General features: G+C 56.4%; 1 protein-coding gene across 2 annotated transcripts; it reads right to left on the reverse strand.

The window, feature by feature from the left end:
- Nucleotides 1–1,510: 1,510 nt before the first annotated feature.
- Nucleotides 1,511–34,262, reverse strand: FAM20C (FAM20C golgi associated secretory pathway kinase). Of its 2 annotated transcripts, none has more exons than XM_081035396.1 (10): nt 33,527–34,262; nt 31,660–31,838; nt 21,920–21,998; nt 8,585–8,677; nt 7,605–7,720; nt 4,946–5,126; nt 4,285–4,394; nt 4,012–4,093; nt 3,094–3,153; nt 1,511–2,407 (listed from the first exon to the last, which is right to left on the reverse strand). In XM_081035396.1, the coding sequence occupies exons 1-10, from the start codon at nt 34,129–34,131 to the stop codon at nt 2,158–2,160; spliced, it is 1,755 nt and encodes a 584-aa protein (XP_080891522.1). In that variant the 5' UTR covers nt 34,132–34,262; the 3' UTR covers nt 1,511–2,157. The 2 variants fall into 2 exon arrangements, with proteins under 2 accessions (XP_080891522.1, XP_080891521.1); XM_081035395.1 differs by having other exon boundaries at nt 3,094–3,156.
- Nucleotides 34,263–70,395: the final 36,133 nt, after the last annotated feature.

Consider the following 70,395-nt stretch of genomic DNA (forward strand, 5'->3'; position numbering starts at 1 on the left):
AAGATGGAAATATGTGATTGGATTCTGAAGACAGAAAGTGGGGGGTGGGTCAGAAAGTGGTGTGACAGGACTCATCCAGAGGTTAGGCAAATAGGGGTCTCAAATGCCACTCACTCCGGGTTGAATTTAGGAAAGTCATTTCACCAGTCTGGGACTTGGTTTAGACATCTGTAAAATGGGCACAATATGCTCGTGATTCCTACTCACACAGCAGTTGAGAGAAACAAAGAGCACACGGCAGCCATGGGCCTTGAAAGCCGTGGGTGTGTGGGTGGTGCTGATCCTGGCGTGGGGCCTGGCTGGTCCCCACCTTGCCCGTCTCATAGCTCACACGCTGACTGATTCCATCTCCCACCCATCCAGCAGCTTTAATTGCATTTTGAATTTGTATCAGTTTGATACAAATGAACACAGTGTAAAAAGTCTTAAATAACACTACCCCATAACATCATGAAAAAGGGCAGAACTTTGCTCCTTCCCAACTTGTCCCATTTCTGTAGCAAAGACCCAGGGAGGGCCTGGTGACGGAGGCCAGAGGGGAGCTGATGCCAGGCGTGCTGGTGGGTTAGTAACAAGCAAGCAGGTGACTCAGCTGGGCTGAGCCAGCACGTGAGCATCAGGCAGGAAGATGGGGTGGGGACAGGCTTTTGGGGGCCAGTGTGTCCCATCACCCCACTACTTCCTTTGGAGACTCTCTGCAGCCTGACCCGCGTGACAACTTGGCCGTGCAGGTCAGCCTGCCTTCCCTGAGCTCAGCCCGGGCGGCGTCAGGACCCAGGTGAGGGTTCCAACACAGGCTGTGCTGTTCCAGGAACCTAAACTTATTTGTGGGCAGAATGACTTACTTCCCGAGCCTCCATTTCCCCGTCTATAAAATGAGGACCGTGGAGCTGACCTGGCAGCTCAGCTCTAGGCCAGAAATACTGCGCAGGGACTGCTTTGCGTGGAGAAGGGGTGGGTGAGGACGGCCGAACAAGAGGTAGGGGCTGTGACTTCTGGAGCTCTCTGCCCCGGGATGCTCATGCTTTAAGAACACGGGGGACGGCCCGTCACGGTGCCCTGCACACACACGCAGGAGATACTCTCGGTGACTGTTGCAATGAGCCTCCCAGGCTCTCTGGGGCTGGATTTCAGGCCTGGGGCCAGCCGGTGGGGGAAGCACTTGGGAGCTCCTGGGCCAGCCTTGGCTCAGAGCAGCCCCTGTGCCTGCCCTTCCTGCAGCCACTGCTGTCTCTGCTCCAGCTTGGTAAACACGGAGAGCCCACCTGATGCCACCCTCTGGAGCCTGCCTGTGGTTTGGGGATTTCACGCACTCTCCCAGAGCTGGCCACATCAGGAGCAGAAAGGCAGCAGACCCCTCGCCTTTGGAGAGAGCCCAGGCCTTACTGCAAGCCCCTTCTCTCAGCCCAGGTGACCCGCCACCCTGGCACCTTGAAAGCTGGAGCCTCCACCATGCCCAGAGCCTGATTTCCTGAGGGTAGGTGGGCAGGCAGCCGAAGCCCCCAACACGTTTGCTGTATCTTTATTGCACCTTATCACATTGCAAACTATTCCACAAAAACGCAGCAAGGGTGAGCCTGCTGCCACGGCCACACTGGACCCGCGCGTGAGGCATTTGCACCAGGTGTGCAGAGCGCAGGTTCCGCTACGGCTCTGCCAACACCGGAAGGTCCTGGCGCTGCAGGGCAGGGTGCAGAGGCTGGAGAACGGGCAGCACAAGTGTCCGCCTGTGGGCGTGCGCGTCCTGAAGTCACCACCAAGGGCCTCCTGCAGCCTCTGCCGGGAGCTGGGGCCTGCGAGTGTGGCCCCCGGAAGGCAGGAGAAGAGTTTTTATTTGAGGTCAGGTCCAGAGCACGAGGACCTTCACGGGGACTTGCCGCGGGGCAGTGGCCCTCTTGTGTGAACTTGGTGGGTGGTCTGGGCGCTCTGCTTATATCGTCAAATCCGTGTATAAATACAAAATCGTAAGTAAAGGCTTCCCTTCCACACAAAAGGGTGGGCCGCCTGCCGCCAGACTGCCTCTGTCCTGAGCACAGAGCGCCCCCTCCGCAGCCTCTTCTGGTCTTGAAAACGAGGAAGATGTGTCCTGTGGGCCCCACCGCCACAGGGCCGCCCCGAGGCCCCCAGCTCGCAGCGCAGGCCAGCGGCTCGCAGTCACTACCTCCGCGTGGGGCCTCTGTGCCCGGCATCCAGGTCGTCGTGCACCACGCTGTGCAGCCCGCCCTTCTCCACGCAGGCGCCCAGGGCGCGCAGCACCACGCGCAGCCGCCGGTCCAGGGCCTCCAGGTGCGGCCGGTACAGCACGGGGGCCACCCGGTCCTGGCGCAGGGACTCCGCCATCAGCAGGCTCAGCTTGTACTCCTCCTTGGCCAGGAGCTGCAGCCGCAGGTAGGTGGACTTCCTGATCCTGAGGGTCACAGAGGTCCGGACATGGCACCAGGGACCAGGGGCTCAGCTGCTGCAGCCCAGGTGCGGGCCGTGCAGGGATCGAGTGCCTCACTGGCTCCGAGCGCGGTGGTCCCGCTCAGGCCCCTGCCGCTCAGGCCCCTGCCGCTCCGGGCACAGCACCTTGCAGGACAGGTGGCCCCGCGAGACCCAGCGGTCTGGCCGAGGTGCTCACCCAGGAGACAGGCCTGAGCGGGCTGTCTGAGCGCGGTGCACACTGAGATACCCCCCTTGGGAAGCGCAGGTGGTTTTGCCCCACAGCCTGTGCCTCCAGCTAAAAGGAGGAAAGGGTTTGGGAGCCCTGTGGAGGGTGGCAGAGTGGCACAGGGAGCAGAACTGTTGTCTGCGCCTTACATCTTCCACCTGTAGATGGGCTGTTAGGGTGACGAGGAGCTGAGTCCCGGGACGGGCTGTGGACTCCTGGAGCTGGAGCTGGACAGGCCTCAGGGTGCTGGCTGGGCTGTGGCGCCCGAGCGCGTGAGCAGGGGCGGGGCTGTGGTGTCCTGCCACTGGGGCTTGGACGCCCGCCTATGGCTGAGGTGGGCACGGGAGGTTCTGCCTGACCTGTGGCTGTGGCAGCTTCTCACATTTGGCAGGTGACAGGACCAGGGGCTCCCTGGATGGTGGAGGAGGGGAGGGGGCACGTACCTGCAGCACTGCTGTAAAGGCACAAGAATGGAAAGCTCATCGTGCGAGTATTTTCCAAACCTGCTGGAAGAGGAGCAGGACTGTCAAGCACCGACACACAGGGGACGTCCGAGCACACAGGCCGTGGCCCGGACGCTGTGGGGGCAGCAGCGCCGCGTGAATAGCACCTGTGGGGGTCCGGCTGGGCTGCGAGGGCTCTGGGGCTGGCAGTGTGGCCTAGCCCCTGCTCCCCAGCCCCAGGGGCAGGGCCTGGGATGAGGTGAGTGCCTGAGAGCAGCCTGGTGTTCTGGCCGCTGGACTGAACAGAGCTCACAAATCAGGGTGCTGGGCAGGCTGGGGGAGGACCCAGCCTGCAGGGGCGGGGGGCAGCTGAGGTCAGCCGGCAGCAGCTTTACACACTAAACCGTCCCGGTGCCCAAAGCTGATTTCTCTGAGGCCGCAGGCACTTGCAGCTTGAACCTCCTGGTATGCGGTACCCTACACGCATACCCCCTGCCCTAAGCCTCGGGCAGGTCAGGGCTGGCTGGTGGCCACAGGATCCCCCAGTGGGGCAGCATGGGCCATTTGTCCCAGCGAGCTGGTCCCAGATGCCTGCGTGTGGGCACAATGCCCTGCCTGCTCCTTGCAGCCCTGCTGTCCTAGGCCAGCATCTTCTCCAGGCCTCAATTTCCCCAGGGCAACATGAGGATACAACAGGACCCAGCTCACAAGGTTACTGTGAGAATTAGGCGGAATAATGTCACAGAGCCTTCCTACCTCAGGGGCTCCATTTACCAGCACCCTGCAGCACACAGGACCTCTGGGATGGCCGTGTCCCTCCCCACAGAGAGCCCGCTCCTCCTGGTCTAGGCTGCACCACCGGAAGGTGGGACACGGCCAGCTTTTCGCTGTGTCCGGAAGGACAAGAGCAGGGCTCACCCTCTTCCGTTGTCTAAGTGGATAATAAACGTCTCGTTCCCAAACTTCTCAAAAGTCTCGTAGTGATGGCGGTCCATGTTTCCTGTGGAGAGAAGCAAACCCAGCCTCAGCTGAATGTCTGTGTGGGGCTTGGAGGTGGTGTTCCTCCCAGCAGAGTCCAACCTTGAGCTGCAGTCATGGAGTAAAGCAGGGACCCGGCCCTCCACACGAGGCCTGATGCCCAGAGCTCTGGGCAGATACCCCAGTGCGGGCCTGGCAGCCCGCCAGACATACCCATGAGGAAATCGAAGATGGTCATGTCCATGACGTCCAGGATGCGTCGGCCACCATCGTAGGGGGGCGTCTGCTTCACCTCCTCGCAGTAGTCAGGGTCCACCTCCCACCTGCAGGGAAGCCGGTGTAAGAGGGCCCAATCCTCTGGGGCTGCCCAGCTCTGTGCAGTGAGATTTGCGCACAGTAAGAAGGGCTGGGGAAAAGCTGTCTCTATAGAACCAGTGTCTGCAGATGGACGTGCGCCAGCGGTGGGCCAAGGCTGCATTAACAGGAGTATGGGGCGGGGAGGTGAGACTGCCTGCGCCTGGCAGTGCCACCAGCCTGGATACCAGGTGCTTGGAGGGTCACTGTTAAGAAACTGGGCCTGGACACGACACTCACAAGGTCTCGGTGTCTTTTGCACAAGGAACAAGGAGGGCTGGAGGGAGCAGACGCCCTGCGCAAACACTGAGAGGCCGTGTGAAGAGTCCAGCAGGCAGCACAGCAGCACTGAGGCCACCCTCCCTAGTCGTCTCATAATGGGGGAGTGGCCGCCTCACATGCCTGGGAAGGCAGGGCTGGGCTCACCTCCCTTCTCTGCCACTGCTCACAGCTGTGGTCCGACAAGACCCCGCGGAAGTCAGCATGAGGGAGGGGCCCCGGCCACCCGGCCCACGCTCACTCTGCCTTCTTGCGCTTGTGGTACGAGCGTCGCCAGGGGTTCCGCCACGTCTTCCTCTTGGCCAGCGACAGGTCTGGCAGGAAGGCCGCCAGCGAGCCCTCTATCTGGTCCGGCTTCCCGCACAGGGCGTGCTCTGTGGAGCAGTAGTAGGAACACTCCCCATAGAAGCAGACGTTGTTCGCTGAGGGCAGAGGGACACAGCTGCTTAGGGGGCCTCCCTGGCCTCCCGTCTCTGACAGGGCTCAGTGCACTGTCACACTCATCTTGGCAGACCACTGACCCCAAGGGACAGAAAGCAGAGGCCCAGAGGGAGGAGCGGACCTGCCCCGGGCCACACAGCTGTGCTGTTAGACTTGGATCTGAACCCATGTTCTTTCTGCTCGAAATGAAAGGACAGGGGTCAATGGACACTGCAGAGCCAGTGTCCAAAGGCTCCAAAAGGCATCCGTACGCTTAAGAAAGGGAAGAGACAACCCACAGAATGGGGCGATGTTTGCAAATCTTACATCTGATCACAAAGAACCCTTCCGACTCCCGCAGCTGCGGCTCAGGCCGGCGCCACAGGCGGTTCACTCGCCTGTCCTCCTGCCAGCTGCTGGCCTGGGCATGCCCCCCCCAGCTGGCACCCTGCTCTCCCACTAGCCGATCGGACTTTTCCCTTGTTTGATTGAGGCCAGCCACTCAGACCCCTGGAGGTAGAGGGGAGTGAGCTGTAGATTACAGTCTGCTGCGCCCGGCTCTCAAGCAAAGCTCGCCCCCTACGGCAATTTTGGCATCGATGGGCCTAGAAGTGCAAGCAACGCAGAAATGGTGTAAATGAGTCCAAACAGGTCGTTTTCCACACGGATCTCAAGCTGGCTCCCGCCACCCAGCGCTCAGAGAAAACCAGACACTTCCGAGCCTCCCAGGAAGGGCTTGGCTGGGGCTTGGCTGTGGGAGCGGCAGAGTTGGGTGGAGGTGGCGCGACGCAGGAGCTGCCCAAGCTGGGCCCCCGCCCTGCCGCTCTGCGGATGCCGTCCATCTGTGGGCCTCGGGCGCCAGCGAGATCTCGGGTGCCCAGAGCCGCACTGATAAAGCTACATTCGGGCTCTGAAAGTCGTCGGAGACAGCGAGCAGGGGTTGACATCCGGCTGCTAGGAATGACTGAACTGCTCACAGTGACGGCCCTACCTGGGCCGAGAGATTTCAGTGACACCCCGAGTGCCGGCACGAGCACCACCGCTGCAGGACACGGGACACCAGGGGCCCGACAGTCCCCACGCTGAGGACAGGGACGTGTCTTGATTCATCTGCTGACACTGACCACTGACTCCATCTTTGGTTTGTAAAAAGGCACCACAGTCCTTTGCACCTGTGCCGTGCAGGGTTCTGGACACCGGTGGCTCTGCCCTGAGCCCACGTGGGGGCTGCTGTCCACCCCAGGAGTCACACACAGCTCGGGGTGGGGGGGGGCCCACACAGGAAGCAAAACACAACGTCGCAATTTTCCAATGGTTCCCCTTTCTTGAGAGTTCACCCTGTGGTTCCCGCTCCTCATTTTGGCTGAGTTACCTAATAGCTCCCACCCAGGTGAGCAGAGGACAAAACACTCATCCGTCCAGGGAACAGAAATGAGAAGAAAGACACTGTGGTTGCTGCCACAACGTGGGCGGATCTCAAAGCGATGCCGTCGAGTGAAGGAGACACACGGAAAAAGGACCCAGGAGACAGACAGGAGCAGCTCAGGGTTTGAGGGAACCTGTGGGGACGGGGCCCGCGGCGCCCGGCAGCTATGCCTCCTGAAAACCCTTCAGACGTGGGGAGGAGGAAACCGTGCACCCCCAGGCCAGCCCCAGAATTACACGAGGAAGTAAGAGCCAGTGCGTAGCCCCCCCCAGAACGCTACGGGGGCGTCACCACAGGAAAAAGGCACAGCACCCCTGGTCCCCACATGGCAGAACTTCCCTACAGGCAGGTCCCACCCCATCCTGGCCCCTATGGCAGGAGCAGCAGTCTATCCGAGGAGGTCTGAGACCTGCGGGCTCACATGGGGACCGAGTTCATTTGGGGCGAGGTAACATTGTGCAGCCAGAGCGGCCACATCGTGCTGAGCTCTCAGCAGTAACAGAGGCTTTCTGACCCCTCTCTGTCCGACCTGAGACAGAGAACCTTCCAGGCAGTTCTGAGGTAGAGCCTGGAAGTGAGGCCTGGACAGCAACGTGGGACTTGTGTGTGGTGCAGAAGGACCTTGTCCACGGCTAAACTGGGTGGGGGGCACATGGGGGAGGCGTCGTTTTGTTAGTGTTCGAACCTTTGAAAATAAATCACTAGAAATATTGCAATACAAATTGCAGAAAGAAATGAATAAGGGGGAGGCACACAGCCCGGAGAGCCTGGGAGTTTCCCAAACTGACGCGTTTTGCCTTTGAAAATCAACACGGCAGAAACCGCGTCTGTGCCCACCCCAGGGACCAACTGCGGCGATGGCACGACTGCTGGGGGCAGCCTCGTAAGTCAGGATGCGATGGACAGGTGCCCCTTGACAGGGACGGGCACATGGCATGTGGTCGAGAGGCAGCAGCGGGCTGAAGAGCAGTGCTGCCCACGTCCGCTGTGTGAGGGAAGGTGAGTACGCAGCTGTGTGCGGCCGCAGCTGAGGGCGGCTTCCCGGCCCAGCTACCTGGGGAGATGAAGAAAGTCCGCCATAGCTTCTTGTCTCGGGTGACGTCCCGGATTTCCTTGGTCATGTTGATCATCCTGCCAGCCACGGGAGGGACCCGGCGGAAGTCCAGGATCCTGGCGGGAAGGGACAGGGGGAGGGGTCTTCAGCTCGTGCCCCTGGGACCGGCTCCAGGGGGGCCAAGGGGACTTGCCTCTCTCGGCCTCCTGGGGCCGGTGGCTCTGCCTGGTCTGTGGGAGCAGGTGCAGCCCGGACTCTGCATTCTAACCAGGCTTGGTGACACTGACACTGTGTGCCCTGGTCCACACTCCGAGCGTGAGGCTCAGACCCACGTCAGACCAGGGGTCCGCGGTGCAGATGGGGAGGTTCCAGAGGGCTGAGGCGGAGTCTCCCAATCCTCTGGCCCCTTGGGGCTGACCCCAGTCAGGCCATGAGCTGCCCCTGGAGGGTGAGGCGTCCGAGTGAGCCTGGGGCCCCTGGCCGCCCCGCCCCCACATGGCCACACGCTGGCCGTCGGTCTACCCCCCAGCAGTGAGGGGCCCTACGAGTTGCTGGGTAGAGTTGCCCCCGACACAGGTGACCATGGTGGGGGGACAGTTTGTGAGACTAGTGTTCCTCGGTCCCACTGTGGCCTCAGAGAAATTCACACCTGCCATTACATCTGCAAAATTCACAGCCCTCAATACACAGCCCCTCTTTTCTTTCTCTGTTATTCCCAAAGGTTCCCTGCCACCCCTGGTCCCCAGCCACTCCGCCATGTCCTGCCAGGTGCTGTCCTCGGTCCAGGCACAGAGCAGGGCATGTCCGTCCAGGCTGTAACACCCGGGGCACCGACCACCTCTCTCATGAGCATGGGCTGTGGCAAATCAGTGCTCACAGTGCTTGCGCTCCCGTGGGCAGGGAGCGGTCAGGCTGAAGGGACGAGCTTGGGGCTCAGACCCACGCAGCCCCTGCAGGAGCTGCAGGTGGGGCGGGCTCACCTGTCCAGGTGGAAGGCTGCAATCTCCGCATTGTGCCTCTCGTAGTCAGAGAAATAGAAGAAGTCAGGGGGTGTCTCCTGCTCTCTCGTTTGCCTAGAGAAAAAGGGACAAAACAGAGAGGGTTTCTCACTGAGAAAACCTTCCAGTGGAACTGCGCCCATGGATCGCACCAGATTGCCAGAGACCAAGCATTAAATTTCCAAGAATTTTGACAGCTGGTCATTAAAAATAGTTGTCAGTAAACATTATGTGAGCTTACACTGAAATAAGTTGTATTTAAAAGTAGTAAATATGAGATCTCATCACTTCCCAGGTGCTTTACAACATGTCACTGTCCCTGCTCCAGCCCGCTGGCCTCCCGGCACCGCAGATGGTGGGGAACGCATCTCTCCCAACTCCATTTTCAGTGACCTCGTGGTGGGAGCTAGAAATCAGCCATGGAGGAGATTTTGCAGCACAGAAATTGGAAACTACATGTCAGACTTTTGCCCCATGGCAGAGCCCGTTATTGAATACTAGTCAGCCCACCACCAGATCCAAGCCACCAGCCAAACAGACTGTGTGGAAAGGCTGATGGCAAAAGGCAGCCCCTTGCCTCTGAGCCCAGAGATCGAGCAGCCTGTGGGCAGGGAACGCATCAATGATGAAGACACGGAGCAGCGAGCTGGGGGCCAGGGTCACGGTAGACAAACTGTCCCTCAGCCGGCTCTCAGCCACCCATCAGCTCCCCGGACAGAGAGCGTCCCCCTGGGGGCACGTGAGGGAGCGTGGAGGCTTTCCTGGGGCCACCTGTGTGCCACCAGGACATGCTGGTGTCCGTGACCACACACCCTGCCTCCTCCCCTCCCTGTGTCACTCACTCATGGTCACGAGCCAACACCCCCAGAACAGGACTGTCAGAAGGGAACTGAGAGACGGGGGGAGGTCTGCACCCATCACCTTTTCTCCGGCACAACCATGCCGAGGGGCCGGAAAAGAGCACTTATAGTGGCCATGAAGAGGTAGGAGGAAGAGTCTGGAAACTCAAGGAGAGACGAGTAACTTGCACGCACTGGTCGTAAAGCACCTCCCGCCACCCAGTGTGTCCTGCTCGCAGCCCAGCAGCAGGTGGGCAGCCAGGGTGCAGTCTCAGCGGGGGTCTGGAGCCGGGCCCCGGGCCCTGTGGCCTCCAGCCCAGACTTCTGGCTGGTTTGCACACCGAGGGCAGAGAGCCCCGTGGGCGGGGGCCCCAGGCAGGGAGGGAGGCGGAGGGAGCAGCTCTGAGGGTGGGTGAGCAAGGGGCTGACAACGTGGCCACCCTCTAAAGCCTCAGGGAGCTGGCCAGTCTCGGCCTCCCCACAGCCCTCCTCACTCCATCTCCGTGGCCTCCTCTCCCAACCCAGAACTGGCGCAGTCAGAAACCTCCGGCCTCCTGGCCAGCCCAACCCTCCTGGTCTCACCCCTGCTGCTCCAGCATCCCTGAAGGCCAGGCCTCCTCCACCCCACCCCCAAGAGCTGTCTCGGCCCCCGGGTCCTCCCAGGCAGCTTGAGATGAAGGCTTCTCCCTTGAGGCGCGTGGCACCTCACCACTGATCACTGTTTGCAGGGCGCAGGCGGGATCGCGGAGCCAAGCACCTGCTTTAGAACAGATGTTTAATAAACACGTGAGGAATCGAGGAAGAAGGCCAGGGAAGGGGCATAAATCTGTCTGCAGCCCCGAGCTCTTTCACTGTCATTGCTTCAACTTCCACCTCCATCTGCACCATGACCATCACCAGCACCACCTCCACAGCCATTGTCCCTAATGCACGTTAGCTTGTCATTGCTGTCCTCACCCCGACGGCATTAGCTATGATGCTAAAAAGTGAGCATTTCTACCTGCCAGTGCTTTGGCCTTTGTTCCCTCTCCCTCGCCTCTGAGGAGGGCACGTACCTGGAATGCAGGTGGCTCTGAGCCCTGTTGCCGTGGGGAGAGCTCAGCTACTTCCTGGAGGCTGTGTGGCCAGGTTCCGGAACAGCTCCTGCTTCCCTCACATCTCCCGCCTCGGGGCCTTCCTCCATCCCAGGGCTGTTTACAGAAAGAGGAAGCTCTGTCCCCAGCCCTGAGGCCCTACGGGCTGTTTTGGCTTCCAGATGCCCCTTGCCCAGAATGGCCCCGGAAGTGCAGAGAAGTGGGAATGAAATGCGTTTTTGTCTGTGTACCCGGTGACTCTTCCTTCCTGAGGGCTTGACTTGCTCCCGGGGCTGCCCCAGCTGTGCGGGTACTTGTGAGCAGTTTTAAGGCTCCTTTAGCCTGGGAGCTATTGGGCACGGGCCCAGCTTAGCCTGTGCTGATGAGGTCCACTGCACTGAGCCGGGCACTCAGGAAACACCCCAAGGGAAGGCTGGAAGGTGGCCCCAGTGTGGGCCTGCCCAGCCCCACCCTGCACCATCTGCTTTGGACAGAATGTCACGAGTGTGAGCAGGGGTACGGGCCCGTGGTGGGCAGACCTTGACCCTCGGTTTCCCCAGCTGTAACATGGGGATAATTTCTGCACATATCCATTCTCACAAGATAATCAAACAGGGCTTTGGGGTGTACAGCTGACCCTGGCCCCTCCTGCCCTCTGAGCAGGTCCGTGCTCACACATGTGAGGGGAAAGGCCCAGGGCCAATGTGGGAGGCCCCTGAAGGAGGGCATGCTGGCTCCCCACGGGTCTCCCTGAAGGTTGGTGCCAGAATAAGTGCAAGCAGAGAAAATCTGCTGGCCGTGCAGTGCCAGAGATGGAAGGAAAGGAGCAGGGCCCGCCGGCCCATCACCCACCCTGATGATCTGGAGAAGTGACAGCCTCCATGAAGTCCCTACGAGCCAGGCCACGCCCCAGGAAAATTCAGGGGTCTTTGAGCTGCGTGTGTCCGCTGCAGGGGGCACGCTGGCTCCTCCCAGGGCCAGGCTGCTGAGTAGGGGACAGCGTGGGGAGATGTGTGGGGTGCCCGCAGAGCTGGGTGGCACAGGGGACTTCTTTCCTCCCCCCAGGCCTGGAGGAGACGGGACATGCTCCCCTCCGAGGGCAGTCTCCCACCTTCCTGCTACTTCTGGGTCACACTGCAGAACAGAAGATGCTGTCGCAGACTCAGCCATTTGGGGAAAACACTTTGGAAAAATACTGAGCCCACTGGCCCAGGCAGGAGACTGGACTTGGCTGTACCTACTCACCTGGCAGCCTCCCTTTCCTCCAGGTGTCCTGGCTAAAGGTGTGCCAGGTGTGGGAGGGCAGATGAAGGGTGCAGCCCATCCCAGGCTGGGGCCTCTTCCTGAGGTGGGGCAGGGACGTTGGGAAGGAGTCGCTATGGGACCCTGGCGGAGCACCCAGAGCTTGTGCTGCCTTAACAAAGTGGGGACGCCGTGGCCCAGGACTGCATTTCCCAGGACAGCGCCCAGAAGCCAGGGTTGGGTCCAGATGACTGAGAGAGAGGGGCCAGGCGGCAGCCCCTCCCCTGGGACAAGCCAGACCCCCTCCTCTATAGCCAGGGGACCAGTGATGGGAGAAGCCTTCTGGTCAGGCCACGTCCTCTAGGATGATGGATGGATGGACACTGCCCCCACACTGGGCGCTGGGGGCAAGGTCAGTGCCTGGAGCTCGGCCAGGTCAGAAGAAGCCCACCTGGCACAGCAGGAAGCAGAAAAGGTGTAAGGGGGGCTTTCCCTGTGAAACAGCAGCTGAGGAGCTGGCCACAACCATGGTCAGTGACCCAGTGACGGGCTCAGTGAGAGATGGAGGGGATTAAAGAGGAAAGAAAAGGTGAAATTCAGAAGGGGAATCCTGAGGAAGGTTCCCGCAGGAAGGCCCCCAAACTTCACACCTCTGCCTAGCTTACATGGTCACCCTGAGCCCCACAGGCCACTAGAAAGCAGGACCGGGGGGGACCCCAGGGGATGCCCAGCACCTGACACCCTGCTGACCCCTGGCCATTCAGGACTGGTGCTCGCTCCCACGCCCTCCTGGCCAGTGACCACCCCAAACCCCGTCTTCCACAGGCTCTGCCCCCCGTGATCCAGGAAACTCAGCTGCTGGTGGCTGCTGACCAGCGTGGTAGTGGCCACTAGGCTGACCTCTCCCAGGGACTCTGAGCCAAGGCCCCAGGGCCTGTGACACAGCTCTTTAAGTGGCAAGAGAAACTCTGCAGAAATGATTAGGTTGGGATCTTGAGAAGGGGAGGTTTTCCTGGCTTGTCTGGTGGCCCAGTGTCATCGCGAGGGTTCAGAGGAGGCCACACTGAGGCTCCAGCTGCCTGGGCTGCAGCTTGTGTCCGTCGCTCCGTCCCAGAGCCGCTGGGAGGGACACGCCTGCAGCCACAACAGGGACCCCCACAACTGTAAGAACACATTTCTGTCCTTTCGCATGGAACTCGGGGGGATGTGTGACGGCGGCAGCAGGGCGCTGGCAGAGTGTTGGCAGCAATGGGACCCTGGCGGAGCACCCCAAGCACACGGGCAGCAAGCGGCCCTGGAAGGCTGTGCATTGTGGTCAAGCTCCTCCAGAGCTGGCTGCACCAGGCCTGCAGAGCTTCTTACACTCAGAAATGACGCAGAACATTTGGAGAGAAGGCACCTGTTTCCACAGAAGCCGAAGAGAAGCAGAGCCTGATCAGCCGGAGGCACCCTGGCTGCACAGTTAGCCCTCGGGAAGCCCCAAAGCTCAGACCCTGCCCCCACTTAGTGACAAGGAAGTCCGAGGTCGGCCGGCCGGGAGGAAGAGCATTTGCAGAAGCGGGAAAGGGAAGATCCTGGGTTAGGGCTGGCTGTCTGACCCAAATCTGTGCTCCTCCCGGAGGGCCCATGGATGGCTGACGCACCCCCGGGGCAGCCCCACAGCCCGTGTTTCCTCTGGAGCAGGTGCACTCTGGGCACCGGAGCTGGACCCACAAGGTCAGAAGACTTGGCCACCAGCTCAGGTGTCTGGGCTCACGTGGGGACACGGGAAGGGCCAGAGGTCTGGCTGCAGGGACAATCGCTGCGTGTCCCGGAGGAAGGCCTGCTCCTGCCGCAGGACCCCAACTTGAGACTGTGACTTCAATGGCAGGGAAGTTCCCACAGTGTCATTCCTGCAAGACGCGCTCCCCAGCCCTCCCAAGTAGTGGTACCTTGGTTTTCGAATGTAATCCGTTCTGGAAGACCATCTGAGTTCTGAGACGTTCGAAAATCGAGGCATGGTTGCCCCATAGAAAGTAATGCAAAATGGATTAATCCATTCTAGACTTTTAAAATCAACCCCTAAAACTGCAAATTTGGCATGAATTTTACTATCTAATGATACTATAGACCCATAAAATTTACAGCGTTCGTAAACCGAAATGTTCTTCAAAGGAGACGTTCGAAACCGAGGTACCACTGTACTTCGCTATTACCAGACCTTCCCTCACCCCCATAACACTGTCAGGACCACTCATCTCCTCCCTTTAGAAGCACAGCTCCTTCACAGCTCCCACTGTTACTATTAACACGCAACATTCTTTAATTTGTGGGAAAGCAGAAAACTTCTGCTTAAAAATAGAGAAAACTTCCCGCGTTAAACATTTCCACAGCTCCTACTGTGAGTGACAGCCCACTAAGCAGTTTATGTGAATTCACTCCTGGATCCTCATGACACCCTGGGAAGTGTCCCCACGACAGACCAGGCCACGGCCAGTCAGGGGTCTCAGCCCACTAACAGAGGGGCCCCGATTCCGGGCCATGTGCTCGGATCTGAGGCTCTGCTTCAATGCATGGTTCCCCTGGGGGGCTGGCCACGTCCTCTCCACTGGACACCTAGGGAACCAGCTGGTGGAGAGGGGCCCACACTGACCCCACCCCCTCCAGGCTGACAGGACACAGATCCACCCTCTGCTCCCTTTGAGAAGAGTGGCAGGTGGGCAGCCCAAGGTGACACCTCCAGGAGGAACAAATACCAGCACCCGCATCCGCTGCCCCACCAGGCCTGTGTGGACAGGGCAGGGCTAAGCGTCCCCACATGGGCAAGCCACGTGCCTGCCTGGTTAGTGGGTCGCACGGCAGAACGGCCGAGCTGACGCCAGTCGAATGTGGATGCAGGAGCCAGGGAGCAAAGCAGCAGCACACTGTCAGGTCAAAGCCAGCACAAAGGGCAGCTGGCAATTCCCGGAGTGCAGGCTGTTTTGGGGTGTCCTCGTCACAGCTCGGTCCCCGAGAGCCCTGAGCACAGAAGGGAAATGGAGGCCCAGAGAGTGGTGGGCCTCAGCCAGCCCTTTGTGCAAGGAGACCGCCACCCCGGACCCTGTGAGCCAGAGGCCACCCACGAGGATCTGCCGGGAGGCGTCTGCAGGCAGCAGGGCACACACCCTTGCAGTCCGACGCACATGGCAGCGGTGCCCGCACACAGGCTACAGGGCTCCCTCTCACTCTCTGCAACAGGTGGGTGAACTAAGCATGCCAGGGCTCTCCATGAGGCCCCCACCACCAAGGACACAGTGTGGCCGCCTTGGTGACCTCTTCTGGGACCTTCTGCCTACGGGACCCCGTCCACCATGTCTCCAGCCTGACTGCCCGGCATTCCACAGATCACGGCTTCCTGCTGACCCGCCAGGGCACTGCCCCTGCCGTCCAGTGGGTTCCGGCCCCACAGTGGCCTTGCCCTGCCCTGCGCCTCATCTCCTGCCATCTGCCTTATACTGCCTTATACTGTCACAGGCCCTTTGGATTTGCAGTCCCCTGGCCCAGAAACTCTGGCCCTGGTCCTTCCGTGTCACCCTCCTTGACCAGCTTTTCTAACAAACAAATGTCCCACTCACAGGTGGAGGCCAGGAACCCAGTGCACAAATCCAGCCACCACCTGACTTGTAAGTCACGTTTTATTGGTGCATGCTGGTGTCTGTGTGTCGCCTGTGGCTGCTCTCATGCTGATGGCAGAGTCGACAGGGGACGTCTGGCCTACATAGGTGAAACTGTCACCCATCTGGCCCTTCACAGAAGCTTGCGGACCCTGGTCTCAGCCATCACCTGCTTTCGTGCTCTTGGTGCTTCCCACTCTGAAGGGACGTGTTGCTGGACTATGGCTCTCGAGCCGCCTGCTGCTGCCTAAAGCACAGCCTGGCACACAGTGGGGGCACAGTGAACACGTGAGGATGAAAGAATATCGATTTGTACTTGCTGAGATGAGCTGCCCCGACTGTTCTAGCAAAGGGCTCGGAGACCCCCAGGGTCCAGCGAAGAGCCCAGCTCCCTTGGAGGAGTCGCTCATTTTGTTAGCTGGGTGGGAAAACTAACTCAGAAGAGACTCTTAAACCGCTTACATTCACTGTAAAGAAAACCGATTTTAAAATGATTGAAACAAAATTTCTAAGTGTAAAGAAAATCTGAGGTCTTTTCCATTTAAAAATAATTGCAATTATTTCGAGTTGATTTCAAAGCAAAGGGGGGAGATCTACTTCGAGCTTTAAGATCTGCTCTTTCAAACACCCTCCTGTCAGCAGCTCCAGTTTCCATGGGTGTGACAAAGCAGTGGCATTAAAGAGGAAAAGAGTGCGGCTTCCCCAGGAGCCCAAAGAAGACAGGTGCGTGTCTCCCTTCTATATCTAAGCCCCCCTGGGTTTGTCATTTTATTTAGATGTAATAAAAAGATGAGGGTGTTACTGAGCTCGTAACCTGTAAACCATGGGTCAGACATTTAGCAGCAAGACCACTGCTGTGATGTTGTTTTTCCAGAAGGAAAAATAAACCAGACGCAGGGGCTGGGGCTCACATCCCGCCCCTTCTCTCAGCTTGTGTAAGGACATCCTACATCTGCAAAACTTCCTTCTGGGGCATAACAAACCACCAGACCTGATCACACTGCTCTTGAAAGTTGATCACACCGACTTTCATTTTCCTCCCAGTACAAGGACAATGAAGACCACATTTTCTTTCCCCGCCTTTTAACCTTCCCTCCCTTTCATGACAATTAGAATGATGGCCACACACTAGCAGGCAACCTAGAGACTGTAATAACCAGAGAAAAGCACAGAAAGACTCTCTCGATTCTGCTGTTTAGGAGAATGTTTTCGGAAAAAGTGACTTGCTTGCTTTGATTTTAAACAAAGGGGATAATCTTTTCCAGAAGCCCCCAGGGAAACGTTTGCCACAGTCAGGGAGGGTGGCCGGGTAACAGGTCAGGGTGGGGGGAGGCTGGGCCCTGCCCCAGGAGCGAGTGCAGCAGGTTGGGGGTGGGGTGGGGCCAAGACGCTAAGCGCTCCCTGCGGGGCCTCTGCAAGGATCACGGAATTGCCAATAGTTTCCTTCCCTTTTATTGTTATGGGAGGCATTTCCAGCTGCCAAAGAGGCGCTGGGGAGACAGACATACCTTCTGTGGTCTGCCGGGTTAGTGCCCTTCTGGCTGCAGGTAAATCCACAGGGTGGGAACCGGCAGAGGCGGCCTGGTGGACTCGGGCCCATGGGTGCAGGGCCAGCATGGCCGCCCGTGCTGCTCTAAATGGTATCTGTTCAGACCCCGAGCTGGCCTGTCTCTCACAGGCAGGTCCTGGTTCTCCTTCCGTTCCTGCCCATCGCCACACCAGCCTGGGGGGCCTCCCCAGAAAACATCGGATCTCTGCACGGCTCCCGAAGTCACCTCACGGCCCCCAAGCCCTGCACGGCCGTACCTCATGGGTCCCCCACACCCGGGTACCGGCCCCCAGGATGGCCCTGCCACGTCCTCCTCGCCCACTGAAGCCCAGACACAAAGATCCAGCCCCCTCCCAGCCCGCCACCAACGCCGCCCCTTCTGTCCTCGCGCCCCTGGTGTGACACTCGGTGTGCACTCGGGGAGTCCCTGAGGAAATGAGCCGACTGCCATTCAGCCTCCTTCTGTCAAAGGGCCCCTGAGGGTCACCTGTCAGGGGACCCCAGTCACTCTGGCTTCCAGTCCAGGGCCTCCCTACGCCTGGCCCCCCGCTCGCCCTGAGCCCCGATCTCAGACTTGGGCCCTGCAGATGGAAGTTGCTGGAATGTTCTCTTGACCTTCCCACCTGGGTTTCCCCGTTCGGGCCTCAGCATAAATGCTGCCCTCTACACACGTGGTCCAAAGCGGGCTCTGCAGGTGGTGTCTGGGGGAGGGAGCCAGCAACGCCTGGGATCACAGATGGGCCCTTCCTGTCCCTAGGCCGTCTCTGCCACGTCGCTCAGCTTGAATCCTCTCCACGATTTACCCTCGGAAATGTCTGTGCTTGTCTGTTTACATGGCCACGCCAGGTGGCACCTTCTGCGTCCTGTTCACTGCTCAGTTCACTGCAGTCGACACTGGTGACTGAGCCAGGTGTGGGGGGGGACACAGCTGAGGGAGGGGCATAACCACCGAGATCTCCACAGGGGTGGCTTTTCAGGGAGGCCCCCTCTCAGCCTGGGGCCCGGTAGCTCTGAGCCCATGTGGGACACGAGCTTCAGTGAGGCAGGTTAGGGTCTGACTGAGGATCCTGGCCCGGTGGCCCCATGGGGGAGGGGGCTGAAGCGCCTGAAAGTCAGAGTGAGAGAAGGAGCGGGCTGGGAGGCTGGCCCAAGCTGAGCGTGGCCACAAAAGGGCCCTTGTCCCCTTCTGGCCAGGCCCGGGCCTCTGCTGGCCCTACCCAGTGACTGGCTATTGGGCCATCTGTTTATCTTTGGGGCTGAGTGAGGGCACCAGTGGGGACAAAACATGAATTATTTATCAGAAGAACTCAAATACTTGGAGACTCCTAACTGCTGGGTCCCTGGTCCTCGAAACCCGTTCATTTGCCCAAGCCTCAGTGTGTGGGACATGAGCTAGAAGTGGTCCCGCCGCCAGGAAGAGCCCTCCTCCTTCTGCAAGACCCATCTCCAGGTCTCCTCCCAAGGTCACCCACCCGCCAACCTGAGCTGCCACCTGAGGGGCTGTGTCAGGTCAATGCCGGCACCCAGAACGGTGAACACAGACAGACAGGACTCCAGCTCTCCAGCCTGTGCTGGAGGTCAGACCTGGAAGGTCACACTCAGTCGGGGCGCAGGGGGCTCAGGCGTCTGCACTGAGAAACGCTGTCCCCAAAAGCCTTCTGTAGCCGCCCCTCTTTATGCACCTCAGCTGTGAGGAATTCCTGGGCCTCAAACAGCTGTTCACAGGTAGTTTCTGTGGGAGACACACACACACACACACACACACACACACACACACACACACACGAAGCAGATGGCAGAGGATGGGTCCTAGGCATCATAGGACACAGAGCTGAGTTTCGGCCTCTGCCACTGGGCCAAGTCCTGGCCTGGCAGAGAGCAGATAAACCAAGGCAGATGGGACACGCTGGGCTGGGGGCCTTGCCCCGTGCACTGTGAACACAGCTGAGCAGCAAACAGGAGACACATCCAAGTTTTAAGGCCTTGTCACTAGGTACGGTGCTCAGAGCCGGCTGGGAAAAGGGGCTGGGACCAACTTCTCAGTGACGACAGCGACCGCCTGGCCCAGCCTCACACCGAGACTCTGGACTCAGCCCTGGCCTGTGGCCCACGCCCTGCTCACACTGATCCTAATTTCCTCCTCCTTGAGACACAGTTGAAATCAATGGCCACAGAACTGACTGCAAAGGGCCTGCCAGCTGCCCTGTGACCCTGTCCCTCCAGAGACTGTCAGGCCCTAATCAGCACGTGGAGGTGAGGAAGCAGTTTTCTCAGGGGTGACACACAAGCCGGCATGGTGGCCTCAGAGACGCGAAGGAAAGGAGGGACAGAGAAGAGAGGTGGTGGGGGGGTGGCCCTCCCATGCCAACAGCAGCCGACACGTGTCAGCTGAGGCTGCAGACACAGCTTTCCCCTCCCCGCCGGCCACGCCTGGTTCTTCAGGACCAAGGAGCCAAGAGCAGGTCAGCAGGGGAGCCTGCTGCCCAGGCCGTGTGTGCACAGCCCGGACGCCACCTGTGAGCCAGGCCCTGTGCTCCCAGGGCTGCCGTGCTGCAGACACACTGCCGTCTGCCTGCCCGGGCAGCAGCAGAGCTGGGTCTGTGTTCTCTGATCCTCTTGTTAGGAATTCCACAAGACGCACATCCGTGGACAGGAAGTGCGTGAGCGGTTGTCTAGGCACAGAGGACGGCCAGAAGGAACTGGGGGCAGGGGTGGCAGCTGGTCAGCTGGCCCTCTAGTGACGCTGACAAGCTGCCCTAGGAACGTAACTCTCATTTCTGTCACTTAGCCTGTGGTGATCCTCGTTTCATTACACATCGTTTCACTTAAAGCTGCAGAATCTGCGGATGACGGTAAGTGAGGACCTTCTGTGCAGAGCTTCAGGCAGGAGCGTCTAGACTGACCTGGTGATGGCAGCCCCTGAACTGCACGCCCGTGTGCCAGACCTGTGTGGCATGTGAGTTGTATCTTGATAAAGCTGTTAAAAACCTTATCACTTTAACGCTAAAACAAAAACATCCAGGGACTCACAGGCTGATGTGCTGTTATAGGTTTTCCAACCCCTATTAAAAACACGTAACCACCACACTGTAAACACTCGCCCGCACACCACACAAAGGACCCCACTGGCCCTCTTCCTGACCCTCCCAACTTTTCCTTCCAGATCTCGGAGGAAAAATACTACCGTTAACTAACTCATGATATTCTACCAACAATTTACAAAGATTATGAGTTCACAGAGCGCAGTTTTCTTAGAGAACTATTAATTCTGAATTTTAACTTTGTAATGCAACGGTTATAAACCACAGCTTTTTTCATATTCAAACCCCAGCTGTTAAGGGACAGGGAACAGGGACTGGGCCCGGCCACTGGCCATCATCAGGGGAGCAGTGGCTGCTGGTCAAGGGAACACGTCAACACCAGACTCAGAGTTTGGTCAGCAGGTGAGGAGCCGGACATCAGGAAATGCTGGGCCCCACCCCAAGAAGCAGTGGGAGGACCAGGCCAGGAAGGGCAGGGACCCTGGCACCTGCCCTGCCCGGCTGGAGCCCCCTGCCCAGGAGTGCCCTGACCCTGGCAGGGGCCACAGCCTAGGCTGACCTCCGGACGCCCATCACCTGGCTGACTCTGGCCATCTAGCTGGCAGGCCATGAACACGTCCTTTTCCCTTTCAGACCTCAGTTTCCCCAACTACCTTGGGATTCTCAACTGTTTTATGGCTTCAACCTGGGCCTCCAACCTCCCCACTCAACCCAGTGGTCACACGGGCCTTTGCTGAGGGCAGGCACGAGCCCCGCCCCAGACGGTCCATCTGTGACCTTGGCCTTCAGCTGCTGGTGAGGCAGGGCCGACATCCTGTCTGCTGAGAGGTCAGGGCAGAAGGGGGCCAACGTGAGCTGCCTGAGCTTCTCCCGGGAGTTCTGGAGCTTGGCTGTCAGGACCTGCCAGGCCACAAACAGGCCGCCTGTGTGCTCAGCGGCTCCTGGGACCGTGGAGGTGCGGGTGCCCATGCGGGGAGGGCAGCACCCTGACTTAGGGACTCCGGGCTTGGGTTCGACCTTGGGTGATCTCTACTATGACGCCGAGCCCCGGTTCTGTCCTCTTTCCATGGCAGAATGCGCCAGTTCCTCTAACTGGTGGAGGAGTTGAAGGACTAACAGGTGTGTGACCCACCAGCACAGAGCCCAGGCCAGGCCATCGCGGCTCAGCACCGCTGCTGCCCACAGCTGGATGTCCTGACTCCTCAAGGTGGCACGTGACCTCAGAGATTCACGCAGGGACCCTTCAGGGGAACAGGCCAGCCCGGGTCCTTGTCTGCACCACTGGAGGGGATGGGACAAGCCTCCTGGCCTCAGGGGACTCTCCCCAGCAGCTCTGAATACACTGGACATGCTTTTCCAGACTGGAGGCTGCTTTTCCACTAACATGAGAGGCCATCCCTGAAGCATGTTTTCAGCCACTGTCTCTCCGTGGAAGGACCCAGGTCCACGGGTCACCTGTCGTGACGCAGCAGCTGAGTGTGAAGCCGCCCTCTGCTCTGCACAGCTCCACATAGATCGCATGGCCTGCCAGATCTAACAGATCTGTCTGCTAGTCCTTTACGGGAACTCTATGACCTTGACGCATGCTGCACAAGCCAGAGTCACCTCCTTCAGAGGCATTTCAGTGTCCACACTCGGGGTGGGGCCCTTGTTTAAAATACTCACTCTCGCTAGGGTAGAAATGATCCAGCCGTTTAGCAGGGATGAGGGTGGGGAGGCGGTGAGGGGAGAGACCTGTGCCGCCCGCATTGCCAGGACGGGGAGAAAGCCGAGAGCACTCACCCTTGGGGTGGTATTTGGTTCACCCCAAAATACCACTGGGGAAGCATCGCCTTTCCCACCAGAAACAGTGGCTGCTGCAGCCCCCGCTCTAGCTTGAACCCCTTTCCAGGCCCCTCTGCGCACCTTGTACCCCAGGCCCACCCAGCACCCGGCACTTACTTCATGGGTTTGAACAGCGCCTGCCCGTAATTCTGGAACGTCATGATGAGCTTTAGCTGAGTGCCCCCCGACTTCATGGCTGCAGGGGGAAAAGACACAGGGTCACCTGCTGCCCACCCCCTCTGCAGGCAGCAAGGCTGCCTCTGCACTTGCCCCCACCCCCCGGCCTGCGCCCCTGGACATGGTCAGGCCCCGTTCTGCCTGGGAGTTTGGGGTTTCCTACAAGGATGCTGACACATGCCCTCCCCCCATTCAGGTGTTGTGGCCAAACTGTCCCACTATCACCCATGAAGAAACTGGGTTCTACAATGGCCAGGCGTGACCCTGCCAGCAATGCCACCTCCCCCAGGAGCTTCTTTCAGGTTTATAGAGCACCCAGGGCCTCTTGATGCCAAAGCTGCGGACACACTTTCAGCACGTTCTATGGGTCACACCCACACCTACTCACACACACACCTTCTCACACACCTCCACACACACCACTGAGGGCCCCGTCTATATTTCTGTTGTCTCGAGGAAGTCTGAGCAGGGTTAATGTGAGGAGACCCTGAAGAATCCTTGGCTGGAAGCTCCTCACATCCCAGGGGGCTCCCAGGGTCTCCACAGGACGCCATGACGGGTGGAAGCCTTTGGAAGCACTGCCCTGGCTTCCTATCAGCTGTGAAGCCTGAAGACTTTATGAAGGGACCTGCTCTCCCCTGACTGCGGATGGAAGGTACTCAGGGTTCCTTGGGGGCAGCTTGGCTGTGGCAGCCCCAGGAGTTCAGCTGGCCAGCCTGGCCCTGTCCTGTGCAAGGGGTGGGCTCCAGGTCACCCAGGGCAGGCCATGCTATGGCTTGTCCAGTGTTCATGGAAGGCCTTCTGGGTCATTACCACTGGCCATGCTGAAGTCATAGGAGTGACCAAGAAGAGCAAGGCACAGTGGCCCCCAGAGTCCATGCTCGACTGGGCAGGACACCAGGAAACCACGGGCACCACGATAACTTCAGGCTGTGGTACACGAGCCACAGGCCAGGAGGGGCCTTCGGGAAGGCCTGTGGGAGGTGACATTTCAGCTGCTGTCACAGAGAGGCGCTGGGAGGCAGGGGAAATGCACAGGCCTAGAAGGACAGAGCTGCATATCTGCAGCCCTGGGAGCACTCGGGGCTCCCACCCATCCAGTGGCCAGGACGCCTGGGTTCATGTGCAGGTCTCAGAGGGGTCTCGCCAGCCAAGAAGGAGTGGTAGGTGCTGGGCAGCAGTGACTGGGACCCAGGTCCCGCTGCATAGGGGCCTGGCGCCAGGGGTGGAGGACAGGTGGGTCAGCCGGTGGTGGTTTTGATGAGGGCAGAGATGGCGAAAATGGAAAAATTCAAGAGAAATCTGGGCGTCTGAGGAAACATTTGGTGGAGTGGGTGTGGGCTGTGGAGGAGAGAGGAACCTAGAATGACCCTTGGGTTTCAGCTGGAGTGGCTGGGTGCTGCCGCAGGAATCAGCTGGAGGTGAAGATCAAGGCCGGAGAGCCTGTGGTGACTCGGGAGAGACCCTGTGCGAGCAGTGGCCTGAGGGTCTGCGCAGGCTGGGGTGTGGGTACAAATGTGAGGACCATCCACACAGATGACCAAAGGCTGTGGATGGAGGAGGTCACATGGGGGCAGAGTGTGGTGAACGAGGGTCTAGAACCAAGTCCTGGGACGTGAGACTATTTCGGGGTCAGGAAGGGGCTACTGGGGTCTGGGAAAGAGCCGAGGTGAGAAGGATGGACATGATCGTGAAAGCAGACAGTGGAGGAGGCAGCAGGAGGGTGCCATACTGCAGGGCTTTGTTGTGGGGCAGCCCCGAGGCCCGAGCGGAACGTGCTCAGCTCCTGTGGCTGGGCACCCTCGGACCCATTCTTCCTAATCTCGGTCTCCCTTCTATGAAAGGGCTCGAGATACTACTCAGCTTCCTCCACAGGAATGTGACAGGCGCTCAAGACAAACGATTTGAGTTGGCAACACAGGGTTCCATCCACGGGTGACATGGGGATGACACCCACCTCCTAGGACAGCACCACATCTACAGTGGCACCAGCACGGGGCATATTCAAACGTCAGATTGTCACAAGGTGCAAAGAACGACCAGGAGGTCTGAGGTCCCTGCACGTTCTCAGTGGCTCCCACGGCCTCTGTGGGCACCCAGGCCAGACACTGTGTCCAGGCGCCCAGCCCGGCCACTTGTCCCAATCCTATGCAGCCTCTGCCCCAGCCACTGGCGGGACAGCCTGGCTGGATCTGAAGGGGCCCTGAGTCACAGCCCCAAGATCAGTGCAGGACTTGGTGTGTCAGTGAAGCTCTCCCAGCCTGTGCCCCCTCAGGAAAGCAAAGCCACCAACAACTGCCACCCCACTCCAAAACACTGGAAATCCCCAAGAGTGCCCGGGCCTGGGGGTGGATGGACACAATAATCTCACGAGACGGAGTCGTCAGCCCTCTTAGCAGTGCCAGGACTTCTAACAACATCGCCAACTGCTCCTGTTCGATTCTTAGGCCGAGAGCCCAGGAAGCTCCCTGAATGGCTCTCTTGTGAAAGGAGGTAAGAGCGTGAGTGAGTGTGAGTCGGGGCGCAGACAGGAGACGAAGCTCAGCAGTCCTCTCCTTAGAGCGAGCGGCCGAGGATTTTAACTCCTTTTCCCACTTATCTGTGCGTTCTAAATTTCTACAATGAATAATTATTATGTTTTCAGTAAGATGGAGACAGCAGTGATTATTAAAAAAATTAATGGCATGATTAAGCCCCATTTGATGTCCCCAACATCCATGTAATAACTGGGGTCACTGGATTTAGTTATTCCTTCCTGGGCCAATGAGAGACAGTACACCAGCTCTTTCCAGGGCTTATAATCCTGATTTTTCTTAATAGCAAAACAATATGCAAATCTGGTCTCTTTAATCATTCTTATTCTGGAAGCAAGACCCATCTGCACTGCTGCCCCACTGGATTACCCGCTCCTCCCGCAGAGCAAATACGTCGTTAGAAGTCAGGGCATCAGACTCTCCCAGCAACGGAGAAGCCAGACACGCGAGCGACCTGCCACCTGCCCTGGGCACCACCTGGGTCTTGTCCGGGGTCTGTGCCCTCCCACAGATGTCCGCCACGCATCCGGCCAAGCTGCAGCTCAGAAACACAGCTGGGATTCTGCTCTAAAAGAGCTGTAGTCTCCCTGCAGAAACCCACACACCCACACCTGGTGTCCTGGCAAAGCCAAGGTGCTCGTCTGGGGAGGGGCCAGAGGCAGACGCGCCCGCAGGCTGAGGGCACAAAGCCAGGACACAGCGCAGGCCTGAGAGGGACGGTGTCAGTTTGGGGTTTCTTCTTAAGACAGAGCGAGAGTCGTGACTCAGGACACCTTGCCCGGAGCTGAGCGGAGGTGTCATGAGAGCAGCGGCGCTCAGAGGAGGTGCCCACAGAGGCCCTGGGCGAGAGCCGCTGGATGTGCCCTCACCTGGATGGGTCTCCACGTGTCCCCGTGGACAGAGACCCAACAAAGCGCGGCCAACCGCAGCCCCAGGGAGGGACCCGACTGAGGGGTAAGCCCACCATGGGCAGGAAGCCAGGCTAAGGCCGGTTGTCTTGGCTTCACCCAGCAGCCACGTCCCCGGAAGTCCCCTTCAGTCATCTGCCACCTTCTCCCCACACACCATCGTCAAGTCAGCAGCACGCAGGGCACCCAGTCTGGCTCCCGCGACACCCAGCAGCACCACACCCGCTGGCGCCTCTTGCCCAAGCTCTCCCCCCACTGCCTATCTGCCTAGCCCACCTCCCGCCAGAGGGTCCCACCCTACAGACTGTGGTGTCAGCTCAGTCATTCCTGGCGTCCCCGAAGGGCCATCCCCCCAGCTCTGTGTCAATGTGCACTATTACTTAACACTGATTAATGGTCACTGAGAACACGCATCATTTCTACATGTTAACATCCATGAATAGGTCACCATAGTGTGTTATGGGTAAAGCTCTTAGCCCACGGGCACTGCTCACAACTTTCCCCAGGACCAAGCACAGGATGAAAACCACTGGACGTGCCCCTCAGGAGAACCCCACAGATGCCGCCGCTCCCCAGGAACCCCCCCAAGGAAAGAGCAAGTGAAACCGAGAACCAAGGAGAAAGGTGTGAAGCCTGGGCCGGAGCCCCAACACCCGCGTGCCCGGCTGGGGACCAGGCGCGGGAGACACAGGACCCTGTGGTGTGCCCCTGGCTCATCCTGTGCCACACACCTCCATCCCTTTCTGGACGAGACCTGGGTCCTGCACACTGGGCACAGCCACCACTCAGCCCTTTCCTTCCTGTGGAAACCAGAGCCAGCACCACCGGTCCCCTCATTCCGAATGACAATCCTCAACTGTATTTTGATGGGCCACCTCCTCACTTTCAAATGCACTGATCCCATTTCTTAGACATCTGTGGATTGCACAAACACGTCCACGCAGGAGGCGCTGCCAGGCCTCCAATGGGAGTCTCTGACGTCACCACCCTTGGCCAAGGTCATGTCAATGTGAAGCAAGACTGTCCTTAGGGGTCACAGGTGTTTTCACAGCCACTGCCTTGGTTTAAGGTTCCGAGGAAGTGAGGGCCTTGCTCAAGGATGGCTCAGATTTGGAGAGTGTGACACCAGGAGCATTTAGATCACCTGTTCTTCTTCACCCGCCTTCCTCACCCCATGGGGAGAGGAGGCCACACTCCTGGGTGGCCATGCAGGTCATGTTATACTGTCCTTGGGCACCGAGGGCTTGGGCTCATGGAGAGGGCTGGGGCACGTCCACTCATACGTCGGAGATGACACTGGGGCTGGCATTGAGGGGACAAGAACCATGGGTGTCTGCTCCCACTTGAGGGGCTGGAAGAGGCTGAGTGACCGCTGCCTGCGCTCTGAGCCTCGGGAGGTGTCCGCCTCCGCTGCGCACATTCCGTCCACTGCACAGCACCCTGGCTGTTTGGGCCATGACTGCCGCCAGCCTAGACTGCTGTCGGTGCCGTGCTTTCCCTAGAGACAGCTCACTTTCATTTTGAAAATTATATTTACTCAAAAGGGAAACGACCACACTGCCATGGTGGAAACCAGTCCTAGACTTGGAAGGAACCCAACTAGAAGACACACATGCTGGGTTCTGGGGCCGCAGCTGCCGTCTGCGCAGTGGAGAGGTGCGGGCGGGGTGATGCTGGGTTAGCACCTAGTGGGATTCTCTTCTGGAGCTTCCTCTAGACCAGGGGTGTCCAAACTGCGGCCCGCGGGCCGACTGCCGCCCGCAATCCATTGTTAATTGGCCCGCAGCAAATTCCAAAAATATATTTAGTTTACTTAAATAAACCAGGTGAGGCAATAGTACTTCACCTCGAGTGAGTGGCCCGGCTGTTTGTGTATTTTACTGCGTATGGCCCTTGGTGAAAACCGTTGAAAAAAGTTTGGACACCCCTGCTCTAGAGACTGGGAGGAGAGTTGGGGAGGGCTCAGCTATTTGCAGCCCCCTCCCGCGCCCTGACAGTCATGCTCTGGGATGGTCTGCGGCCCCTCCACACTGGGCCTCCATGTACGTCAGGCGAACTGGGCATTTTCAGCTCTGCTTCTTCAGGCCCGAGCCAGGTCCCGAAGACTGGGATCCGAGGCGGAAGGGGGAGCTGGGGCCTTTCTGGCCCGAACTGCCTTCCAGAGGAGCCCCCTCTGACTAGAGCCAGCGGTGCCTGGGAACCCGGGGCAGCGGCCGAGCGCGGCCCCTGCAGCAGCCTTTGCTCCTAGGGGCCAGCCGGTCGTGGATCCCAGCCCAGCCATCCGGTGCCCAGGACTCCTGTCCCTCCTGCGTTGTTCTCTGCTGTGCAGGCACCGACCGGCTTTGTCCCTGCCCTGTGCGCTGCCGGCCGGAGGTCGCCCATCCTCAGGCCAGAGTGGCTCTTTCTTTCCAAGTACAGACTTGTTCGCTCAGCCGTTTATTCTTTGCGTCCATAACTGTGCATGATGGCGACTTAATTGTCATCCCTGAGCAGACGCGCCGCATGCCTGATTTCCTGCTGAACAGAGGAGGTGACGGCTCAAGCCTTTTCAGGGGTGAAAACGTTCCAAGTGGCAGGAGCCACTGTGAGTACTCTGCTGGCTTCAAGCGCGGTTCTAAGCTGGGCACTTTAGCGGAATCGTCCTGAGACAAACCTGTGGGGACCTTGCAGGCATCACGCTCCGTCACATTTCCAGCTTCGTTCAATAATGAAATGAGCAAGTCAAAGATAAAAGTGGCCAGCCGGGGCCAGCCAGCTGAGGAGGCAGAGATGTACCAGCGCAGCGTCCCTCTTGGAGGCCTCAGTTTCCCTATTTGTAGAATGGCCGTCAGAAGGTGGGTTGGATTTCCAGCTCTTTAAATTTAGAATCTTTCTTACGCCACCACCATGGGTCACCGTGACTTCCATGTCTTTCTTTTCTTCTACTTCATGCTGTAAAGGATGGTGGTGAAACCTGAATCCTGCAGCATCCTCTGGGCTCCCCTGAAGGGGCTGCCATCCAGGCTTCCCCAGGGTCCTCCAGGTCACAGCAATGGCAGGGGCAGGGGCAGGGGCCCCGCCACCAGCAGCACACAGATCCTATCTATGGACTCCAGTCTCCAAACCTGCCCAGCTGGACCTGCTCGGCCGAGGGCCATAGCCAGGGGCTGTCTCTCGCAGCTGGGTTTTGAACCAAACATCCAGCTGGATGTGGGGGCAGCCACCCGCCGGAAAGTGTGCGCTCAGTGGAGGGACCAAGGGACAGTGCCGCCTGGCCCTGGGCCAGCTCCTCTCCTGCCGCCTGCAGACCTTGGCCTGGACACCTGAGCGGTGTGTGGGCAGCACTCTGCTCACAGGTGAGGGGCCTTCCCACAGTTGTGACCTTACTTGGGTGCATTTAGGCCCGAGGCAGCAGGGAGACGGGGGCCAAGTGTGGACTGCGGCCGTTCTCCAGGAGCCGGCCAGGCTGCACCAGCCACCCCAGGCACAGAGGCTCTGCCCTCACAGGGCTGCTTGGTGCTGCTTGCAGCTCTTTGTTTACCCACGAAGCCTCTCAACACCCCCTTAAGGACGTCTCTGGGGTTCACGTCCTTCCTCAAAATCTCCGGGGGGCAGAAGCATTCAGGGATTTCGAAACTTCAGATGACAAAAGGCACCGGTGCCTGTATAGGGAACACATGTCACGTGTCACCCTGAACAGCCTGGGGCACAGCCCTGTAATTACACTCAGTCCAGTCTCCTCAGGATGTGTGCACATTTACCCCAAGGGAGAAAAACAAGGGTGCATGAAGAGCCTCACTGATTTAGGGTTTGTCCCGTGTACGTTCAGGTTGAGTCAGGTTTGCTGTCAAATGAGTTACATTTGGACTTCAGAGACTACAGAGTCCAGGTTATAACCATCCCTGTGTGCCTGTGAGCAGCCCGAAGCCAGAGGGGATAATGCATTTGCCCAAAGTCACTTTGGCTTGTGACTGGTGGGACCAGGCTCTCACCAGGCCTGCTGTTCTGCTGGGGGGCGGCGGTGGGGGCAGCACCTGGACCCATCAGTCAACCTTCCAGCACTTTTGGACACCTGCAGAATGACGGTGAATGACCAGTCTGGCTCTGACGGACCCTCTGCCCCAAGGAACAGACTGGCTTAGGGGTGAGTGAGGTCAGATCAGACAACCTGTAGGAGACATGTGGGCACCCGAGGTCACACCAAGCCAGAAGGCTGGGGTGGCTGGATCTCAAGCCACAGGCTTTGTCCACCACACAGCGATGCCACGCAGCTTAGGCAACAATGCCCAGGACAGTTGAAACAAAGGGAGTGAGGTGCCCCAAGGCCAGGCCCCTGCGGAGGATGCCAGGAGCGGCAAAACTGCCTGGGAGCCTGGGTGGCCCATCCTCCCTGCAGCTGCTCCCTGAGCTCCTGAGCTCTGCCCTCTGCATACAGCAGTGTCCTGAGAACTGCCTGGTCTGCTTCTGCATCCTTGCAGCCCTCCCTTTACCCCAGACCCTGCATTTGCACTCAAGGGAGTGGCCGTGGAAGCCCACCCTGCAAAGCACAACATTTCCCAAGCGTGCTCACATCCACCATCTTTAATTAGAGTCAGATGCAGCGTTCTCCAGCATGAGCCCACTAGACAGATGGGAAAACTGAGGCAGAGAGCAGTGCACACGGGCAGCAGCAGGCTCTTTAACAAGAATGCTGCACTTCCCTAAAAACCTTCTGGTTTTAAACTGTTGTTCTCGTTTTTTTCCCGGATAGCCCCGCCCTCCTGTGGAAGGACCTGTGATGAAAGCCTACAGTTCATTTAAGAACAGTCTGTGCCTCCCCTTACAGAGGGCCCTCCTTGTTCCTCCTTCCAGAGGTCATCTATTCTCTAAACGCTCCTAGACTTTATCTGTGTGGTACCTACACCTGGTCAGTGTGCGTCTTTCCTGTCCCCTTGGACTCAGGTCAGGAGGCAGCGGAGTTCAGGGGCTGGACTCACCCCCAAGTGCCCACCACCCAGAAAAAGGGTGTCATGCCGGAGGTGCCAGGAAACCCGCTGAGCAGACTCAGTGCACCAGATGTTTCTCTAACGGCCTCAGCTGTTTGCAGGAGTGACAGGGACACCAGCTGGGGCTGTCTAGCAGACAGTCCTGTCATTCACACGGCTGCTTCCCAGCATAGCCTGAAGCCCTGGGCTGAGGGACAGGATGGAGGCTGAGCTTCCCGTGGGCGGGGACGGGGGGTGGGGGGAGCGCGGGGCTCAAGGAGGTGCTCACATCCCTTCTGGGCAGCAAGCAAGTGGGGGAGACCACCAGCTTGCTCTGGCCAGTTCCCTTCCCCGAGGGTGGACAGTCACGTGCTGGGAGAAGCTGCAAGTCCATCTTTCCATACCGAGTGCCCAGCACACAGCTGAAGCCCGGCAGAGAGAGCCAAAAACCTCCGGAGAACTCTGCAAAATCCCTGCCAGTGTCATAGGTCACATGTAGGTCCCCTCTGTCAGCACCTGGACAGAACCCAGGTGACCTTTCAGCATCAGGGCTGCTTACCAGATACCAAGAAGAAAGTTGCTGGAAATGCCTGCTCTGCGACATAGCGTGGGGACCTGTACTCATGTGTCCCCCCACCAGCCACCACCGTCCTTCCAACCCCGCTGGCCAAGTGTCCTTGCAAAGCCCCTGGGGACTCTTCCCACCCTGGGGCCTCAGCCCATCCCCCTTGCCTCTCCAAGCCATCAGTGACTGACAGGGACCTTCACGAACTCTTGCCCACAGACCCAAGTGCTGACATGTTTCCCCAAAACCAGTGCCCGGAGCCCTTTCTTGTCCGATGCAGCGGGTCCCAAAGGACCCCCAAAGGCACTGCCCTGGGATGCCAGCTGCGTGGCCTCCACCCTCATCCTCCACACGATCTCACAAAAGCACCTGGCTGAGCCTGCATGCTGATCCGGCACAAGAAGACTCAGGGCTCCACTGTGTCTCCCGCCACACCGAGGGGGGCCGGGCCCCCAGGCTGTTCCTTCCTTCCCCATGTGGGGGGCATCTGTGACCTAGAAAGTGCTGTGCCCCTGCTCAGGTGGGGAGGCAGCATGCACTAGGAAGGGCTGTGTGGCATGGCCATGCCCTCACTCCTCTAGGGACAGCAGAAGGCAGCCCTCGGGAGTCCCTGCCCGCAAAGCCTTCAGGTGCCTCTGTGTGGACAGCGGGGGCATAGACCTCCTGGGCAGTGATGTGCAGCAAGGCCCCACAGGCCGACCCCACTGAAAGGCACAGCAAGGGCACCTACCGACACTGGTTATCTTCTGCACGCCGAGGTCACACAGCAGCGCTTCGACCGCTGGGCTGCGCCTGGAGTACAGCTCATACCGGTTAATGCCCAGGTGGAACTTGAGCCAGTTGGGATAGGCGTCCACGGCCGCCTCCCCGGTGGGTAAGAACGCTTCGTCCTCAGGACCTCCGGGTGGCCTGTGGAAGTGAGAGTGACCCAGAGTCAGCAGAGAGCAGAGCGCCAGGGGGCTGGCCATGGGCGCCAAGGTGTTAAGTCTGGACCCAAATGAATGCAGACTTATTCAGCGGTGTCCGGCTCCAGCAGAATGCTGCAGTCCACACTTTTCCTGGGGCTGTGTTCCACCAACTAATAACATACCTGGAGGCCATAATGCTTACTTACCCCCGAGCCGCCCAGACAGCTATAACTAGAGCAGGACCAAACCCAGGATGTCAGCACCAGGCCCCACCGTGTCTGTCCTGGGGCCACCAAAACAGCCTGACAAGCATGATGTCAGCCTGGGGTGCAAGGAGCTGTCGGCCCTTCCCGGGGGCAGAAGAAAGAACTCATCTTTGACCACAGACTATGTGCAAGTCACAGACACGCCCAGTCTGTCAGAAACTCTCCTTGGGAACTGCTTTGGTTCTAACCACCTGGGGTAGGAATGATGCAACAGGGCTAAATTTAATCTTAATGAGATCAGTCTTGGGTGGGGAGAGAGGAAGGAGGCCAAGGCCCAGACAGGGCCTGCCGTCCACCAGGCTACCCTTCTAGCTTGACTCAGGGGCCAGCCTGGGGAGAGCAGACCTGTTTGCTGCTGCACTGCAGGGAAAAGCGGACTTGTCTTAGTGCTAATTCACCTGCAAGTGAGGCCTTTCGGCCCCAACTCCTGTCCCCCAATGGACACGACAGGTGGCTCCATCACTGGCCACTGGCTGTCTGTCCTACGATGAGCCACAGGTCCAGGCCACTGTCCCAATTCTCAAGTTTCTGAGCATTTCCTTGAACCTGGCCAGCAGACAAAGCCCAGAGTCCACCAAACCAACCCCTTGGTGTGTTCAGACAGAAAACACTGGGCCTGATCAAATTTCACAGGAGAAAGGATTTTCTAAGATGTTTTGGAAACTGGCCTTTCCCCTGGTGGCTTGGGTAACCTTTTGCAGGCAGTTGTTTATTCTGGCCATGCTGCTAGTTAATATTTCACTACTCTAGGTTGCAGCATCTGCTTATTCTGACCTTGGTGGCTGAGGAGGGCCTTGGGGGAAGGGTTTAAATCAGTGCAGTTTTAAGAGATGCTCCAGGGGGATCTCTCCCCATAGACCAGGCTGCCCCCCCTGCAGCTGGCACTGCTCCAAGGCTGGCAGCAGTGCACACACGGCTGGGAGAGCACCTTCCTCAGGTTCTCTGGGCCTGCAGCCCCTCTGCTAAGGCCGTTCTCAGCGACTGGACCACTGGGTCTGTCCAGACCTTTCGATGTGTCCATCAGAGCAATGCCGCCACGTGTCTGACAGCTTGGCAGTCAGCAGCTCCCCAGGCAAAGGGTAGGGGCCCTGCCACCGCCTTCATTCATTGCCTGATGTCACCCAAGCCAGCGGCCGGAGCCATGCAGGCCAGCTGTGCTTTGCTGTACCTGCAGCGCTGACCCTCCCCCGCTCTGCCTTCAGGCCGGTGCCAACCCGGAGCAGCTCCCGAGGCCGCAGCCCTTCTCAGGGGGGCAGTCAGCCATCTGGAGACAAAGAGCCCGGCGCTGCCCAGGGCCCCGGGCCGCTTCCACAGGCCTCGGATGTGCAGGGACACACGCGTCCGCGTTGATCCTCAGAGGGCGCGTGGCTGCCCCCGGGCTCGGGCCTGCCGGGCACCGCGGAGGGGACCCCACCCCACTCACCAGTTGGGGCTCTCCGCCGCCGCCTTGGGGTTGAATCTGATGTCGCTGTTCACATTGAAGAGGACGTCGTCTTCTGTCAGCGGGGGCCCCGCGACCCGGTACAGGGGGTGTTCGAACAGCCTGGCCAAGAGGGAGCCGTCCCCGCTGGGGCCTGGGGGCGGCGCCGCCCGGCGGGGGCCGGGGTCTCGGAGCAGCGGCCGCTGCGCTGCGTCGCGAGGTCTCGGGGCGCCGGGGTCCGGGCCCCGCGACGCGCCCTCGGCCGGCTCGGCCGCCGGCGGCAGCTTCTCCAGCGAGTGGGACGTGAGGTTGGAGGAGGGGTCGGAGCTGAAGTCCTGCAGGATGCGCAGCGTGTGCTTGTCGGGCCAGCCCGGCGGTGCCGCGGCGGCGGGAGCGGGGCCCGGAGGCTCCCCGGGGCGGCCCCGCGCCCTGGCCCCGCCGGGGGCACCCGCCTCGGCCGCGGGCTGCGCGCAGGAGCAGCCGGGCTCCCCCGGGGCCCCCGCCGCGCGCCGCCCCAGCTTGGGCAGCAGGTCCAGCACGATGTGCAGCGCGCAGGCCGCCAGCAACGCCGCCAGGACGAGCGCACGGAACCGGCGCGGCGGGACCATCCTCGCGGCCGGGCGCCTCCCGAGCGAGCTCCGCGCGCCCCTAGCGTCGGCCGGGCACGGACGCGGCGCGGCGGCGCGGGTCAAGGTCCCTCCGGAGTCGGGCGGCTACGAGCTCCGGGGCTGCCCCCGGGCGCGCTCCACGCGTGGGGCGCCCACCGCCCAAGCGCCCGCCGGCCGCGCCATGTCGGGGCCGGGCCCAGCGGCCCTTGTGCGCGGAGCTGGCGCCGCAGCCGGAGGAGGCCCCGCTCACGCAGCGGCCGGCTCTGCTCCCTGGGGCCCGGGCCGCGCTCATCAGGCGCACGGGGGCCCGGCGCTGCGGCCCATTCCCGGCGGGCGCGGCGGGCTGCGGATGTGGTGGCCACCGCACGGCGCGATCCGATCCGCGGCTCCGTGGGCCGCGCCGGGCGCCGGGCTGGCCGGCGGAGGAGGGGCGGCTCCGGGGCAGGGCTGGCTCTCCGGCTGCGGCCCGGGGGCGGGGACCCGCAGGGGGACCAGGGCGCGGGCCGCGCGGGGGGGGCACGCGGAGCGGCGGCGGGGCCCCGGCAGGTGCAGCGGCCGCCCCGGAGCGCAGGGTCCGCACGGCCCAGCCTCTCGGCGCCCCGCGCGGTGGGCAGATATCCGAGCCCGGCGGAGCCGCCCCCCGCGTCAGCGCCCGCAGATTGGCGGAGCCGCGCCCCGCGAGTCACTGCCGGCCCAGCCGACTCCGCTCCCTTCCTCTCTTCTCCTCCCCCGGCCGCGCCCCGCGAGGCCTCTGCAGCTCGGGGCCGCTAAGGAGAGGGCGCCTTCCTCCCGTGGCTTGCCGAGAGAAGACGGAGACACCCGCGCGAGGCAGGGTGAGGGCGCGGGTCCCGCGTGTCCGGCTCGCGCAGCGGGGGATGAGCGCGCGCCGCCGCGGGCTCTGGCTGGGCCCTCCCGCCGGGCCGCTGCGCCCAGGACCCTGCCCGGCAGCCTGGGGCCGGCGGCCACCAGCTGCAGCCTCTCGGCTCCTCCGAGGGCCCGACCCCAGGCCAAGGCCCTCCCCAGAGCCGCCGGGCGTCTGCACCGCCAGACGGCGACCTTGCGCCCCAAGCACACGGCTTGGGCTTGGGCGGCCCCACGCGCCCTGCAGCCGGAGAACGGGGGTGGGGGTGGGGACGCCGTCATCCAGAATGGGAAGTGCTGTATTTGACCCCAATCCGGAGGGGACTTAGAGCAGCGCGAGGCTCCTGCACCCGCTGGAGCCCCACCCACTCCACCCCGAGGGAGGGGGCCACTCCTGTGCCTTAAGTCTGGCGGCGCTGGCACCCTGGGCGCTGAGAGCTCGCCCTGCGTTCGGGAGCTGCCTCCTCACTTTGTGCGGGGCAGAGAGTGTGTGTGTGTGTGTGTGTGTGTGTGTGATTTGCCTCCCAGATGCACAGGATGGCCCACCCACACCCAGGGGCGCCTACAATGGGGCCTCTTCTGGGCACACACAGCTTCTGGGACCCCCAGGCCCCAATAGGGAATATGAGTGTGAATGTCAGCCCAAAAGTAGTTAGGAGGTGAGTGAACCAGCCAGGGAAGACATCACAGACTCATCCAGCTCCAAGCACACAGACTCTCCTCCCCCACCCAGAAATGGGAGGAATCTCCCCAACCACAGCCTCTCCAGCAGGACAGAGGACGGCAGCCTCTGGTGGGGGCACAGGGTGGGAGCCCTCTGCTTCCTTCAGTCACTGTGCCATGGGCGCAGCTCCCTGCCCTCTGCAGACCTCAGCTCTCTCTCCCGTGCATTCAGGGTGCATGGTCCCTGCGACCCACCATTGAGTCTGGCGCCTGGCCCAGTGCCTCACACTGAGCAGGACCCCACTACATACCTGCTAAGTGAAGGGGGTGCCGACCACCTGGCCAGTGTCTCTGAGGCCTTTGGAAATAAGTGAGAGGACTGGGCTCAGCCTTCCTGGAGCTGGAGATTGGGGGTGGCAAGAAGAGGAAGGTGGATGTGACCCAGGAGATGGAACACTTGGGAGACTTTTGTCCTTGGAGTTGGAGATGCCTCCCTCTCCATCCCCTCACAGGGACAGCACCATTTTTGTGCAGAGAAGGTGACTTTGAACAGGGTTACCCAGGGGGGCCCAGGGAATGATGTGCGCACTGAGATGGAGGTTGAGAAGCAGTCCCCTGCTCCATCTGGGGAAGGAGGAACAAGGAGTTGCCACGTGGCAGGAAGGAGCTTAGGTCTGTGGTCTCCCAGCCCAGCGAGCGTCTCTCTTGGCCTCCGTGTCCGATAGCCTGCAAGCCCCACCCGTCCTCCCACGCTCAGCATCCTCGGGGTGGATGTGTGGTGGGCTGGCGCCACGAGCCGTGGACATCAGGTGTGGGGCCTCCCCAAAGCTTATTTCACCCCCACCCCCCACTGCCTATGTTACTTGGACTCTTCTGTTCACCACTGGATGGCTCCCTCTCCTGGTTCTGGGTTCATCTCAACTGTCACCTTAGAAAAGCATTGTGTCACTAACCAGATAATTTTGAAGTGCCCCCGACTATTGATTTTCCTAGCAGTACCCATTGCTATCTGAAATACCATCTTCTGTCCTGATTTACTGTTTGTCTCCCCAAAATGCATGTGATCCATTAATTCAGGAGCCTCAGATGCCTTGTGCGCAGCTTTGCCCTGGGGGCCTGCAGAGCAGGTGCTCAAAGAAGGGACGACAAACCACCATCCAATGTGGGGCAGGTGTCAACAGACCTGTTGGTGGTGACACATGTGAAAAAAGCCTTTGAAGACAGAGCACACACCACAGGGGGGCAGCATGAAAAGCTGACTGGATCTTCCGCCTGGTTCTTATAATTTGAGGAGTAGTTTGATTTGGCTCAGTTGATTCCTCCATGGAAATCACAAAAAGCAAACATATACACAGACACACAAGGAGACATATCCATAGACATAGATACACACAGAGAAAGGCACGCACACACATATACACGTGCAGACACACATGAAGACACACACACACATGCAGACACACACATGCACATACATAAGGAGACACACACACATGCACATACATAAGTAGACACACACACACACACATGCACATACCTAAGGAGACACACACCACCACACACACATGCACATACATAAGTAGACACACACACATGCACATATATAAGTAGACACACACACCACACACACATGCACATACATAAGTAGACACACACCACACACACACACATGCACATACATAAGTAGACACACACCACACACACATGCACATACATAAGTAGACACACACCACCACACACACATGCACATACCTAAGGAGACACACACCACCACACACAAGGCCCCACCTCAACGTCTGGGCCAGGCCAGGCCAGGTCAGGTCACTGCTCCGGGAATGGTTTGGGCTTTTTCCTCCCACAAGTTGGCACTCCAATAAGCCAGTGTCTAACGTGTCAGGTGGTGACTGGAATTATGTAGAAAACGAGGTGCAGCACAGAGGGAACCCCACACTCTGGGTGCTCAGGGAAGGCGCCTGAGAATGCGACATTGGAATAGAAGCTTGCTCGCGAGGGAATGGGAACTCGGAGGTCTGTGGGGTGGTGTTCTGGCAGCAGAACTGGAAATGCCTCTGCTCTGGGGCAGGGCCTGGAAGAGCTGGTGAATGGGGGGGGGCCTTGAGGTTGGAGTTGACTTGGGGGAGGAAAGGGGCTGGGGAACATTCCAGAAGGGCCCAGGACTCCTTCCGGGGCAGCAGAAAGGGGAGCAGCACAGGCCACAGACACCCCAGCCTGCCTCTCCCACTGCACCGCCCACCCCGGCCTGGCCCGAGTGGTCCAGCCAGAGTGTCCAGCCTGGAGTAGAGGAGGGGCCAGAGGGACCTGCCCACCAGTTCAGGCCCTGGTGCCTCCACCTTTCTGATTCTGCGATGTTTTCCTAAGGAGTACTCATCCAAGGCCCCTCCGGGGAAACTCCTGGGCTGTTGACCACAGGCCAGCCCTGGTCACAGGCTCTTCTGGGAGCTGAGGGTGAGGGTAGCTGGGCTGGTGGGGGAGGGCTGTGCTGTGGGAGACGGGAAGGAGGAGGGGTCATGCTCCTGACTGGGCACCCACCGTGTGCCCAGGTGTCATGGGGTGTGTGGCTTTAACCCTTGTCTGGTGGAACAGAGAGCATGGAGATTCCCTGCCTGCATGGGACTTGGCTAGCACGGGGCTGATGGGCTAGCGGGATTTACACGGGAAAGGGGCACACTAGCAGGAGAGACGCCTCCACAGGGAGGGGACATAAGGGTCACCAATGTCCTCTGAGCTGGGTGTCAGGTACTTGAGTGGGGCCTGCAGGGAGAGAGGAGGCATCCTATGGACGAATGTGGCCTGCATCAGCCACCAGCACTGACCATCTGGCATGTCCAGCTGCCCCTCGCTGGGACTCTGGCACTGTTTCCCCAGCTACATATCCACAGCCTGAGGGATCTTCGGAAAACAGCTCCTTTGTTCTAATTTTAAATCACAGATCAAGAAACTCAAAAATAAGCAAATAAAAAGCCGTGACTTCATTTTCTACATTTTGTATCATTCAAATACCTGATTTATATTCCTTCCTATCATACATACAATAACCACCCAAACTGACCATCCATTGATTAGAAGGAAAAATGTGAAGAATCCTGAAGGCAGGTAGCCTATCGTCTGGTCACTGAGCCCAATGCAGCTTCATAAACAGAAGCTGCGCTTTGAAGCCACTTCTACCTGGAAATCAACACCACAAATACAAACACTTTTATATAATTTGGGGATTGTGAAGGAAACCCAAAGGCAGGTTACAGACTAATCAAAAATGAATGCAAATGAGAACAGCACGTATCAAAACCTGTGTGACTACCAGCGAGGTTCACAGAGGAAACCTGGAGTGATGACAGCACTTCGGAGAAAATGATAATGACTAGAAATAAGTGAACTAAGCTTTCCGTTCCAGAAACTAGAAACAGAACAATAAAATGAGCCCAAATAAAGAAGGAATGAATTCATACAGAACCAACCAAAACAAATACAACAGAAAATAAACAATGGTGGAGTTGGCTAATCAAACGAAGACATTTCTCTGAAAAGACCAATAAGAGTCAACATGTTGTAAAATATGATTAAGGAGAGAAAAGAGAAGACAGAGTAAGAATGAGAGAGGAGATTCGACTGCCAATGGGACAGGCATGAAAGTCCCAGAAAAGACTGTACCACTGTCTGTCTTATCTGATGATGCAAAAGAAATAGGTATTTTTAAAGAAAAATTCAAATGACCAAAATTGACTTAAGAAGTACTAGAAAATGGAGCTAGACCGATCATCACGGGAGAAACTGAAAACGTCAAATATTTATCCCTAAAAGCAGAAGCTGGGCCAGTCTGGCCAGACAGCTGCATCAGACATTCAGGGAACAGACACTTTGTATGTTACGGAAATTGCTCCAAACAGACAGAAAATATGGAGATTTCTGCACCCTGAGGTCTGCCCCAGATAAGGCCATCTCCCCTGGAAGCAGAGATGACTTCACTTTATCCACTTCACAGATGGAGGAGAGAATCATCTGATTATTCAGTAGGTGCTGAACAACCTTTGTAAAATTCAACACTCATTCCTATTAAGAAGTCGTAGCAAATCCCCACTAGTGGGAAATTGCCTTTCTCTGACAATGGGCACCCACAGAGAGTTGCCAGGGACATCATTCTGTCTTTCCCTGGGTATAGCGGAAAAATTTTAGAAGGTGGCAATCTGTAAAATCAAAAGGCATTCACCAAACATTATTTTATGCATGAATGTAATCTGTAGGTTTGGTGATTAGAGGTGAAAATGTGAATATTAGACAAATAAGATTTGGTATTAGAGGCCAATACAAGATTCAAGTGAGAGAATAAATTACAGTAAAACGTCTTTTCCAGACCCCTCAAATTTCTGGGTCTGGTTGAAAACACTGATGCTGATAAACCACACAGGTGGGGGATGTGAGTTTACCCCTGGTGGAACAGCAGTGCTGTGAGGACATGGGGACCCCCTGCCGTTTCAGGGAACACCGCCTGTCTAGGACTCTACCTCCGGTGGTTGTCAGCAACACGCCCCAGGTGAGCCCTGCTCAGGTCCGATCTCCCACCCCCCCACCGCCACTTTCTGCCCACAGCTCTCTGTCCTCTACAGACCCAGGCTCTGCCCTAGTGGATGTGGCCAGAGGGGTCTCCTGACTGCCCTTGCCAGAGAGGATGTCCACCCTCATTCTCAACATTACCATCGAAACAGACAGGTACAGGACAGGGCTAAGCCCTCCCTCCCAACGACCTAGGGTCACAAGGGTGCCCCTGCATGTGGATGCGTCCAATGGCACAGGGCACAGTCGGGAGCACAGTACTGCCACTTGTCACCCAGAGGGACAGGGTCCTGTAGCCCCGAGTGTCGTGCACGTTCTCAACATGAGGGGCGGGGGGAGCTGCTGGGGAGGAGGAAACAGCTTGGGTGTATGGTTCCAGCACACAGATAAGTCCTGGGAACAGTGGCCTCAAACACTGTATTGGAAAGTATGCTTTGAGGTCATTATTCAGAACTTCATAGGCCATTTCCTGGCTGAGCCCCAGGACGGCAGACAAGGCACCATAGTGTTTTATGAATGACAGATGGCTTTTGGCACACCTCATCATATGTGGCACTGGGGCTGCAGTGGGGCCGGCCGAAGTGCTGGCTGAATGCTGCCTGTGGGCAGAGCCTGCAGCTCAGCCTTGAGGACGGACGCCAGCGTGATGCCCCAGGACGAGGCACAGCTCTGACGCATGCCAGTCTCACAGGGCTGGCTGAGCCCCAGCGGTCTGCCGCAGGGCCAGCAAGGGGGCTTCGATCCTTCCTCAACCCTCACTCATCAGTCATCTGCGTGGACTTCCTTGGCCAACCCCATTCTCTTTATCGGGACAATGTTCCAGTTTGTCTGAGCGCTAATATCCCGAGTCCTCCTGTGGGAGAGACACCAGGGCCTTTGCAAATGCAAAGTACTCTTCATCTTCAAGAGATGCCGGGACTGGCAGCCGCCGGATGCTGGGGTCCCACCACCGCCCCAGAGCCCCAGCCCTGCCATCTACAGCCTGACACACAGCCTCCTAAGGGTGCTGAGGCAACCTGGCCTTCTCGGTCCCTTTGCAGGGGGACAGGTACAGCTCGGGAGCCCGGGGTGAGAGGTCATTCCTGGCACACACACTGGCCCAGCAGAGGCAGTACAAGCCCTTGGAGCGCTAGGGACCAGTTCCCCACAGCATTGCCAGGTGAAGACCACCCCAAAAAAAGATCAGGCAAAGCTATTAGGCCTGAAGTACCTTTCCAGATTTCCAAAAAACAAACAACAACAACTCCCACAGAAATTTGTAGGCCAAGGATAAATTAGCTAAGGACAAAGGTAGCACGATGACCATTTATCATCCTGAGCCAGAGAGGACACTGGGAACCCTGTGATTCAAGGTCAGAAGTTGCTGCTTTCTCTCATTATTTCTATTTTTAAAATTGCATTGGGGCCTCTTGCAAAAATAGCAGGAGGTGAGGACATTTCAAGCCCTCACATGCCCCTTTGTCAGAAAACCACAGGGACTAGGAACAGCCGGCCAGGATGTGGGCAACAAGGAGGCGCAGCTCACCGCTCGGTCATCGCACAAGTGGGTGGACTGCGGACAGCCAGGGCAGGCACAGGCCCAGGGTCATGTAGGGCGGCCCCACAGCCATGGGCACTGGTCCCTCTGAAACGCAGGCCGCAGCGAGCCCGGGCCGTGCCAGCAGAGCAGCGATAGCAGGTTCCACGCCCTGTGCTCTGAGTGCAGGGAGGCACCTTCCCGAGCAGCCTGAGAGCTGGGAAGCTGGAGATGCTCACGTCCGTCACAGGAGACTAGCCCCTCTGGGAGGTAGCTGAGGGATGAGGAAGGCACCCGGGACTTTCTTTTGTGTACACGTGAGTGTGTACATGTGTGCGCGCACACACACGTGTGAGTGTGTGTACATATGCATGGACATGAGCAGGGAGCGGCAATGTTCTCAGGTCCCAGTGTGCTGACCGAGGCCCACAGATCGGAGCCAGGGCCAAGTAACCAAGAGGAAGTGACAGCTGAGATTCTCTCCTTGTCCAAAGAGCCCTCAGTCACAGTACCGGAGATGGGGCTGTCATGGGGGTCTTGGAGTGGGAGGGGGGCCTGTTCAGAATGCACCCTCTGCAGGCCTATGGCCTGGGCAGGCAAGCCAGCACCCAGCCCCTGCCCAGCCCGTCTCGGCTTCTCTGAGGACGACTCCTTATGCTGGAAATCAGAGACCAGGCCCCTGGAGATGGTGCTGCTACTTAGAGAAAGGGGCCAGAGAGCTCTCGTCCCCACTCAGAACCCAGCCCTGCCACCCACAGGCAGCCTGAGCAACCTGTCCAAATGGTCCTTCCTGGAGTCTTAACATCCTTTCATGGACCAACACTCCTGTTTAACTGTCATCCTTTGTGAGGCCTGGAGCGCTTTCTCCCTACAGCAGAGCCTAGAGCCTCCCCAGGCAAACCTTGCAGTTCTGCTTGTGGTATTTGTGAAGTCCTTGTTCCCAGGAGTGGGCAGCCCAGCATGGCTGACGGGCGGGCTCCTGCTGGGACCAGCAGTGGACAGTGATGCGTGTAGGTTCCACACCACAGAGTCTAGAGACGCAGGCACAGGTTCCAAGTAAAAGATTCAATTGCTTTGGTTGTCACGTGGCTTGCAGTCAAAGATCAGGAAAGTATGTCAGTCATGTCCTGTACAGCAAGTTCCAGGAAAAATGTTTAAAAGTACATGTTGCTTAAGATGATAGAAAAATGTAGCTACGTAAGCGGAAAACACTGATAGCTTAAACAATAAAATGGTCACGAGCACATAGTTTCTGCCTTTTGCTTTAAAGACAACATCACTGATGCTCAATTGTGAGATATTTTGCAGAATCTGCTTCCTCAACCTGATAGGCTCACCCTACCGCAGTGACGAAGACACCAGACAAGATGACGTCAGAAACTGTGTTAATCAGACTAAGGAAAACCGCCGAGGCCGGCACAAGAACTGATGGATGAGCCCATGATTCCCAACGCTGAGCCCCATCCTCTGCTGAGCCTCAGTCCCTGATGAAAAGCCACTCGGGAGTTCGGGCTCTGAGTACTAGCTCACCTGGCACCCTGCCTGCAAACGGCTGTGATGTCTCCACAGCAAAACTCGGTGTTCGATGCTTGACTCTGCTACGAGTCAAGTCGGTGGACCCTCTTTTGGTTCGGTGACACTGCCCCCAACATGGGGCCCTACCTCAGACAGCACTGACAGCAGGCCTGGGAGCCTGGCCCCGACGAGCCTCTCACCTGTCTTGTCAACAGGTAGTTTTCAGTCCTTCCTAGTTCTCCAGTTGCCCACGTCCCTTCTCCATAATCTCATCACGACGCAGAATGCATTTCCCCAGTGGCTGTGGGCCTTTGGTGTTTTGACACGTGGGCCTCGCCATTGAGCAACTCACAACAGGACAGCTTCCGAGAGAGGGAGGGAGGGAGGGAGGAAAAGAGGAAAAGAGGGAGGGAGGGAGGGAGGGAACGAGGGAGGGAGACAAAGAGAGAGTGGCCACAGTCTTTATTGCATAACCTCTGAGGAACAACTAGATCAGGGCTAAAGAGGGAGAGCAGGGGAGAGGCGGGCGAGCGGGGGTGTGGAGGCCACCAGCCCCTAGGAGTTTCCTACAAGTTTTTATCGTGATTAAAGAAACAAATGTCAATAATGTTAACATTCTCCCAAAATGATGATGGAGGAACTAATTACTGAGAACAAAATGTTTGAAGATAATGATGAGTTTTGTACTTATAAATATTTCTGCCTTTTAATCAATTGTGATTAGAAGAGCCAATGCCTTGAGCTGTGTCTGATGACAAGGGCCTTCCTCCCACTGTCCTGGCCATTCCTCAATCAGGGCTGGTGGCCAGAAACACTCAAGGGGCTCATTTCACGGCTCGTTAGCAGGCATCGCTCACACCCATTCCTGCTTTTTGGCATGAAGGAGACTGCACTTCCAAAGGTGCTTAGCAGAGGTCAGAGCAACCATTAATGGCATCTGAACACGTTAATGGAAGTGTATCGCCCAGTGTCAGAAGCCCACGTCCTCCTCCTGTTAATGGTGTGGGTGCTATTAAAAGTGCTGGAACCCACACAGTGAGAAAATGGCAGCCCTGGCAGGAGACATCTGAGGGTGGCCTAATACACTGGTGTCCCCCCCACACACCTGGCCTGGGAGGGAGGGGTGGCCAGAGCAGCGAGATGGGACAGGTCCACCTATGCTCTCAGGGCATCAGGACAGAGGCAGTGTTTTTATCAACAAGCCTCCATGTAAAGATTCCACAGCAGAGTCTTCCCCTAAAGCGGGGCAGCTAAGTACGTTCTCCCTTTGAAATAATCCTCTTGAGTTTTAACATCCAGTGTTTTAGATTCAATGATTTTATACTCTACATTTTTTTAAAATACAAGGACCTGTAAATAAAAGTGAATAAACCATAACAGCAGAGCTGCTGTGGGAGTTGCAAGGGGTAGGGGACCCAGAATCCCCCACTGGGCCTCCCCCCCAAGCTTGATGGTACCAAGAACAGCTCTGCAGGGTCTGGGGGGGCCCAGTGGAGACTCTGGACCTTTAGGTTGGGAACACGCAGGCCCCCTAAATAGACCGACTTGAGAGGCCAGCGGATCTGGCCAGTACAAAAAGGACTGAGCTGCTTGAGAGACCAAATATAACAAATATAACTCCTTGGACAACCAGGAGCTCCTACTCACAACCGCTGCTGCCACCGGCCCAGACGGTTGGGACTTGGTCAGTGGCTGCAAAAATTAGAAGGGTCCTGGATTGCTGATGCCATCACTTTCAACTCAGGACCAACCGGAGAAAGCCAGCATGCCCCTCTAAGCGATGGCACGGGACGCCGCATCCAGGCAGCTGCCACACTTCCCACCCGCAGACTCCATCGGACATGTCGGGAGCCCCTGTCACCACGATGTTCTCCCACCGAGTCTGCCAAACACAAGTGACGGTGGCCCACCCCGTGGCGTACCAAGCTGCGAATAAGCAGCCTTGTCTTCATTTATCACCACTTGCTTCAAATGCTCCGTCACGAACTATGATGAATGTGTCCGTCAGACGTGAGCAGACTCAGGCCAGGACGCTCAGTCGGGAGCAGGGAAGTCAACTCCCTCTGCTTGTCTTGTCCTTTCTGTTGTACCTCCTGAGGCTCGTTTGGGAGGTGGCTATGACAAAACTAGGAACGAGAGAACTGAACTGCCCACGGCCCTCGGGGAGGCTGGAAAAACATGTGCTACCGATTAGACTGAAAGGCCACCTCGAGTGGGAACCGTTGTGGACGCCTCAGGGGGCTCATTTTTCCAATTGTAAGATATTGTTGTGAGCAACCAAACAAAAATGGAGCCTGTTTCCTGCCAGGTGCTTATCAGGAGGCTGCCAGGTGGTTGTGGGGCCTCCCGGTGAGCTCACCCAACATTCATCCAACCTGACAATTCTCCCAGCGCCCTACAGCCCCGTCTCCTGGTGGCCTGGGCTCCCCTTCAGCCTGCATAAAGGCCATGGTCTCCAGGGCGGGCCGTGAGCAGGGGCCCGAGTGTGCCCTGAGGGCTCCACTTGGGACTCTCTGAGATTGGCAGGAAGGGGTGGCCTTACTCTGTCTTGATTGCTCCACCAAGAAGTGGCCAAGATGGGGAGATGCAACTGAAGGAAAGCTTGAGGGGACAACTTAGGAGAAGAAAAAGGAAGGCCCGTGAAGGCTGACCAGGGTGTCACGTGTGTGGTCCTACCCAGGGCTGCCCTGCCGGGGGCAGAGACAGAATCTCACCTTGGCGTGTGTGCCAGGCACAGGAGACGGACGGCCACGTCTAGGGGAGGCAGTTGTATGAACACAGGGGCCTTACTGAAGACCCCCGTCCTCTCAGGAGATGCCCTTATCCTATGAGTAAGCACAGGACCTCTCCCCAGTGTGGCACAGCCCCTGCAGGAAGGGGATAGGAGTCCCTCTTCCTTCTCAGCCCTTCCCTTCCCCCAGGACCACAGTCTCAGGTCAGAATTCTGCCATGTGGTCAGGGCTGGACCTCCTGGGCTGACTCTCTAACAACATGTTTATAGTTAATCTCCTAGTAGTAATTGTCCCAATCCTCGTAGTCGTAGCATTCCCCACCCTCATCGAACGAAAAGTACTAGGCTACATGCAATTCCGTAAAGGACCAAACGTTGTAGGCCCCTACGGACTCCTTCAGCCAATCGCTGACACCATCAAATTGTTCACCAAAGAACCCCTACGTCCCCTAACATCATCAATTTCCATGTTCATTATCACACCAGTCCTAGCCCTCGCCCTAGCCCTAAGGATATGAGCCCCCTACCCATACCACACCCACTAATCAACATAAACCTAGGTGTCCTATTTATACTGGCTATATCAAGCCTAGCCGTGTATTCCATCCTATGATCAGGCTGAGCTTCAAACTCCAAATACACACTAATTGGAGCCCTACGGGCAGTAGCACAAACCATCTCCTATGAGGTAACCCTTGCAGTCATCCTACTCTCCGTACTATTAAGCGGATCCTTCTCACTATCAACCCTAGTTACCACACAAGAACACACATGACTAATCTTCCCATCATGACCACTAGCTATAATGTGATTTATCTCTACCCTAGCAGAAACCAACCAAGCCCCATTCGACCTAACAGAAGGTAAATCCGAACCTGTTTCTGGATTCAATGTAGAATATGCTGGAGGCCCATTTGCCCTCTTCTTCCTAGTGGAATATGCCAACATTATTATAATAAACAGTTTTACAACCACCTTCTTCCTAGGGGCCTTCCACAACCCACTCATACCAGAACTATACACCGCCAACTTTGTACTCAAATCCTTACTTTTCACTGTCTCCTTTCTATGAATCCGAGTATCCTATCCATGCTTCCAATACAATCAACTAATACATCTCCTATGGAAAAACTTCCTACCCTTAACCCTAGCCCTGTGCATGTGACACGTAGCAATACCCATCATTATAGCCGGTATTCCTCCACAAACGTAAGAAATACGTCTGATAAAAGAGTTACTCCGATAGAGTAAATTATAAGGGTTCAAGCCCCCTTATTTACAGAATTACAGGAATTGAACCTGCTCCTAAGACTTCAAAAATCTCCGTGCTACCACATTACAGCACATTCTACAGTAAGGTCAGCTAAGTAAGCTATCGGACCCGTACCCTGAAAATGTTGGTTCACACCCTTCCCATACTAATAAACCCACTCATATTCACTACAATTTCATTTACCATTATCCTAGGAACCCTTATTGTAATGACAAGCTCACATTGACCACTTGTCTGAAACGGCTTCAAAATGAATATGCTAGCTATTATTCCTCTACTGATAAAACGATTTAATCCTCGATCCACAGATGCCTCCACCAAGTATTTTCTCACACAAGCAACCGCATCCGTGCTACTCATGCGAGCCACCACTATTAACCTTCTATACTCCGGCTAATGAACTGTCACAAACATCCTGAGCCCCACAGCCTCGACTGTCATAACCCTGGCCCTCACCGTAAAACTCGGCCTGTCACCCTTCCACTTCTGAGCCCCCGAAGTCACACAGGCATCCCCCTGTCATCAGGCCTCATTCTTCTCACAGGACAAAAACTAGCGCCCTTGTCAATCCTGTATCAAATCTCACACTCAATCAACCTGGACATCCTACTCGCCATGTCTATATTGTCCATTCTAATTGGAGGCTGAGGAGGACTCAACCAAACCCAATTACAAAAACTCCTGGTGTCTTCAATCGCCCACATAGGCTGAATAACAGCTATCATCGTCTACAGGCCCACCATAGCGCTGCTTAACCTAATTCTATATATCCCATATTTGTGAAGAATCGGGACACCCACGTGTGCACCGCACATTGTCATCCCTTTGGGAGCAGGGTGGGGGGCATGGCCCCTGACTCCGCCGCAAGGCAGCCAGGCCCTTGCTGGTCCCTCCCAGAGCCAAGCCGCCTGTGTGCTCAGCTTCAGTGAGCAGTGCGTGTGCCCACAGGGGAGTCCTTTGTCATTTCAGAAAAGCCTCCCTCTAAGTCCCAGGCTTTGAAACTCAGGTCCCAACATTACTGCTCTCAATAATAGCCACTCCATGGCCAATTTATCATTTTTGGCAGAATGGGCCATGTCTGCCACCAACCTCAGTTTTGGATGTTGTGCTTTTATATTTTATTCTCTGAGATGAGCAGGGTCTTTCAGGAGCAACCTGAGGCCTGTCCCCACCTCCTGAGATGCAAAATCAGGACGGGCCCTTGGTCACTCAGGGCCCCAGACCTGGCTCCCCAGGTCATAGACAACCTGTCACTTGAGCCCTGGGAGTAATGTGTTTTCTCCCTCAATCGGTTTGGCCACGATTTCAAAATTTTAAAGATGAAACGGTGCACCTCTCTGGCTTTTTCCAGGAAGATGCACTTTCACAGCACCTTTGGCACCCAAGGGAGAAGCCTCAGGCCATATATGATGAGGCCACCTGCTCAGCGCCAGCCCTGGGGTCACAGCAGGCAGGCAGCCTCTGCAGTCCCCAGTATCCGAAGCCTGGCAGGGTTTACAGCAAACCTGTGTAGGTTCATAGCAATGGAATGACCATCACAGTCTCCAACGAAATGACAACTGCCTGCCCGACCTGTGGTGGCCAACAGGGGAATGGGTGGTACCATTTTAAAGTGATGGTCAAATTGAATCCCAGCCCCTGTCTACGTATTTAATTCAGTGATTCTATTTTTTCTTTGCAATCGAGGTTCTAAAACTTTGTACCAAAGCCTTCATTACTTCTCAGCTCAAACTGCTGTGTCTCATTGCTAGACCAGCTAGGCCACCTTCCTCCCAGGAATACTGGACACACCTTTGTCCTCAGAGGCTACTGTCCAGCTGGTTTTGTGCTGAGAAGCCCCAGTCCTGACACCGGGGCCATTCGGTGACCAGTCTCTGGGCACCTCCTTTGGAATGGGGGGTGGGGGAACTGGGACGTCCTTGTAAGGGGGCATTTGATGGGGCTCTGAGTTTGGTAAATGCCCTCTGTCACCAGGGAGGAGCCCGTCTTGGGTGTGACCTGACTATGCTCTTGGACCTCCAGGCCCAGAGCCCTCCTTTCTTAGTCTAGGGTTGTTGAGCCCTGTGTTGTGTAATCAGGAGGCGCAGTTCCTTAGAGCCTCAGAGGACGCTTGCAGACAGGAGCAAGCTGAGGCCCCCAGGCGGCCCCCTGGGATGGCCAGGTGAGGGGCCGTCTGGGCCCCAAGCGAATGCCAGCTGGACGAGAGCTGCTGCTGACTGAGATCCTGTCTGGGTGCGCCCACAGAGTGGGTTCTGCGCAGCATGGCTCTGCTGCCACACTCACTGTGCACTGTCCCTCCTGACCTTCCTTCAAGGTAAATGCTAGCTTCTTGTGCGGTTGGCCAACCAAAACGGTGGCTGAGAGAAATGCCCTTGAAAATGCTTCCATCAGGAAACATTCAGACACTTTAAATATACACTTTAGATTGAGTTTAATGAACACTCTGTTGCCTTTGATAACTATAATTTCTTTATCTTCCGTAAACAAGGACCAGGGGCTTTTTTACCTTTATTTTGCTCAGTGAATCGGCCCCCAGCAGCTGCCCAGTGTAACCTCTCGCACAGGCTGAGGGAAGGGCAGTGACACCCTTGCAGGTACTCAGACGCCGACCCACAATCCCAGCAGGGACAAAAAACCCACTGGAGGAGCCATCAGAATGAAAACCAGGAGTGACTGTGACAGCTCAGAGGGAGTATTCCTGAGTTTGCTCTGGGACCACCTGTTCGGGCCTCGGTGTCCTGGGAGCAGCCAGTGCCGTGCAGATCTGTGAATGTGACCCAGGACACATGCACCAGGGGTCCGGAGGGCTCCAGGGGCTGTACCAGGCGTGCCCTCAGTCTTAGGAATGCCAGCTGCATCCTGTACATGCACGCACCGCCGCTGAGGTCCCCGTGCCGATTACAGCTGTGGGTTTTCTCTGAAGCTTTGGATGCGCTCTGCTGAGGGAACTGCCCCTTCTCCCCCTGGGACCTCGGGTGATCTGCTGTTGCCTGGTCCCTCTGGATGTATGACTGGTCCCAGGTGAGCACATGACCCCAGGGCCCTGCAGAAAATCTCCAGGCTGATGTGAACTCGCGTTTGGAAAGCAGAGACGCAGCCCTGTTTTTCGAAGGTGATACCAGCCCAGAGCTGGTGTGGTGTCACTGCCATGTGCTGAGGAAGTGCTTGTGAGGAAACAACATGGAGGGAAGAGTGCTGGAGACGGACGGAGGGAGGGAGCGTCAGAGACACTGTCTGGGTCTCTAGCTCCATCTGATACAATCCTGAGCCAAAAAAGTTATTATTTTTCTTTTGTCTGATTTAATATGGCTTTGACTTCTATTACTTGGAACCAAAAGAATCTTTAGCTCTATACCATGTAAGAGAGATGTTACTCCAGTTCCATGTCAGAAACTTAAGGCTTAGATGATTCAATGCACTGAATGTGTGTCCCCCCAAAAATTCATATGGTGAAATCCTACGGTGTTGGAGAGCTTTTGGAAACTTCTTTGGCAGCGAGGCAATGGCCAGATGTGAAGGCCGGAGCTCCACCAGCTCCACTTTGGAAGGGAGAACGGAAACCACAAGCAGCTAGACAGCAGCATTCCTGGTCGCCAGCAACCGACTGGGATTTCATGTGAGCTAGGAAGACCAACCCCCGTGCTTCTTTATGTGACAAAAAAGGCACTTCTGTCTTGTATTAGCCACTGTTATTTTGGGTTTCTGTTTATGCAGCTGAATCTAATCATAGGAAATAACAAACGACACAGGCCACATCTGCGACTGTCCCAAGGCAGTGTCTCCTGCTGTATGACCCCTCACAGAGCCTTCTTCAGCGCCCTGTCATGTCCCAATTCTCATGGTGCCCTCCTTCCCCAGGCTGCTCAGAGGAACCGCTGACCACTCTGACCCTGTCAGTGTGCTATTCAGGGCAGCCCGTCGCACCTGTCTTTGATTCTGGCTCAATGCCCCTGACTTTGTCCGCTTCTCACTCACAACTGTCCCCCATCCTCCCACTTAACTTCAAGCCTACCTTTCTGATCTTGTCGGACATAGAAAAATCAATTGAGTAACCTGTGCTCACCAGGTACGACCTCCTGGACCATGCCCTCCCATCACAGCCCTTGGGGCCACTTGTCATGCTGAGATGTGAACAGAAATAGAGCTGGGCAGACAGAAGTCCTCCGAGAAGCCTGGGAGACGGACATGTCTTCCTGCCACCTGCCCCGGGTCCAGTCTGTGGAGGGTCTTCCTGCTTGTTTTCTCCTCGGTTGTGCCTCCTGGCAGCCCTCAGCCGAGAGTGTTATCATCCCCACTTTGGAGACAAAGGTCTTCCCAATTCTACACCTGTGCTCTCAACCACTGCTCTGTGTGTAAATCACTGTAAAGGCCAGGACAAGGCGCCTCTAACCTCTGTGCCCTCTGAGGGAGCGTGTCACCTGCTCCCAAGGCCCTGAGGTCAAAATGGGATTGCTGAGCCCGAAGCATATGTGTGAGAGCCCTGGCCCACCGTGGTCACCTGCACTTGGTTCCCAAACGTGGAGCCACATCGTCAGTGCCCAAGACAGAAACGTCCTGTATCGAAGGCAGGTCCAGAACATTCCATTGCACTGGCAGTGGGACGTGAAGGAAACAAAAATGAAAGTGCACTGAGAAAATCCATGTTCTCAGACTAACATTTGCTGGAAAAAGGCCAGGCAATCTTTCTAGACCTTTTGCGTCACAACAACGAAGAAGCTGGTTTATGAACCATTAAGTTGACTGTGTTCATTGATGATATTTTAGGTTTTTGTTGAAATTCATAAGCTGGTTCATCTTTCATAATAATCCAACAATGGGTCATCCATCATGTTTACAGCTTCGGAAAAAGAAGGCAGCAAATGTCACATCCTGTAATGTCTCCAGTAATGTTTTATTTTTCTTTAATTATGCCTTGAAAACAACGGCCAGTCCAGAGGCAGCAAGACATTGGATGTGTCCTGGAGGCAGTTTTCCAGCAAAGAAACAATGGAAACAATCCCCTCCAGCTGCCCCTACGACACAGAAGCTGGCTATATTTGAGCACATGGGAGGGCTCCTTATGCAGTTATCAAAAAGATCAGCAGTTATAAACTTTAGGAAATAAAAGGTATTAATAAACATATTTAAAAAGTTAGATGGGAAAACCCGCATAGAAGAATATTTGGCCTTCCCGCTGAGAATGGTTCCTTTCCCTTGGCTCAGGGAAACACTGGAGGTGCCATCCTGGCTCTTAGCACACTATTCACAGACATTGTGGTTATAGGAGAAAAGGCCTATCTTGTCAGCTTCACCATAAAAACATAACTACCTGCTAGGAGAGGAAACGGAGAGGAAGAGGCAGAGGGACCCAGGGCACTGACCTCCTGGGTTACACAGCATCCGGGATGGACAAGAACCAGGTGTACACATTAAAGTTACAAAGTTGTGAATGAAAGTTACAAAGGCCACCTACATACAGACCAGCTTCCCTGCCCCAGCCCTGTGGGGAGCAGTGACCACAGCTGACTTCTCTTCTCACGGCAGGAACCAGCAGTGTCATGCTGTTGCGTGCGCGCTGGGTTGTCCTGTTTTCAGCTGCCCTCTGCCCTGGACCGCCCCTCTCATTGGTGAGTCTCCTCCCCTCTCTTCTCATTTGCCAAAGCCCCTCTTAGGATGCAGCACTCTAAAACAGCTTCTCTTTATAAAACCCATTTATTCCAAAGCTCTTAGGCAGTGTTATAAATATTGGTTTAAAGCGTTAGAGGATCACTGATAATATAGAAACTATTTCCTGAAGAAATTTCATCTGAAAACCCACCAGTTTCTCCTCTCACCTTACTCAAGTGGAGTGCGTCAGAGGAAACTCTGGACCCTTCATCCAGGTAAAGAGCATTTCTTACGCCTCTTTTACATCATTCCCAGGAATCACTCAAGAATTAATGGGGGGGGGTCTGTGACAATAGAGGGGAGTTGACTATAAAGAAATGTGGATATAAACAGGACTTCCCAGGTAGGGAAAACGTTTTATGCGTAAGTAACTCAGACCAACCAGGACCAAAGGTGTGCTGACAAAGAGGGAACTTGGGACCAAGCCATCTCAGGTGGATGTTACTGCTGACGGACTTTGAAAAGACCATGCTGAAGGATTCTGTGAGCTGATTCAGTATGTCTGTCACGAATCCCTCGATCTCTGAAAGCCTTCGGCTCCCCAGAATTGAGTTAGGGGCTCTGGAAGTAGCTGCAGAGGCAATTCAATGGGCTGGATCTTCCTGCCCAGGTTTGTGATTTATCTCCTTAGTCACCAGTGATAAACAGATGGCATTTGTGCCACATGCGCTCCATTTCCTTCTCCATTTGCACCAGTGAAATTGCACAATGGCGTTGTTCAAGATCCCAGAATTAGAATTAATTCTAAATAGCCAGTGAAATCTTAGTACAGTAAAATCTTGATTAATCACAAGTGAAATAGCCAGGAGTGCCATTTTAAAGAGACAGATTGAGCAGAACTATAAAACCAAATTGTAATACAAATGCCAGGCAACATTGTGGGATGGGTACGTTACCTGCCTTGGTCTCACATCACCCTTACCTGTAGTGCAGAGCACGTTCAGAGTTGCCCATGGAGACCCTGCTTTGGCTGGCCGGTCCCTTTGCCCCTCCCCAGCCTGGGCTGCCAGGTCCTCCCCTCTTCCTCCTGGAGGTCCTCCTTCCCCCTTACATTTCAGCTTGGGCCAGGCCTGCTCATTCTCACTTTGAACACTGGGCGGTAGGCCTGGCCCTGACTCCCGGACCTGTGTTTCTATTGTTCATGGATACGCCACTCCTGCCATGGAAAGACTGGGGCAGGACATACCTCCCGCACACCGTACCACAGCCTCTCAAATCTCAGGAAACACAAGTGGTGTCAGGCTTGGGTGTCTCAGGAGGTGCAGGGAGGGAGGAGCGGGTGGAGGGTGTGCGCGCAAAGGGGCAAAGCCTGGACAGGAGAGGCCTCTGGAGCGCCACCCAGCCCACCTCCCACCCGCAGCCCCGGACTGCACGGGGCCTGTGCGGGGTGGCGGTCCTTCTCTCCCAGGGCTGTGCAGATAAACTCGGCACCGGGGGCTGACTCGCTGCCACACGTCCTCCCTTCTGCAGCCCGGCCTCTCCTACCCGCTGTGTGGAGTCTGAGTCACCGAGCACTCCCTGGGCCCGGAGGGGAAGCTGCCCTGTGGAGCCCACGCTCTCAGGGATGGAGCAGCGCGCAGGAAGCCGAGAACCGCCGCACCCGCGTCCTCCGAGGAGGCGACCCACACCTGGCCCTCCTCTGGCGCCCGGGCCGGTTCCCCATCGCAAAGGGGACAGGACCCCTGAAGTCCCTCTGGTGCCGAGCCCATCAGTGCACTGTCCAGCCAGGGCCACGCCGTCCTGGCACCGAGGGGCCTTGGCCCCGCCTGTCCCCCGGACCCCGCGCTCCCCGCAAGTCGGGCTGGACACTGCTGTCCACGTCGGACCCCAAGTCGGGCTGGACACTGCTGTCCACGTGGCTGCGCGCCGGGCTCGCGCAGGCCCAGACTGGCGGAGAAATGACCTCCCCGCGAAACAAAACAGTGTCCACTAACGCGGCGGGACCTTTAGAACCCGGATGAGCCTTGAGTGGCCACTGGTACCGAGGCGCCCTGGGGTCACTCAAGTACTGACCGTCCCTGAGTACAGACGAGAAGGATCGTTGGTATTTATTTAGAAGAACAGAATTCCAATGATGTCCTTGTTGGAGAAGAGCCTTACGCTAAGAGTGAAAGACGACAAGTGCTTGTGTCCGCGGGGAAGGTGACCCGCACGAGACGCTTAACCCCCACTCGACACCCGACCGCAGCCGCACGAGCGCCGCGAGCCCCGCCCAGCAGAGGGCGTGGCCCGGGCCTGCGCACGCGCACAGCGGACGGCTGGAGGCCGCCCCGCGGGCTGCCGAGGCTCGAGGGCGCCGGCAGCTGAGGGGCGGCCCTTTGCCTGGGAGCCCAGGGCCAGGCGCTCGCGGGGGCACGTCTCGCACATTCCCCGGGCATCGTTCCGCTGCCGTTCACGGGCATCGCAGCTGCGCAGCCGCCGCCTCTCACGCCCCGCCCCTCACGCCCCGCCCCTCACGCCCCGCCCCTCACGCCCCGCCCCGCGCAGGCCTGTGACGCCATCGGAAGGCGACAGGCGACGACGGAAGCCGCCCCCGCCCTCCCTGCGCGGCACGTCGGCGAGTGCGTGACGCCCTCGGGCCCCCTCCCGCCGCTGCGAACGTGGCCTCCTCCGGTCCCGGGGCTCGCCCTGCGGTGCCCCGCGTGTCCTCTGGGCCTGAGGGCACAGCGCTGCGCCGTGTTTTCTGCGGGCCCCTCGCTGGCGCCAGCGCCTCACTGCCCCGCCCCCGGCGAGCGGAAAACGGTGGCGGGTCAAACAACGCGCCGCCCGCTTGGCCCGGAGTTGACAACGTGCTGCTCACAAGCACGCACAGATGCTCCAGAAGGAAACCGCTGCCCCCGTCGCGTTCCTGTGCGCGGTGTCGCGGCAGCGGTTGGAGGTACCGCAGTGTCGCCTGGCTTTGACTGATACCCGTCGGAGCAGCGTGGCGGACGCGAGGAGCGCAGTGTTTTCTGATGGCGCCCACGTGCGGGCTGGGTTAGCGGCGCGGGCAGCGGTCGCGGGATTTGGTAGCCGTTGCGTCCGTGTGTCGTTGGTCCGCACACAGGTCCTGGGAAGGTGGGGAGTTGGTATCGCAGACGGATCGAGTGCGTGTTGTTGCTCCGCTTCGGCTTTTCTCTCAGAAATAATTGGTTTTCCAGGAGTGGCAGAAAGCGTGTGTAAGTACGGGAATGACCAGTTCTAGTGACAAAGTGGCGGTATTTATTGCAGTTACGTTCATAAATACAGTTCCCAAGTAGCAGGAATCAGTGTCATCGGAGACAGCACCTGTGGACAGAGGTCACGTGGCGTGGCTGTGAGGTGGGCGCGGGCGGGGGACACGGAGCCAGGTTTGCAGGGGTGACGAGCCCCACCTCAGGAGGAACGGTGGAGGCCGTAGGCCACCGCTCACGCGTGTCCCTGTTTGGAGGCGACGTGGTTTGGGCGGTCATACTCTGTCAGTCGCTGATTAAGGGCTGTAAATCCCCAATTTCAATCCTCCGGGAGCTCAGGGATAGGGGGTTATGGCCAGAGGGCAGCCCATTTCTCAAATATTCAGAAGCTGGATGTTGGGAGAGAAAGACCTGGAGGTCGGCTGCGTAAAAACGGTAGATGGATGCAAGGGACTGTAGGCCAAACACGGAGAGCATCCGCGACAGTCAGGACCCAGCGAGAGCACAGAGCTGACAAAGGCCAGAATCAGTCCTCTCCCAGAATGAGCGAAGGCTCTGGGCAGAGCCCCTCCCATCACATAGCAGGGAGGTCAGCACCTAGACCAGCAGCAGCAGCTCTAACCCACCATCACCGCCCCATCCCCCAGACTGCATTCGCCCTGGTGTCAGCCCCCAGCAAGCTAGGCAGGAATGCGCAGGAGTGTTTCTTCTCGTTCAGATACCACACAATCTCATGTTCTCCCCAGGTCGTGTCAACAGGTAAACAGAACCTGCTTTCGCCTAAGACCAGTGGCTGCTTAGAGGGTATTCACCAGTAAAAAGGGGCCAACCTTTCCTCTCCACCTGCAAAAGTGTCAAGATGCAGGGATACCACGTGGCCTCCCTGAAGACTTCCAGCCATCATCCTGCTGTTTTCTGTATAATCTGTATCCCACATACAAAAAAATTCTAAGGCATCACTTTGCATTTATTCTCCTTTCTTCCCTGTGTCCCCCCCCCCTTCCTTTTCCTCTTACTCCTGCTTCCCTGAGATTGCAGCATCACACCCACCCGAATATATATTGGCTGAGTTTTCTGGAAGACCTTGGCCAGGACACCAGGTCACCTCATGCAGAGTCCAGGCCACACTCAGAACTGAAAGTTTTCTGTGAGCAGAAAAGTGGGATAAAGACACTCCCTTCATTAAGTGTTGTTGGGAAAAATTGGCAGATATATGCAAAAAATATGACGCTAGACCACTTTTCTTACACCATATACAAGAAGAACCTCAAAATGGATTAAAGACTTAAATATAAGACCTAAAACCATAAAACTTGTAGAAGAAAACATAGGCAGTAAACTCTCCGACACTGCTCTTAGCAGTATCTTTTTGGATATGTCTCTCCTCGGGCAAGGGATACAAAAGGAAAAATTATGTGAAACTAAAAAGTTTCTGCACAGCAAAGGAAACCACCAACAAAACAGAGAGAGCCTACTGAATGGGAATAGATGTTCACCAAACATACGTCTGATACGGGGTTAATATCCAAAATACTTAAGGAACTCCTAAAACCTCACACCAAAAAAAAGATGTCCAATGTCAGTAATCGTCAGAGAAGTGCAAACCCAAACCTCAATGAGATGTCACTTAACAGTTGTCAGAATGGCCGTCATCAATAAATCAACAAACAACTGTTGGTGAGGACATGGAGAAAAGGGAGCCCTTCTGTACTTGGTGGGATTGCAAATTGATAAAGCCACTATGGAAATCAGTATGGAGGTTATTAAAAAAATTAAAAATAGAACTACCTTATTATCCACAATTCCACTCCTGGGTATTTATCCAAAGAAAACAAAAACACTAATTTTGGGCAGCTGGATGTCTCAGTTGATTACAGCGTGAGCTCTGAACAACAGTTGCCGGTTCAATTCCTGAATGTGGTCGTGGGCTGCTCCCCCTGCAACTAAAGACTGAAAACAGCAACTGGACTTGGAACTGAGCTGTGCCTTCCACAGCTAGATTGAAGGACAATGACTTGGAGCTGATGGGCCCTAGAGAAGTACACGGTTTCCCAATATTCCCCAATAAAATTTTTAAAAAACTAAAACACTAATTGAAAAGATACATGCACCCTCATGTTTATTGCAGCATTATTTACAACAGCCAAGACATGGAAACACGTGCCCATAGATAGACTGGATAAAGAAGAGGTGGTAAATTTATACAATGGCATATTAGCCGTAAAAAGAAGTAAATCTTGCCATTTGTGACAACATGGATGGAGCTAGAGGGTATTATGCTCAGTGAAATAAGTCAGACAAAGAAGAACAAACACCATATGATCTCATTTATATGTGAAATCTAAAAAATAAAATGTGTATACAACAGAAACAGATTCATAGAACAAGCTGATGGTTGCCAGATTAGGGGGTGGGGAGAGGGGTTGGGGATGGCAATAAAAAAGGAAAACCAACAAACCAAAAACAGCAGGCTGTGTCTGCTGAGTACTGCTGATCAGTACCCATGGTGACTGTCCCCCTCCCACATCAGCCTGTCCCCACTGTGCCTGCGAGTCTTCCCTTCTCCTTCCCATGGTGGGTGTTTGTGTCACCCAGCCCACAAGAAGCGTCTCAAAGCATCCATATTCACATCCTGAATGTGGCCTCCTACCTTAGAATGGGACTCGAAGGAGAAGGTGGAAAGGGTTCTTATGTCTGACCTGACAGTTAAAATAGTGCAGAAGGGAAAGCAGTGACAATGTGATGGGACCATACAGCCAACACTGACAGGAAGTATTTACTACCCTTAGTGAGTAAAGAGCTTTAGTAGACAGACATCTGAACAGACAACAAAATGGACCAAAGTACTACGACAGGTGCATCCCGAATTTGGAAATGCTAAGAACCACTTATCATGAGAAAACATTCAGCCGAACAAGCATCAAATACATGTGAATTAAAACCAGTCTCTTCTGCCCTCAGAGGGACAGAGATCAGAGGTGTCATAATATCCCCTGGGGCTGGGGGGTTGGCAGGGACACAAAGGACATTCTGCCTGCACCAAAGACTTCAAGACACTGTCACCTGTGTGGACCTGGGACCCTTGGTCTGGCAGAGCTATGCAGGCAAACATCACCCTTCATCCAGAATAAGAGAAAAGCATCTCCAGTCCTTGTTCTGGCCTTCCCCCCGCAGGGGTGGGGGGTTGCCTCATGGCTCTTCTTGAGCTGTCTCCCTCTTTTCCTCACTGCCCTCTTCTCCCAGCTGCTCTGGGGACTAAGTGGATTCAGGATCTGGCTCAGTCTTCACTGTATAGATGTAACCTCTTCAACTTCTCCCCATTCTCCAGTACACCACCACCTAGTTTGTCAAGACAAGGGGCCCTAGATCCCAACCCTTCTGGGCGGTGTGAGTAGTGATGGGGGCCATGAGTCAGAGGGTAGGTCAGACCGCAGACGTTTGCGCAAAATCAACGTGTCTACATGTTTAACTGCATGAGTTCACTCTCTATTTTTCCTTTCACCCTAATTTCAAGCCTGTGGCTTTTGCAATTCTGTTTCAAGGATTTTGGTGTATTGCAAATCAGAATTACCCTGAAGTTAATAGGTAAGCCAGAACCTTATAAGAGAAAAGGCTTATAAGAGTGGGATGCAGGGAGAGTGCTTTTGAGAAGCTCTGGTGTAAAAATACATCCAGAACCACCACTTCTTTACCACCTCCCCAGGGTAATTAATGTATATCTTGGGGGAGAGGCTTGAGGCTATGCCAATATCCTGTTTTTCCTCAGATTTTTTTTGCCCGTTTGTCAGAAACAATTGTTCTGGTGATACTTGCTGAATGACGATGTTCTAGGCCCCTCATTCCTGTACATTTATTAATAAGAATTCTCCGTAGGGAATCACCGTTTCTTGCCCACGGTATGTTTTTATTTGAATATTTGTTTACATCACTATGGACTCAGGCATCTCACTTAATGGGAGAGGTCATCCAATACTGTCATTGTTCGTTTCCTTCTCAAATCATTCTGCCGTTGGCCTTTGGGAGCGCTTTCAGACTCCCTGATGTTTACTCTGTAAACCACCCCTCTCCCCAGACATCCTGTGGGCAAGGTGATGGGGGTGTGGGCTCAGTTTCCACAAGGACTGCTGGTCCCTGGAGAGGTGACTTCCTGTGTAAACACTGAAACCGAGACCAACACTGCTCATCACAATAGCGGTACTAGTTACCATTTATTATCAGGCCGTGTACCCAGCGCCTTGTGCACATTTCCTTATTAAATCCTCAGGATAAACCCCAGGTCTTAGCTTCACTATGCGGATTTCACATGGGAAGAAACGGTGTCTAGGAGCTGTAGGATTAGTTAGGTTCATTTGGCTTCAGGAGACGAGGTCCAGGCACCTTTACAGGGACCAGCAGCAGCTCCAGCAAGAGCAGCGCTTTGCATATGTGCTCCCTCTATGTGGCACTGCATTCCTGCACAGCTGGAGCGGCGGACAACTAGGGCCTTTCTGTGGATGCCTTGGCTCTCGTCAGCACCCCAAGCCCAGGGGATGCATGGGAGCTAAAAATAACCACGCGCTTTCCGTTTTATACAAAGAGGAAATGTGCAGTGTATTTCATAACATTTACTATTTTGGAAAACCTGAATTTTTTCCATGTGAATTCTTAACATGCCTTTGGAGGTGTCCTTGGAGGAAAAGACACAATGCAGATTTCACCAAGGGTCCCTCCATGTCACAATCCAGATCTTTAGGAAACACCTCCTGGAGATAAGACATGGGTATAGGGAGAAAGAAAACCTTTGCCCAACACACATAGCCAAGGGACGCATTCACAAGAAACCGCCCAGAGGAAAACCAGCTCTGAAGGTGCCGGGAACTCGCAGCCCAGGCTGGAGGACAGAAGGGACCTGACCAGGGTGTCTGCATGGCTGTTTGCTGGGCAAGCAGAGGCATGTTGTCCCCAGACTGTAAGAGTGCCGGGCTCTGTGGGCCTGAGCCGTTAGCAAGAGACCGTAGTGAGACCGCCATCACCGGGCAGTCTTCTGAGGACAAGGGGGCTCTGTGCTGGGCTTGTGAGTGACGCTGCCGAGACACACAGTGGGGAGGGTCTCAGCGCTTTTCAGGGTGCCCCTTGAGAGACAGCCAGGGCTAGTGGTGCTCAGAGCTGTTCCCCGCCCTTCCCTCTCACTGAAATAGTGGACAGTTAAAAATATATAAAGAACAAACAAACAAAGAGACATGCCCACAGCACACAGGAAGCTGGGAGCTCAGTGAGCAATCACGGAGACCACAGGGGTATTTGCGGTGAGCAAAGGGCAGGCTTGTGGTGGGAGTGGGAGCCGCGAGAGGCGGAGGCAGAGCCCGCTCACTCCTCACTCTGGTGATCTCAGAGGGCTGGGCTGGAACGCTATTGGGAGGGATACTCTCCTGAGACCACCAGGCCAGCTATTCCTGTCAGGACCTCTCCTGCTGGGGCCTGGCAACACGCTGGCACTTGCAGACATGACCACAGCTGTCTGGGATGTAGAGCCAGGGGCAGGAAGGACACGGGAAGTCAGAGGCAGAAGAAGGTGACAACACAAATGTATGAAATGGGTGCGTTTTCTATAGACAGTCAGTAGCAGTGGGAGAAATGGCATAGGAAAACGCAGACCTGATCCCAGCAGTAAGAGGCCAGGAGCACACTCAGGTGGGAAGGCAGAGGCCGAGTGTGGGAGAAGCTCACGCTGTCACTGAGCTTAGCAAACAGTCTGCATGAGGAAGACACTGAACAACCACGACGGACCCTCCCCGGCTTTCCGGGTGTCAGTGGGAGCTAGATCACAGCTGGGCCTGTCAAAACCTGCCAACGCGGTGCAAAACCTTATCTGGAAGAACAAGTGAACATGAAAAACCAGAAGCATTTTCAGAGCACAAGTCAAGGGCAGAGATTCTTTATCAGGTAGTGACCCGTGGCCCGAAGGTACAATCACTGAAAAGCATGCCAGCTGCAGGAAGCATGATCCATATCAATGGAAAAGCTCAGGTCACTCCAGAAAACAACCAGGATTTATGTAATAATTTTGTGTTCGTGTAATAACTTACTGAATGCTAACAGTATTGTCAGTAATCAAGAATAAGGCTTATTCAATCAGAGATATGGAATCAAGAATAAACTATAGACAATAAAATTAGATCTTCCCATATGCCCCTAGAATGTGATAAACTCTAGGTGGATTTAATTTCAAAATAAAACGACAAAAGAACAAGAAGACAAAACTAAACAGGACAACGTTCAATGGCTCTAAGGTAAAAATGACATTTTTAGAGAATATGTAAGAAAGGACATATGATAGATTTGAATTGACATAGAAAGTATAATTTAAGACAGCAGCAAAAATAGCAATAGAAAATAAAGTAGGTGGACAGTTACCAAAAATTATATAGACATATTTCCCTTAAGCATAATTTCTTAGAAATAAAAATGATTATATCAATTGAAAAAGGGCAAAAGACATGAGAAGACAAACACAAAAAGATGCTAGTCAATAAACACCAAAACCTGTTTAGTGTCATTACTGATCAAAGAAAAATAACGGGAAATTGTCACTGAGTTTTGAAAAGGATTCTGTGCAGCGCTGGTACCCAGGCAATTTCACCTTCTTTGGTGAAACGGACACATTTTCTTCAGGCTCTCTCTTCCTAGCGCGTTCCCTTTTTAAAAAATTCAGGGCTGACCTCAGACTTGGCGAGCAAGGCAGTGTCTGCATGGGGGTGTTGGTTGTATGTGGGGCCTGAGCAGGACCAAGAGGGGCAGCGTGGGGTCAGAGGTCAGAGCTGCCGGGTGAGGCAGCTCTAGCGCCCTGTGGCTATGAACACAGCCCATGCCCGAACGATTGGCCAAAGCACCCCTGTCACTGAATGAAACCAGGATTTTTGGAGCAGGAGCTCATTTCAGTGCTGGCTCAGGGGGCGGGGAGCATGCAGGACAGTAAAACCTTGTGAGTCACAGAACTAGCCAAAGTAGGACAACCTGAGCGCATGATACATAGACTAGATGGAATAGCAACCGTGCACTCACACTGACACGAAGGAATACAGGAGCTCAAAGCTCCATCAGAAACAGAGCATTTAAATAGACTCACAGCCCTTAGTAACAGCTTGGGAAATAGGGAGGAAGCCTGGCAGACGAGCTCCTTCGCGAGCTCCTTCGGGTGATGAAAAGGAACTTAACCCCTAATGGGCTAACGGCTGTGATGAGGACATGGGGCCTCCTGCCAGAGAAGCTTCCAGAGTGAGGGCATCAGACACACCCAGAGGAGGGACGCGCCATGAACCAACTGAGCCCTAACTCCCACTGTACCCAGGTCATGAGTCTAGACCAGACCAAGAGCGACGCCTGCTGCAGAGCAGGACACGCAGAGGCCACCAAGCTGCGCGCATGATTCTAAACTGGATCCTGTTGCTCTAACGGGCGGTACCGGGAAGGAGCTGAGCGGTGAGAGGGTGGCACAGGGGAACAGGGCCCGCCCCACGTGGCTGGCAGGCTCCTGATTGGATTTGGATGGTTGTACTGTCCTAATACAGCAGTGTCCCGGTTCGTAGGAAACATTTCAGAGTTATGAGCCTTCCAACCAGCAACTTATTTTCAAAGCAGTCAGAAAAAACCTTGCACTACATGTGTAAGTTCTCCAAGGTTTGAGATTGACGCACACACACTCACTCTCACAGCCTTTGAATTAAACACATATACTGCAGATCGCGGCTTAAATCCAAGTTTTCTTAAAAACTTTGCCTAGAAACTATAGGTGAACGATTTGTGACCTTGGAGTAGAGATTTCTTAAGTACAGTAAAAAAGCTCTAACTATAAGAGACTGATAAATTTGAGCACATTAAAAAATCCTGTGCATCAAAATCACCATAGAGAAAGTAACAGAGAAGTTAAAAATGGGAAGCTATACACCAAGGACACAACTGAGCATGAGCATCAGGAATATGTGAAAAATTCCTCTAAATCAATGAGGATGGGAAAGACCATACAGGAAACTGGAAGAAGATGTGAAGAGGTGTTTCACACACGAAGAAACAGACACGAAGCTTGGGTGTGAGCTGCGTCAGGCAGTGGACAAGACCACAGTGAAATGCCACCTGATGCCCTTCCCTGCCAGCCCCACAGGCCCTCCCAGTGGGCTGAGCACCCAGCAGAGGGCTCTGCAAGTGTCCACCCAGCACAGGCCAGTGAGGGCCGCTCAGGGCTGAGACCCTGGGACCCGCTTCCGCACACGCGACTCCTCCTGTGTCCCTGACTGCCCTTCCCAGGAACCGGTCCAGCCAGAGACGGCAAGTGAGTGAGTCAGGACTGTGGGTTTGAGTTGTGGGCGCTCAACCCAACGGTGCTCCCCAACTGTGAGGGGGGGGCAGGAGGAAGTGGCTCTGAGTCAGAGGCCCCGTGGGTTCATTTTCCAGGACAGTGACCTCGCCGTGGCCCTGACAGAGGGCCAGACAAAGAAGTGTGTGGGCTGTGGCTTCCGACTGCCCTGTGAGCCAGAAGACACAGACGGATAGACAGACACTCACACACAGACCTGGAGAGACGCACACACCCTTGGCAGTGGCAGTGGCTGTCCCCAGAACCAAGGCCAGAGCAAGGCCTGCAGGCTCCCTGAGCAGCCCCACAGCCCCCTGCCCTCCCTCCAGGTCCCCCTGCTCCAGAAAAGCCACAGACAGGCTCCTGCTACAGGCTCTGAGCAGTGGACAGGGAGGGGTCCATGAGCCAGAGCGCCAGGGGGACTCTGAGCTGCAGCCACATGGCACAGGGGAGGGGTAGCACAGCCTGTGGGACCACCCTTGCTCAGAAAGCGGGGGACTGAGGGATCCTGCCTTAGGCAAGTCTTCAGGTGGACAGAGGGCCCCACAGGCTGACGGGCTGGACTCTGGGAGGCCCTAGACGCTGAGTTGACCTTGCCAGCCTAGAGCGTCCCCACAGCAGAACACCTAATTGGGGGGGCTGGCAAAGAATGAGGCCCGTTCTGTGCACTCATGGGTTTCACTTCCTGTATATTTGGGGGAATAACTGCTTTTGTTTACATCTTTTATCCCCCAAGATATCAAGTGCGAGCCCATCCCCTGAGGTTTTCGTGGGCTGCGTCCAGTTACGCCACCCTGGCCAAGGTGGAGAGCCCAGAGGGGCCCAGGAACAGTGCTCCTTGCTCCCTGGGGCTCTGGGGCTCCGTGGGACAGGACCCCGCTGGTCGCCTCCACTCCGTCCTGCCTTGTGTGCCTGAAAGAAGGGCGGCGGGGGTCTGCGCTCATGGCTAGGCCATTCCCCCCCACACCTGAGGGTTCAAAGGGCAGGTGGGAGCCCATTCTGAGCCAAGCCAGGTGCAGGGCCCTGGAGCTTCCCCAGTCTCCACAGGTGTGTGTGCAAGGTCCGAGCTGGTGGCTCAGGTACAGGAGAAGCAGCTGCTGAGCTGACCAGCCACTGAGCTGACCAGCCACGTGTCCAGTCTGAGGGCTGCTGGAGTCAGGAGCCCAGACCAGCCATCCCCTCATGGGATGAGCCTATACGCTGGGACACTTGTTGGAGCCGCAAGCCTCAGGCCAAGGGCCCAGCCTCTGTACCAGGCACCACGGCCAGGCGGCTCCCAGAGAAGCTGTGGCCAGGCCATCTGAGCCCCTGGGCAGGAGGAACACAGACCCGCCCCTCTCAGCTCTGGGCAAGAGAGGGCCCTGCTCAGGCTCACAGCCCACCCCAGCAGGGACACTCACAGGCTGAGAGCGACCAGCTCTTCTCAGGAGCAAGGTGGGGACACCCAAATCCATGGACACGCAGCAGAGCAAATAAGAAAGCAGAATGCGAAAGCAGCTTGTAGCTTGCAACAAAAGCAATGGCTTGTTGATTGACTCGTGTCAGATACAGCGTGAGCTCCAGGTAAAGGGGGCAGGACCCCATGCTTGAGATTCTGATCCAGTTCCCTCCACCCCCAGCCAGGCTCGCCTCTCTGCCCTTCCCTACTTCCTAGCAGGTGGGCTGGGCTCCGTGGGAAAGGAGTGAATCTCCAAGGGATCACTTCCTGGATTTTGATGTAAGAGGCCAGTAGCACAAAATCAGAGAGAGGGATCTGGGAGAAAACATGCTGAGCCAGAGCCAGGCTGGTCTGGAGGCCCTCGTGTGGCCTGTTCCAGGGTTAGCCGGCTGGGCAGTCCTTCCTGCAGGTCAGGGGGCCACGAGGCTGCCCCGGCCCCGTCCAAGGGTCACTTTGTCCTGTTTTAACAGCCAAAGCACCAGGTGTCAGACATGCCAGGTGGCCCCCTGGCTGCATTTTAAAGAGGCTCCCTCTGCTGCTTTTCACACAGAGAGCATCAGCACGCCTGGCTTGGAGGCCCGAGGAGCTCGGGGCCCGGACCTGCCCCTGAGGGGCTGCAGCACACACTGCGGGAGCTGGGCTGGCTCTGCACTTGTGAGCTCAGAAACGCGCATGCACGTGGCTCACACAGGCACAAAAAGTCACCGGCACGCTTTAATGTGGGCCATCTAAGGCCAAGGCCCTCACTATCGGAACCCTGGGAAACTGCCTGTTCCAGACCCCAGCGGGGATGACCCCTGGCTCCCCTACTCACTGCCCCCAGGAGACAGGGTCCAAGCAGGCCTCAGGCTCTCCATCAGGGACCGTGGCGGTCGGCCGGGACAGAGGGGCAAGGAAGGCACCGCTTGCTGTTCTTCAGCTCTGTCACCTCACCGGGACAGACACACAGTGTCCGTCTGCCCTGTCCTGACCAGCTCGCAGGCCCTGCCCCTGCACAGCAGGCCCTCCCCGCACTGTGCCCTGGTGACACGCAGGCACAGTGTCTCCAGCTGCCCGAGGAGACTGGGAAGCCAAGACTGCCGCCTTGTGGACAGCTGAGGGCGGACGTGTCCCGGCCGGGTCACTCTCACCCAGCAGGTACCTCTCTGGAGGCGCTCAAAACACAACTTACTGCCACAAACTACGCTGTTGGTTTGCCAAAACCTAGTAGGCAGCTCGCCCCAGCAGCTCTTATGGAGAGAAAACCCTATTTCACCACTTCACACCCCTCCAGGGAAGGGAGGGAGGAACGATATTTTAAAAAGGAGCAAATGCCTGGAAAGCCCTGTGGACTTTCCCAGAGTGTACGTGACTCTCCAAATGTCTGGCTTCTCCCAGCAGCACGGTCTGGGGGCAGGTACCTGGCCTGACCCCCAGTAGCATCTCAGGGCCTGGCCGGCCCTGGCTGGTTGCAGGCTCCCTGGGCCGCCCTGTGTCTGGGCTGGGAAGACCAGGAACCATGGGAATGGCACCCAGCACTGATCCTCACGGAAGAGCCATGCTTCAGCTTCATTGGACTTCTCCGTGCAGCTGTGTGCCAGGCCTGGCTCACCCTATCTGTCCCCACGCTTCACATGTCACACAGTGGGCTGTGGCCTAAGGTTCAGCTCCAGAGTCGGGCCGTCCTGGAAAAGCCAAGGGTCTGGCTGATGCTCTCCGTGGTCTCGGGCAGGCCTCAGTTTCCCCACATTTATGTTAAGCGGTGATGCTCATTTTCAATTGCCCTAAAACCATATATGGACTCAAGGGTTTTTGTGTAGTAATCCTTTGAGAGGTTATCCCAGGAAGCAGGAGGGAGACAGCAGGGAAGTGAGACAGGAAGCAAGGAAAGTGAGGTCACAAAGTGTCCCCGAGGCTACTATGAGGCAGAGGCATCCATCCCTGGGGAGTGGGGCTTTGCCGCACCCCAAGAAGAGATCATCCAGGGTTCGCCCAATTGGTTGTTCATCTAGCAGGCATTTACCTGGTGCCAAGCTGTGCACGGTCTCACCAAGGACAGACAAAGCAAAGATGTCCCGTTCTGAGTCCTAACCAGGGCCTAATTCTGACTTCCAGAACTTTCCTCTGGGATTGAACACGTGGTGTCCGGTGGATCTCAACATCCTTCAGGTGAGTGGACACTTAGCTGCAGAGGGGGTGACACCCAGCAGAGCCACACGGCTGCTGTGCACTGCCGAGCTCACCCATCTGTCTCCTGGTTGTCTATGAGCACCTACTCTAAGCCAGACACTGTTCTAGGCCCTGGGGCCACAGTGGCCCGAGGACAAACCCCTGCCCTCAGGAGCTTGCACTCCAGTCGAGACAGACAGTTCTCCCGTAAGCAAATGAGCAAAGACCTGAAGAGACCAAAGAACACACACAGATGGCAGTAAGCACACGAGAAGGTGCCCCACGGCACGTCCCAGGGAGATGCAAACTGAAAGGACGACACCTCCACACGCCTGCACACTGACGTCCCCAAGTGCTGGCAGGACGTGTGGCGGCAGGGACTCTCAGTCACTGCTGGTGGGGACACAGATGGCACAGCCACTTTGGGTGACAATCTGGCGGTTTCTTCCAAAACTGAAACACTCTTATCATACGACCCAGCAGTCGTGCTCAATCATAATTCGCCCAAAGGAGCTGAAAACACATGTCCACACAAAACCCGCTCACGAATGTTTACAGCAGCTTTTTTCGTCACTGCCAAAACTTGGAAACTACTGACATGTTTTCAGTGGGTGATGGCTAAGCAAACTGGTCCAGCTAGACGATGGAATATCATAAGTGATAAAGAGAAATTCAGTGAAAAGACACGGAGGAAACTTCAATGCTTATTACTAAGTGAAAGAAGCCCATTTGAGAAGGCTACATACTGTGTGAATCCAAGTACATGACGTTCTGGGAAAGGCACAACTGCGTGGACAGTACAAGATCTGGGGTTGCAGGGTGGGAGAGGGAGGGGTGGACACAGGAGAACAGAACACTTTTAGTGCCATGAAAACTTTCCACCGAAGTATCATGTACTGACAGGAAAGTGCTCAGTGGATTTTCACTCTCATCTCAGCAAACATCATCACATAACCATGTTTGGGTGCTGACACGTGGCTTGCAAAGGTGACGGGGTGTTCCGTTGTTCCTGTGGTCAGCGCCATGCTGCTGGATGCTCGGTGTGTAAAGCTATTCCAAGTAACAGTCACATTCCTGACAACACGCTCAGGAGTGTTCAGGAGGAAGATGCCTTCTTAGTAGAGATCAAGTTCCTTCTCCTGATTTTGTTTCTCTTTTCTAAACAGAGGGTCGGTCGTTGGGCTGTTCTCATTCTGAAAGTACACACGTTCCAGACATGGCAGAGAGCCCTCCTGCCTGCCTTTCAGGGAACGTGTAATTATGGAGGCGCCCGGCTCAGGCAAACAGGCATTCTCCTCCCTCTGACTCAGACACAAGATCTTCCAGGCCCACAGAGGACCTGCCCCGACCTCGGGTGATTAAACGTCACCTGGTGCGTAGGGTTGCGGCATCCCTAAAACCAAACATTTTGGCTAACACGAGTAGGCACAGCCAGGCGCTCAGGTATGTGCGCATGACCAGGTGACACCCATGCAACTCAGCCAGACACCCAGGAAGCTTAAGGAGCCAGACCACGTCCAGACCACCAGCGTGTGGGCACCGCTTTGCACACCGGTGCACCCACCAGGCACGGGGTCAGTGCTACCTGTTCTCTTCTGCACTCTGTTCTGAGAAGTTCTGCCGCAGGATGGCCGGGACACAGAAAACGGACGTGCATCCCACGGCCCCAGTGGGACCAGGGACTTCCCGGGTCTCTTGTCCATGTGCTTGGCAGCCACGACTCAGCTGGTGTCCTTGTCACCCTCCCAGGAGCGAGGCCACAGGCAGTCCTTGAAATCTACACACCAGCTCCTCACAGTTTGCGAGGGGGTGACACTGGCAACCAGACCTTCTAACATGGTCCTATCTGACCTGACGGTGTCTCCTCACGGGCAACATGTGTTCATAGTGGAAACAGGGCATGATGTTGGCTAATTCAGCCTCATCGGCGTTCATAAGATCAAATTAGACCTGATCATACTACATGAGATGACATCAAGTCAAATCAGGCATTTTTGGAAATCTGAGTTGACATTGAAGGCTGCCCGCACAAAGAAATTGTCAGAAAATGAGCCATAGCTTAGAGCAGCCACTCAAAGCCTGATGGCTTGTAGCCGAGACCCTCTTGGAAACTCCCCTCCCATGGCTCGTGTCACATCTCCTGCCACGTGGTGATCGACCCCGGGCTGGCCTCACATCCACGACCTGCAGGTGTTTTCAGCACACACACGGGCCCCAGGCGTGGAGCTGGAATGAAGAGCTCGGCGTCTGAACCCAGACTGGTCTCTAAGGGGATCCGGCCTCCTGCGGAGCCCAGCAGCTCAGGTGTGTGGCACCCGAGTGGGAGCTGTCCGCGGTCCTGAAGCGACCCCAGGCGTCCCCCTACCCTACCTCCTCCTGCCACAGAGGCCTGGAAAGTCCAACACAGGCACACCTCGTTTTGC

Source organism: Rhinolophus hipposideros (genome assembly GCF_964194185.1).
Source record: "Rhinolophus hipposideros genome assembly, chromosome: 23".
NCBI classification, from domain to species: Eukaryota; Metazoa; Chordata; class Mammalia; order Chiroptera; family Rhinolophidae; genus Rhinolophus; species Rhinolophus hipposideros.

Coding starts and splice junctions, on each gene's coding strand:
- FAM20C (XM_081035395.1), bottom strand. CDS start 34,131: ATGGTCCCGCCGCGCCGGTTCCGTGCGCTCGTCCTGGCGGCGTTGCTG. Junction 8,678..21,919: donor GCGCTGTTCAAACCCATGAA/GTAAGTGCCGGG, acceptor CTTTTTCTCTAG/GCAAACGAGAGAGCAGGAGA. Junction 4,395..4,945: donor CACAAGCGCAAGAAGGCAGA/GTGAGCGTGGGC, acceptor GCTTCCCTGCAG/GTGGGAGGTGGACCCTGACT.